Here is a 72,089-nt window from a genome sequence, read left to right on the forward strand (position 1 = left end):
CTAACAACCTCATGCAAAGGTGAATGGAGGGACCTCCTTTTGACCTGACCATCTACACCAACTCTTTTATAGAGTGGTGTTTTTTTTTTTTTTTCTGGGCTGTATCTATGATCAGACCCAAATACTGCAGCCCTTTTTTAGCGATTTTAATGGAGACTTTACTAGGTTGAGAATGCAACCCAGACCTTTCCAGGTAACTGGTTGTAATGCGTACACCTTACTCCAAACAGCGATTGGTCTATCAGCAATAGATCGTCTAGGTATGCCAAGACTGTTTAAGCCCTGTGCCCTTGACCTGGCTACAGGTGGGGCTAGCACCTTTGTGAACACTCGAGGTGCTGTAGCTAGCCCGAAGAGCAAGGCTATAAACTGAAATGCTGCTGTTCTACTTCGAACCACAGAAACCTTTGGTGAGCGGGAAATATATAGACATGCAGATATGCATCCCTGATGCCGATAGGCGCCAGAAGTCTTCCTCCTTGCAGGATAGAAATTACTGACTTGATCGACTCCATAGAATGGAGTGGATCTTCAGGAACTGATTTAGATTCTTTTAGATCTAGAATGGATCTGTTGAATTTCTGCGTGGCTCTGTACCTGTACAGGAAACGCATGAAAAAGGCAGTGAAGGTTCCAAGGAACCTAAGAAAAAACAGAACTATCAGCTGACTCTACTAGAGGTAGCTTAAAAGAGGCACAAATCATCTCTGTAAGAGGTTTGTACCAGCAATTTCTCAGATTGCGAGGCTGAAAAAAAGTTCAACTCTAGTTGTCTCCTCTGCAGAGGAGTACTCGGTTTGCCTTTCTTTCCGATTACCTGAGGGTAATCCTTCATCCTCTACCCACTGTTCCCTTGATAAGGGATCTCAGGTGGGGGAGGGGGGGGTCTAACACGCTTCTCGTCCTTGGATAGCGGATGCGATTAAAGTCGCTAATGTTCCTTCTAGGCTCCGCAGGGCGGAGGAAAAACGCATCTTCAATCATGTATACAGCGGCTGAATATTTTCTCCTCTTAGGCTCAGTTTCCACTATTGCAACCCCAAAGTTGCGTGATTTTACCGTGATCCTTTGCCGCCGAGAATACGTTGGGGCGCGATTTTGATGCGACAGGAAACAATGCCTGTGTATTCTAGAGGTTTATGGACCTTAAGTCGCATCAAAGTGGTACCAAAGTAGTGCAGGGACTACCTTGAAGTCGCACAGATCTGAACAGTATTTCTTGGAAATCATGCCCTAGAGTCTGACGGTGGAGGCCGTCACCACTGCCTAGAGACAGCTGCCCCTGCGCAGGGGAAGGAATCTGTAAGTGACTTGTCCAAGGTCACAAGGAGCCAACATGAGGACGAGGTCCCACGTCTTTCAGGAAGCCTCCCATAGCTTCCAGAGTAGTTAACCTGTGAGGAGTGGCTCCTTCACTCGTGAACGCCGACATGTGGATCTGAACCCATGTCTGTCAGGAAGTCAGAGCACTTAACCTGTGAGCTGTTGTGGCTTCACTTTAAATAAAAAAGGACATTTATACCTTCTACTGAACAAAAGAGCTTTAGAAATCATTTGGATGTATTTCACCAAACCTTCCCCAATGAAAAGGGAAACTAGTCAGACACCCCTTTTTTGCAAGATGCTTCGGCTGACCAACCCTTTTAACCACAGGGTCCTAAGCATGCGTTTTAGCACAAGCGCAAGGCGAGACGCCTGGTGGATAGAGTCTTTTATGGCATCTGTGGCGAAACAACGCCATTGGTAGGAGGATTTTAACAAAAAAATTCCAACTCCTTATCTGTTGCATGCTTAACCACTTGGCGACCACCTCACGACGATGTACGTCGGCAGAATGGCACGGGCAGGCAGAATCACATACCTGTATGTGATCTGCCTCCCGTGGGCGGGAGGCGGTCGGCTTGTGTCTGGGAGCGATGAGAGGTGAGGGGGAGGCCATCCATTCGTGGCTCCCCCCTCGCGATCGCTCCCAGACAATGAGGATCTGCCTCTGTAATGTAAACAGAGGCAGAGGAAGTGATGTAATCTCTCCTCGAGCCGGTCTTTTTTGTTCCAGCGCCGAGGAGAGAAGACATCAAGTAAGTGCACCAACACTAAACGTTCAGTAGAACATGCAGGCACACTTTTCACCCCCCAGTCACAGTGACACCAATAGCAGTTTTTTTTTTTTTTTTGCATTGGTGTCAGTTTGTGTCAGTTATAAGTGTTAGGGCAGTTAGGGTTAGCCCCCTTTAGGTCTGGGGTACCCCCCTAATAAAGGTTAACCCCTTGATCACCCACCCATCGCCAGTGTCACTAAGCGATCGTTTTTCTGATCGCTGTATCAGTGTCACTGGTGACGCTAGTTAGGGAAGTATATAGTTTCGCTGTCAGCGTTTTATAGCGACAGGGACCCCCATATACTACCTACTAAAGGTTTTAACCCCCCGATTGCCCCCTAGTTAACCCTTTCACCAGCGATCACCGTATAAGTGTTACGGGTGACGCCGGTTAGTTTGTTTTTATAGTTTATTATAGTTTTAGGGCACCCGCCGTTTATTACCTTATAAAGGTTTAACCCCCTAATTGCCCGGCGGTGATATAAGTTATGTTTTTAGGGTCAGATAAGGTCTGCGTCGCCCCAGGCAGCGTCAGGTTAGCGCCAGTACCGCTAACACCCACGCACGCAGCATACACCTCCCTTAGTGCTATAGTATCTGAACGGATCAATATGTGATCCGATCAGATCTATACTAGCATTCCCAGCAGTTTAGGGTTCCCATAAACGCAGTGTTAGCGGGATCAGCCCAGATACCTGCTAGCACCTGCATTTTGCCCCTCAGCCCAGCCCAGCCCACCCAAGTGCAGTATCCATCGATCACTGACGCTTACAAAACACTAAGCACACAACTGCAGCGTTCGCAGAGTCAGGCCTGATCCCTGTGATCGCTAACAGTTTTTTGGTAGCGTTTTGAATCAGGAGTCACTAACAGTCAGGAGCTTTTTTGCCTGTGAGTCTCACTAGTGTACCCCTAAATTTAGAGCCCAAAATAGCAAATCGAAGGTACACTAGTGAAGAGTCCTACACGTTTCTGAGCATGACAGATAGTGAAGAGGAAGTCACTCATCTGTCAGATTCAGGCTCAGAATACGATCCTGTAGAGGACAGCGGCTCCATGACAGATAGCTCTGATGACAGATTTGTGGTCCCTGCTAAGGTCAGGCATACCAGATCCCAATCTTCTTCTTCTGTCCTTGAAGTGCAAGAACCGCAGGTCCCTCGTATGGAGCAGAGAAGTACTAGCGCCGCTATTCCTTCTGGTGAACTGGCAAGCACCAGCGGCCTAGTACACCCTGGTCGTACATCCAGCACTGCAGTATCATGTGGTGACGTGGCGAGTCCCATAAGTGCAGTTCAAGCTGGCGAGGTGGCAAGCACTAGTAGTGTCCCGCTGCCATCAAGAAGACAAACACAGGCCCATCGTGCCCATCCTGCTGCATTCGCCAATCCGAATTGGGAACCCACCACTTCTGCAGCACCCATACTTCCCCCATTCACTGGCCAACCCAGAATTCAGGTGGAAACAGTTGATTTTACGCCACTGGATTTTTATTCGCTGTTTTTCACCGAAGATCTCTATAGATCTATTGTGGACCAAAGCAAATTATACGCTGGTAAACACATCGCCGCTAATCCCCAGTCCTCCCTTGCCAGAGATTGGAGACCAATTACGGTCTCCGAATTTAAGATCTTTCTGGGCCTTTCCCTCAACATGGGCATAAATAAAGAGTGAGTTGCGGTCATATTGGTCCACTGACCCAATTTACCATATGCCTGTGTTCTCTGCTTCCATGGCCAGGGCACGATACGAGCAGATTTTGCGGTTCATGCACTTCAATGACAATGAACTCTGTCGTCCTCGTGGAGACCCTGGATACGATCGGCCCTACAAAATTCGGCACCTCGTAAACCACTTCAACCAGCGTTTTGCAGACTTGTTTACTCCCCATCAAGTTGTCTGCGTTGAGGAGTCCCTGATTAAATTTTCTGGCCGCTTGTCATTCAAAAAGTACCTTCCCAGCAAGCGTGCCAGATACGGGATCAAGATGTATAAGCTCTGTGACAGGGCCACAGGCTATACATGTAAATTTATGGTTTACGAGAGCAAAGATAGTCACGTAGAGCCGACAAACTGCCCTGACTACATAGGAAGCGCTGGCAAGATTGTGTGGGACTTGGTGTCACCCTTATTCAGAAAGGGGTACACGAGCGTGCCACTTTTTAGTCACCTTTTTGATCAACAGATTGGAGCATGTGGCACCGTGCGACCTAATCGCCCAGCGGCTTGTAGTTTCCCGTCTTAGGCTGGGGGAGAGAGTCTGCTTGCAATGTAATAATTTGCTCGCTATGAAGTGGAGGGACAATAAGAATGTTTTCGTTCTTACCTCCCTTCATGCAGACACAACGGTCCAAATTACTACGGTGACTGGTGTTGTGGAGATACCCCTCTGTGTCCACGAATATAACCGAAATATGGGAGGAGTGGACCTCAACGACCAGTTGTTGACGCCGTACCTAGTTGCCCGTAAGGCCAGACGCTGGTACAAAAAAAAATGTCTGTTTATTTATTTCAATGGGCTTTGCTGAACACTCATGTGCTATACAGAGCTTCAGGACGGACTGGATCCTTCCTTTAATTCCAGGAAGAGATCGTCAGAGCCCTTCTGTTTCCAACGAGCCCCCCCCAAGAAGATGTCGTGTTTGTAGCAAGCGCGGATTTAGGTGTGATACCCGGTATTATTGTCCCTCCTGTCCTGACAATCCTGGTCTATGCATTGGTGAATGTTACCATACACTAGTTGAGTATTAGCGTAGGGTTAAGCATCGCACAGACTAGGACACACTTTCACAGGATCTCCCAAGATGCCATCGCATTTTGAGAGACCCAAACCTGGTACCCGTTACAAAAGTTAAAGTTACTAAAAAAAAAAAAAAATTATATATATATATATATATATAAAATAAAAAAACAAAAATAGTTGTCGTTTTATTGTTCTGCTCTTTTTTTACTGTATTCTATTCTGCAAAGTTTTACCATGTTTGCTTTTCAGATATGTGTTTTGTTGGTAACCATTTTTTGTTTTCAGGCACGCCATTCAGCTGCAGAGCGGATGTATTTATCTTGACAGCAACAGTGTTTGCTCCCACGATATATAACGCCGTGACTCCAGCGCTGTCGGAGGTGATTTCACCACCAGTTACATACTTCAGCATATATGCCGAAGCATGGGGGCAGCAGAGGACGGAGGAGCGATTTGCTCCTAACTTTTGCGGGAGGATGCCCCCATGCTTTGGTCTATCTATCATGTATGCGCATCATTAGAAGTGGGTGGATGAAGGGAGGTATTCTAATGGTGGGCATACCCACCAATCAATCTCTTTTTCGTTCAGCCCACAGGCTGCATGAAAAAAGAGTTTACAATATATACCCAACAAGGACCAGCAACGAACTGGTATATTGCTAGACTTTGAGTGGTTATACCAGAATGATGCCTGCAGGTTTAGGTATCATTTTCAGCCAGCAGTTGGCTTTCATGTAAAAGCAATCCTAGCAGCTAATTAGCCTCTAGACTGCTTTTACAAGCAGTGGGAGGGAATTCCCCCCACCGTCTTCCATGTTTTTTCTCTGGCTCTCCTGTCCCAACAGGGAACCTGAGAATGCAGATGGTGATTCAGCCAGCTGACCATAGAGGAGACCAGAGTGGCTCCAAACATCTCTATGGCCTAAGAAACCGGAAGATACGAGCATTTCATGACTTAGATTTCGCCAGATGTAAACAGCACCATTGGGAAAGCATTTTATCACACTGATCTTTGTGTGGTCAGATGCTTTGAGGGCAGAGGAGAGATCTTAAAAAAAAAAAAAAAAAAAAAAGAAGGAAGGAGTACCTGTCACTACCTATTGCTATCATGGGGGATATTTACATTCCCTGAGAACAATAAAAATGATTAAAAAATAAAGAAAAAAAAAATGCACCCGTCCCCCTGCTCTCTCGCAAAGGCGAATGCAAGCGTCGGTCTGGCGTCAAATGTAAACAGCAATTGCACCATGCATGTGAGGCATCAACACGAAGGTCAGATCGAGGGCAGTAATTTTAGCAGTAGACCTCCTCTGTAAATCTAAAGTGGTAACCTGTAATGGCTTTTAAAAATGTATTTAGTTTGTCGCCACTGCACGTTTGTGCGCAATTTTAAAGCATGTCATGTTTGGTATCCATGTACTCGGCCTAAGATCATCTTTTTTATTTCAGCAAACATTTGGGCGATCGTGTGTTTTAGTGCATTAAAATTTAACCAAAAGTGTGTTTTTTCCCCAAGAAAAGCGTTTGAATAATCGCTGCACAAATACTGTGTGAAAAAAAAATTAAACACCCACCATTTTAATCTGTAGGGCATTTGCTTTAAAAAAAAAAAAAAAAAAAAAAAAAAAAATGTTTGGGGGTTTAAAGTAATTTTCTTGCAAAAAAAATTATTTTTTCATGATGTAAACAAAAAGTGTCTTCAAGTGGTTAGAAGAGTGGGTGATGTGTGACATAAGCTTCTAAATGTTGTGCATAAAATGCCAGGACAGTTCAAACCCCCCCCCCCCCCCCCAAATGACCCCATTTTGGAAAGTAGACACCCCAAGCTATTTGCTGAGGAGAGGCATGTAGAGTCCATGGAATATTTTTATATTGTGACACAAAGTTGCGGGGAAAAAAAAAAAAGACAATTTTTTTTTTTTTGCACAAAGTTGTCACTAAATGATATATTGCTCAAACATGCCATGGGAATATGTGAAATTACAACCCAAAATACATTCTGTTGCTTCTCCTGTGTATGGGGATACCACATATGTGAGACTTTTTGGGAGCCTAGCCGCGTACAGGACCCCGAAAACCAAGCACCGCCTTCAGGCTTTCTAAGGGTGTAAATTTTTGATTTCACTCTTCACTGCCTATCACAGTTTCGGAGGCCATGGAATGCCCAGGTGGCACAAAAACCCCCCCAAATGACCCTATTTTGGAACGTAGACACCCCAAGCTATTTGCTGAGAGATAGATGAGTATTTTGCAGACCTCGCTTTGTCAAAGTTTTTTTTTTTTTTTTTTTTTTTCAAAAAAGTTTGACTTTCATCATTTTCAAAAACAAATGAGAGCTGCAAAATACTCACCATGCCTCTCAGCAAATAGCTTGGGGTGTCTACTTTCCAAAATGGGGTCATGGGGGGGGGGGGTGCCATCTGGGCATTTTATGGCCTTCAAAACTGTAATAGGTAGTGAGGAGTGAAATAAAAAATTTACGTCCTTAGAAATCCTGAAGGCAGGGGCTTTGTTTTCGGGGCCCCGTGCACGGCTAGGCTCCCAAAAAGTCCCACACATGTGGTATCCCCATACTCAGGAGAATCAGCAGAATGTATTTTGGGGTGCAATTCCACTTATGCCCATGGCCTGTGTGAGCAATATATCATTTAGTAACAACTTTTTGTAAATTTTTTTTTTGCCATTATTCAATCACTTGGGACAAAAAAAAATAATAATATTCAATGGGCTCAACATGCCTCTCAGCAATTTCCTTGGGGTGTCTACTTTCCAAATGGTGTCATTTGGGGGGGTTTGTACTGCCCTGCCATTTTAGCACCTCAAGAAATGACATGACATAGGCAGTCAAACTAAGCTGTGTAAATTCCAGAAAATGTACCATAGTTTGTAGACACTAACTTTTGCGCAAACCAATATACGCTTGACATTTTTTTTACCAAAGACATGTGGCTGAATACATTTTGGCCTAAATGTATGACTAAAATTGTTTATTGGATTTTTTTTTATAACAAAAAGTAGAATATCAATTTTTTTCAAAATTTTCGATTTTTCCGTTTATAGCGCAAAAAAAAAAAACCGACAGAGGTGATCAAATGCCAGCAAAAGAAAGCTCTATTTGTGGGAAGAAAAGGACGCAAATTTCCTTTGGGTACAGCATTGCATGACCGCGCAATTAGCAGTTAAAGCGACGCAGTGCCAAATTGTAAAAAGTGCTCTGATCAGGAAGGGGGTAAATCCTTCCGGGGCTGAAGTGGTTAAGCAAGTATGCATCTTTATTGATGCTGGAAATCGCAGCATCTACTGCTGGTATTTCCAACCCTTGTGAGTTTTTCCTCCATGATAGAGACCTGAGAAACTCTTTGGAGGGAAAAAAATGCTTATCCAGATGATCCCATTCAGCATAAATAAGTGCTGTAAAAAAGGTTTTTTTTTTTTTTTTATTAAAAACCAAAGAAGGGACCTAGACTTTCAGCTTACTCTGTTATGAGTAGTATAAAAACTGGAATGAACCATCTCTGTAAGAGTTTGTACCATCAGATTGTGAGGTTGCATAAGGTTCATCAACTGTTTCCTCCGTAGTGGAAAATTTGGCTTGTTTTTCCCTGTGATCACCTGAGGATAACACCTCACCCTGTGCCCACTGTTCCCTTGGAAAAAGGGGTTTGAGGTGGGGAGGGGGTCTAGCATGCTTCCTATCCTCTTGGATGGAGAAAGTGATTAAAGCCGCTAATCTTCCTTCTAAGCCCAACAGGGCAGAGGAGAATGCATCTTCAGTCACAAACACAGGGGCTGAAGTGTGAGAAGCAGTTGCACCACCAATTGCTTCCAATGACTCACCCTGGCTTGCCATGTCAGGTATCTCCGGAGAGGATAACACTGTGGAGGCATGACTGGAGTTCCCAGCGCCTGGGGGTGGAATCCTTGGTACCTTTGTGGTACACTGGAAATCAAATGTGCTAAGCACAACAGCAGAGGCACTTTAACAAATGATGGTATTCGCTGAACAATAGTTTTAGCAAAAGAAAACAATGTCATCATAAGGATCAGCCTTTGATGCTGAGTACATAATATTTCCTGTGCTGGAAATGCCTGTTTACACACCTTTACGTGCCCAGCACTCCTGTGTCTTAGTGTGAGACTTCTGTCTTCAGCATATGAACTGAGAGCGTCTGTGTTAAGCCTCAGGTGAGAACTTGATTACACATAAGTGGCAGCTGTTACCACACCTCTCCAGGAGGAGAGGGGAGGGGAATTTTTATCAGCAGTGTTTGTTAAGCTCCTAGTTTTAAAGGAAGACTTCACTTTATACAAAAAAAATGCAAATGGCTGGTTTTGTATGTTCATAAACTACTGCTGTAACCCCTTTAGATCCCTCAGAAGAGGAACACCATCTGTTCAATTAAGAACTACCCTCTGGCTGCAGGGACCACACCCGCTGCTATAGCCAGACACAGCTGCTGAAAAAGCATTGTCTAGGTAAGTGTAATATACTCCCTCTAGAGGAGACATTTTAAAGGCATACCAATATATTTTTTTTTTGGGAGAAAAAAGGCATAGGTGGACTTTTTACAGTTCCTAGGCTTCTCCCCTTACCTTATCCTCGCTGTAGGATACTGCTGATTTAACAGAGATCCAACTTTCACCCATCACGGCAGGCAGCATAGTTAAACCTTCAAAGACTGGGGCCCTTTTTAATAGGGGTTCCGCTCCTTTGGACCTATATAGCACCTCTCAGGAACAACTTTAGATAATATAAAAAACCAAAAAGTCCTGGTTCCTAGGGTCCAGCTCCAGAGTAGCTTACAGGCAAAACCTCGTTCTTCAATGCGAGGCCCAGGTACCACCCTATGGCCTCAGTGGCGAGGATGGATCCAGTTGTGGAGGTTTTTTAAATCCAGCATGGATCCCTCCCTGGAGCTCCTCAGAGCACATCGTCACTCGTGACCAACACCTTAGACACTGGCAAAAAAAAAAAAAACTGAGGACTCCTGGAAGGAGGAGGGATTATAAAAGGGGAGTCAACTTCCTGTATTGGTTATACCAGTGTCAACACCTTAACCACTTCAGCCCCGGAAGGTTTTACCCCCTTCCTGACCAGAGCACTTTTTACAATTCGGCACTGCGTCGCTTTAACTGCTAATTGCGCGGTCATGCAATGCTGTACCCAAACGAAATTTGCGTCCTTTTCTTCCCACAAATAGAGATTTCTTTTGATGGTATTTGATCACCTCTGCCGTTTTTATTTTTTGCGTTATAAACAGAAAAAGACCGAAAAATATGAAAAAAAATGATATTTTCTACTTTTTGTTATAAAAAAAAAATCCAATAAACTGAATTTTAGTCATACATTTAGGCCAAAATGTATTCGGCCACATGTCTTTGGTAAAAAAAAAAGTCAATAAGCGTATATTTATTGGTTTGCGCAAAAGTTATAGCGTCTACAAACTAGGGTACATTTTCTGGAATTTACACAGCTTTTATTTTATGACTGCCTATGTCATTTCATGAGGTGCTAAAATGGCAGGGCAGTACAAACCCCCCCCAAATGACCCCATTTTGGAAAGTAGACACCCCAAGGAAATTGCTGAGAGGCATGTTGAACCCATTGAATATTTTTTTTGTCCCAAGTGATTGAATGACAAAAAAAAAAAAAAAAAATTTACAAAAAGTTGTCACTAAATGATATATTGCTCACACAGGCCATGCGCATATGTGGAATTGCACCCCAAAATACATTCTGCTGATTCTCCTGAGTACGGGGATACCACATGTGTGGGACTTTTTGGGAGCCTAGCCGCGTACGGGGCCCCGAAAACCCAGCACCGCCTTCAGGATTTCTAAGGGCGTAAAGTTGTGATTTCACTCCTCACTACCTATCACATTTTTGAAGGCCATAAAATGCCCAGATGGCACAAAAACCCCCCCAAATGACCCCATTTTGGAAAGTAGACACCCCAAGCCATTTGCTGAGAGGCATGTTGAGTCCATGGAATATTTTATATTTTGACACAAGTTGCGGGAAAGTGACAATTTTTTTTTTTTTTTTTTTTGCACAAAGTTGTCACAAAATGATATATTGCTCAAACATGCCATGGGCATATGTGGAATTACACCCCAAAATACATTCTGCTGCTTCTCCTGAGTACAGGGATACCACATGTGTGGGACTTTTTGGGAGCCTAGCCGCGTACGGAGCCCCGAAACCCAAGCACCGCCTTCAGGATTTCTAAGGGCATAAATTTTTGATTTCACTCCTCACTACCTATCACATTTTTGAAGGCCATAAAATGCCAAGATGGCACAAAACCCCCCCAAATGACCCCATTTTGGAAAGTAGACACCCCAAGCTATTTGCTGAGAGGCATGTTGAGTCCATGGAATATTTTATTTTTTGACACAAGTTGCAGGAAAGTGACAATGTTTTTTTTTTGCACAAAGTTGTCACTAAATGATATATTGCTCACACAGGCCATGGGCATATGTTGAATTGCACCCCAAAATACATTCTGCTGATTCTCCTGAGTACGGGGATACCACGTGAGTGGCACTTTTTGGGTGCCTAGCTTCATACGGGGCCCCAAAATCCAATCACCGCCTTCAGGATTTCTAAGAGCGTTAATTTTTGATTTCACTCCTCACTACCCATCACAGTTTTGAAGGCCATAAAATGCCAAGATAGCACAAAACCCCCCAAAATGACCCCATTTTGGAAAGTAGACACCCCAAGCTATTTGCTGAGAGGCATGGTGAGTATTTTGCAGCTCTCATTTGTTTTTGAAAATGAAGAAAGACAAGAAAAACATTTTTTTTTTTCTTTTTTCAAATTTCAAAAGTTTGTGACAAAAAGTGAGGTCTGCAAAATACTCACTATACCTCTCAGCAAATAGCTTTGGGTGTCTATTTTCCAAAATGGGGTCATTGGGGGGGGGGGGGGGTTGTGCCATCTGGGCATTCCATGGCCTCCGAAACTGTGATAGGCAGTGAAGAGTGAAATCAAAAATTTACGCCCTTAGAAAGCCTGAAGGCGGTGCTTGGTTTTCGGGGTCCCGTACGCGGCTAGGCTCCCAAAAAGTCTCACACATGTGGTATCCCTGTACTCAGGAGAAGCAACAGAATGCATTTTGGGGTGTAATTTCACATATTCACATGGCATGTTTGAGCAATATATCATTTAGTGACAACTTTGTGCAAAAAAAAAAAAAAAAAAAAAAAAAAAAATTCTTTTTCCCGCAACTTGTGTCACAATATAAAATATTCCATGGACTCGACTTGCCTCTCAGCAAATAGCTTGGGGTGTCTACTTTCCAAAATGGGGTCATTTGGGGGGGGTTTAGAACTGTCCTGGCATTTTATGCACAACATTTAGAAGCTTATGTCACACATCACCCACTCTTCTAACCACTTGAAGACAAAGCCCTTTCTGACACTTTTTGTTTACATGAAAAAATTATTTTTTTTTGCAAGAAAATTACTTTGAACCCCCAAACATTATATATTTTTTTAAAGCAAATGCCCTACAGATTAAAATGGTGGGTGTTTCATTTTTTTTTCACACAGTATTTGCGCAGCGATTTTTCAAACGCATTTTTTGGGGAAAAAACACACTTTTTTAAATTTGAATGCACTAAAACACACTATATTGCCCAAATGTTTGATGAAATAAAAAAGATGATCTTAGGCCGAGTACATGGATACCAAACATGACATGCTTTAAAATTGCGCACAAACGTGCAGTGGCGACAAACTAAATACATTTTTAAAAGCCTTTAAAAGCCTTTACAGGTTACCACTTTAGATTTACAGAGGAGGTCTACTGCTAAAATTACTGCCCTCGATCTGACCTTCACGGTGATACCTCACATGCATGGGGCAATTGCTGTTTACATTTGACGCCAGACCGACGCTTGCGTTCGCCTTTGCGCGAGAGCAGGGGGGGACAGGGGTGCTTTTTTTTTTTTTTTTTTTCTTTATTAATTTTTTAATTTTTTTTCTTATTTTTAAATTGTTCCTTTCATTTTTATTTTTTTTTATCATTTTTTTTTATTGTTATCTCAGGGAATGTAAATATCCCCTATGATAGCAATAGGTAGTGACAGGTACTCTTTTTTGAAAAAATTGGGGTCTATTAGACCCTAGATCTCTCCTCTGCCCTCAAAGCATCTGAGCACACCAAGATCGGTGTGATAAAATGCTTTCCCAATGGCGCTGTTTACATCCGGCGAAATCTAAGTCATGAAATGCTCGTAGCTTCCGGTTTCTTAGGCCATAAAGATGATTGGAGCCATTCTGGTCTCTGATCAGCTCTATGGTCAGCTGGCCGATTCACCGGCTGCATTCTCAGGTTCCCTGTTGGGCCAGGAGAGCCAGAGAAAAACATGGAAGACGGTGGGGGGGGGGGGAATCCCTCCCACTGCTTGTAAAAGCAGTCTAGAGGCTAATTAACCGCTAGGATTGCTTTTACATGAAAGCCAACCGCTGCCTGAAAAGAACGATACCAAGATGATACCTAAACCTGCAGGCATCATTCTGGTATAACCACTCAAAGTCCAGCAACATACCAGTACGTTGCTGGTCCTTGTATTGTAAACTTTTTTTTCATGCAGCCTGTGGGCTGAACGAAAAAAGATATTGATCGGTGGGTATGCCCACCATTAGAATACCTCCCTTCATCCGCCCACTTCTAATGATGGGCATACATGCACCATTTATATATGCCGAAGCATGGGGGCATCCTCCCGCAAAAGGCAGGAGCAAATTGCTCCTCCACCCACTGCTGCCCCCACGCTTCGGCATATATGCTGAAGTATGTAACTGTGGTGGTGAAATCACCTCAGACAGCGCTGGAGTCACGGCTTTATATATCGTGGGAGCAAAAGCTGTTGCTGTCAAGATAAATAAATCCGCGCTGCAACTGAATGGCGTACCTGCTAAGCAAATGATGGTTAACAAAAAAACAAAGTAACATTACAGTATAACAGTAATACTTACCATACCTGCAAAGCAAATACAAAAAAAAAAAATAGTAAAAAAAAAAAAAAAAAAAAAAAACCATTTAACGCAACCTGTGCCTACCTAAAATATATATATGCCGAAGCATGGGGGCATCCTCCTGCAAAAGGCAGGAGCAAATTGCTCCTCCACCCACTGCTGCCCCCACGCTTCGGCATATATGCTGAAGTATGTAACTGTGGTGGTGAAATCACCTCCGACAGCGCTGGAGTCACGGCTTTATATATCGTGGGAGCAAACACTGTTGCTGTCAAGATAAATAAATCCGCTCTGCAGCTGAATGGCGTACCTGAAAACAAAAAAGTGGTTAACAATAAAAAAAACAAAGTATAAAAAAATTGCATACCTATAAAGCAAACATGATAAAAACATAATAAAACATTGCAGTATAGAATGCAGAACAATAGAGAGAATAGAGAGAGAGAGAACAAATAAAACAACTATTTTTGGTTTTTTTATTTTATATTTTTTTTGTATTTTTATTTATTTTTTTTAACACTTTTTTTAGTAACTTTAACTTTTAACTGTAACTGTACCAGGTTTGGGTCTCTCAAAATGCGATGGCATCTTGGGAGACCCTGTGTTAGTGTGCCTAGTCTGTGCCGTGCTGAACCCTACGCTAATACTCCACTAGTGCATGGTAGCGTTCAAAACATTCACCAATGCATAGACCAGGATTGTCAGGACAGGAGGGACAACAATACCGGGTGTCACGCCTAAATCCGCGCTTGCTGCAGACACGACATCTTTTTTGGGGGGCTCGTTGGGTAGGGGTACTCTGGAGGACATAAGGAAAATGCCTCCCATGCAGCCGGCTTACTGCATTTGGATTGGGAAGGTGAGGTGGAGCACCATCTGGAAACAGAAGGGCTCTGACGATCTCTTCCTGGAATTTAAGGAAGGATCCAGTCCGTCCTGAAGCTCTGTATAGCACATGAGCATTCAGCAAAGCCAATTGAAATAAATAAACAGACACTTTTTTGTACCAGCGTCTGGCCTTACGGGCAACTAGGTACGGCGCCAACAACTGGTCGTTGAGGTCCACCCCTACCATATTAAGGTTGTATTCGTGGACACAGAGGGGTTTCTCCACAACACCAGTCGCCGTAGTAATTTGGGTCGTCGTGTCTGCATGAAGGGAGGTAAGAACGAAAACATTCTTATTGTCCCTCCACTTCATAGCGAGCAAATTATTATACTGCAAGCAGGCTCTCTCCCCCAGCCTAAGACAGGACTCTACAAGCCGCTGGGGAAAGCCCCGGCGATTAGGTCGCACGGTGCCACATGCTCCAATCTGATGATCAAACAAGTGACTAAAAAGTGGCACGCTCGTATAATAATTGTCCACGTACAAGTGGTACCTCTTTCCGAATAAGGGTGACACCAAGTCCCACACTATCTTGCCAGCGCTTCCTATGTAGTCAGGGCAGTTTATCAGGCTCTACGTGACTATCTTCGCCCTCGTAAACCATAAATCTACATGTATAGCCTGTGGCCCTGTCACAGAGCTTATACATCTTGACCCCGTATCTGGCACGCTTGCTGGGAAGGTACTGTTTGAAGGACAAGCGCCCAGAAAACTTAATCAGGGACTCATCAACGCAGACAACTTGATGGGGGGTAAACAAATCTGCAAAACGTTGGTTGAAGTGGTTTACGAGGGGCCGAATTTTGTAGAGCCGATCGTATGCAGGGTCTCCACGAGGACGACAGAGTTCATTGTCGTTGAAGTGCATGAACCGCAAAATCTGCTCGTATCGTGCCCTGGTCATGGTGGCAGAGAACACGGGCATATGGTGAATTGGGTCAGTGGACCAATATGACCGCAACTCACTCTTTTTGGTTATGCCCATGAGGAGGGAAAGGCCCAGAAAGATCTTAAATTCGGAGACCGTAATTGGTCTCCAATCTCTGGCAAGGGAGGACTGGGGAATAGTGGCGATGTGTTGACCAGCGTACAAATTGCTTTGGTCCACAATAGATCTATAGAGATCTTCGGTGAAAAACAGCGAATAAAAATCCAGTGGCGTAAAATCAACTGTTTCCACCTGAATTCCGGGTTGGCCAGTGAAAGGGGGAAGTACGGGTGCTGCAGAAGTGGTGGGTTCCCAATTCGGATTGGCGAATGCAGCAGGAAGGGCACTATGGGCACGACGGGCCTGTGTTCGTCTTCTTGGTGGCAGCGGGACACTACTTGTGCTTGCCACCTCGCCAGCTTGAACTGCACTTATGGGACTCGCCACATCACCACGTGATACTGCAGTGCTGGATGTACGACCAGGGTGTACTAGGCCGCTGGTGCTTGCCAGTTCACCAGAAGGAGTAGCGGCACTAGTACTTCTCTGCTCCATACGAGAGCCCTGCGGTTCTTGCACTTCAAGGACAGAAGAAGTTTGGGGTCTGGTACGCCTGACCCTAGCAGGGACCACAACTCCGTCGTCAGAGCTATCTGTCATGGAGCCGCTGTCCTCTACAGGTTCGTATTCTGAGCCTGAACTTGACAGATGAGTGACTTCCTCTTCACTATCTGTCATACTCAGAAACGTGTAGGCCTCTTCACTAGTGTACCTTCGATTTGCCATTTTGGCCTCTAAATTTAGGGGTACACTAGTGAGACTCACAGGCAAAAAAGCTCCTGACTGTTAGCGACTGATTCAAAACGCTACCAAAAAACTGTTAGCGATCGCAGAGATCAGGCCCGACTCTGCGAACGCTGCAGTTATGTGTGCTTAGTGTTTTGTAAGTGTCAGTTATCGATCGATACTGCACTTGGGTGGGGTGGGGTGGGCCGAGGGGCAAAACGCAGGTGCTAGCAGGTATCTGGGCTGATCCCGCTAACACTGTTTCAGGGAACCCTAAACTGCTGGGGAGTATAGATCTGATCGGATCAGATATCGATCCGTTCAGATACTATAGCACTAAGGGAGGTGTATGCTGCGTGCGTGGGTTTTAGCGGTACTGGCGCTAACCTGACGCTGCCTGGGGTGACGCAGACCTTATCAGATCCTAAAAAAAACTTAACTTATATCACCGCCGGGCAATTAGGGGGTTAAACCTTTATAAGGTAATAAACGGCGGGTGCCCTAAAACTATAATAAACTGTAATAAACTATAATAAACTAAAAAAAACAAACTAGCTAACCAGCGTCACCCGTAACACTTATACGGTGATCGCTGGTGAAAAGGTTAACACCTTTAGCAGGTAGTATATGGGGGTCCCTGTCGCTATAAAACACTGACAGCGAACCTATATACTTACCTCCCTAACTAGCGTCACCTGTGTCACTAATACAGCGATCAGAAAACCGATCGCTTAGCGACACTGGCGACGGGGGTAATCAAGGGGTTAACTTTTATTAGGGGGGGTTAGGGGGGTACCCTGGACCTAAGGGGGGTACCCTAGACCTAAAGGGGGCTAACCTAACTGCCCTAACACTTGTAACTGACACAAACTGACACCAATGCAAAAAAAAAAAAAAAATGCTATTGGTGTCAGAGTGACAGGGGGTACAGGGGGGTGACAGGGGGGTGAAAAGTGTGCCTGCGTGTTCTACTGTAAGTGTAGTGTTGGTGCACTTACTTGGATGTCTTCTCTCCTCTGCGCCGGGATGAAAAGACCAGCTCGAGGAGGGATGACATCACTTCCTTTCCCTCTGTTTACATTACAGCGGGAAAGGAAGAGTTTTCATTCGCCGGGAGCGATCGGGAGGGGGTGGCCAACAATGGATGGCCTCCCCCTCACCTCTCATCGCCCGCGAACGAGAGCCGACCCCCTATGGCACCGGGGGGGGGGGGGGGGGGGGGGGGGGGGTCCGATCGGACCCCCCACCCGCGGGAGGCAGATCACGTATGGGTACGTGATTCTGCCTGCCCGTGCCATTCTGCCGCCGTATATGTGCGTTAGGCGGTCGGCAAGTGGTTAAGGTGTTGTAGTAATTACTTGAGGCTCTGTGTCCTATGATGTACGATAAAGTAATGCAACAACCGCCATTTTATTCTCTAGGGTGTTTATACACATTTTTTAAAAGTAATTTTCTAGCAAAAAAAGTTTTAGCTTGTAAACACCAAATCTCACAAAGCAGATGGTTAAGCCTCATAATCACCCTGTAACACCTGCAATGAATATTACAATAGCATCACAGTGATGTTCGCACAGGAACTGTAGCATTGCACTGTGTTTCCTTATGAAGCATGTCAATTTCACGAGGCATCATAGCTTGGCAGCCACCTCCGTTAATTTCAACGGAAATGCCCCAGTATTTCCCTCAGAAGAAACAGCTGTGGTAATTAATAAGGCAGTAAAACTGCTCAAATCACCTGTGCAAAATAAAGGAAAGCCTGAAAACATTACCTGTTGGTGCGCCTTGAGGACTGGAATTGAGAAACACTGCTCTAAGATCTACTATACCTGGTCACCATCACTGTTGATTGAAGATAAAACTGAAAAGCCAAAAATCAGCTGGAGGAAAGCTCCAATGATTGGAACCAAAAAGTCGAAAAACAAACAAAACAAAAAAAAAAAAAAAAAAAAAAAAAAAGGAACAAAGTTATGCATCCTACTCCTGGAGGGCTAGAAGAAAAACCTTATTCTTGTGTCCTTCAATGACTACAGAGACGTTGGGTTTAATACGAATTTAAGCTTTGTAGATCACAATCAAATGTCCTTACAGCACAAGATCAATTTTCTTTTTAGAGTAAGCCAACACATTGCTGACCACATCACTACAAGTTTCTTTGAAGTAGCAGGTTTCAACTCTGTATTAAATCACTTGCCAACCGTGCTATAGCCAAATGACAGCTACAGCACGAACAGCTAGTTCTGGGAGGCAGTCGTACGACAGCATGAGGAAAGAGCCAATAACTGGCTTCTTTTTTTTTTTTTTTTTAATAAAGTACACTGATAACCAGGGTACCGATTATTAGTGCAGTATAACACAAATGTGTGCCCCCAATCAGTGCCGCCTATCAGTGCATGAGAACAATTGCCGGTTTCCAAACTTTTATAACTATGAAAAAGTTTGTTTTGTTTTCAAAATTGTCTTTTTTGGTTTATTTAGCAAAAAATAAAAAACCCAGAATTTTGCGTACGAATTTCACACCATTAGTGGGCTGCAGCAACAGCTGATTTTCGTGCAGCAATCACATTTGAGGAATCGGACATGTTTGAAATTTTTAGAAAAACAAACGATTTTCTAATCAATCAATGATGGGAGAATCGTGCAAGATAAGTAATAAAAGAAAATTTACTGAGAAAAAAAAAAAAAAAAAAGATTCCCGGCCACAAAATTATTTTCAGTAGCAACATGAGGTGAAATTGAAGGCTTGGTCAGCTGAATTTCGAAAATCAATTGTGGAATCATTGGAAAAAAAAAAAAAAAAAAAAAAAAAGACGAACCTTCTGATTTTGAAAAGAAAATTCGTTCAAAACTCAAACATGTATGGCCTGCTTTAGTGTGTGGAAAAAAAAAAAAAAAATTTGGGTAGTGTTGCATGACCACGCAATGGTCATTCAAAGTGCAACAGCGCTGCAAATTAACCTGGTCAGGAAGGGGGTACAAATGCCCAGTGGGCAAGTAGTTAATAAAACTTCCTATAGGAAGTTGCCAGCAACTAATCTGCATCAAAATCTGCTCTACCACTTCTACTATGAGGCAGACCAAGACAAGGCCTTTGTGTTGACAGCATCTGACATTTAGATCATTCAGAATTCATTCGATGACTTAACATGCATTTAGTGGGTTTTGCTCCCCAATAGACTTGTATGAGAAAGCCTTGCTGGTCAACTGAACACATTTAAGAAATTCAGGCAAATGTTCCAAAAAGCATACAAATATGTACAATATACAATTTTTTTTTTTTAAATAAAAAAAAAAAATTCAAGACATGGCACAAATTAAGTTGGGTTTTGCAAAATTTATTGGGCAATGTTGAGCCACAAATATTACAAGCTAAAATAAAAAACAAAAAAGGCCATAAAGAGGGAATCAAAAGTGGATTAAAATACAAACAAAAACTCATGTTTACATTATTAAGCATCGCAGAAACAAAACAGTAACACAGCTAAGTTTGTTTATTTTTTACAATTGTCCTACAAAAGCCAAATGGCAGAAATTGGCCTGTTTAGTTGTAAAAGAGCATCTGACATTTTGAATACTGAAATATTAAAGGGTGACTATACGGTAATGTAACCCAATAGTTTCCTCCCACAAGCTACCTAGATCACTTCTCTCAAACCAGCAGGGGAACCAGTGAAGAACTATGACACCGCGTATACTTGTGCGCCCCCCCCCCCCAATAGTTCCCACCCCCTTAACAAAAAATGTCACTGTAAACCTGCAGGCTTGAAAGAAGAGGACTGCTTTTGTATTATACCCTACAGAAGAGGAAGTGCATGCACTGCACTGAGTTGCCCACTGGTGTGAGGCAGGTACAGAAGATTATAGGTAGCATGGGGAAGGGAAAGGTAGGTTAGCTGGGACGTACAGTTACCCTTTCAGTTTATTAAAAAAAAAATATATATATATCATCCCATGATAAGCATCAGCTCAGTCCTAAATAAAAAAAAAAAAAAAAAAACCAAAAAAAAAAAAAACCAAACACCCTTTCCCTAGGTTTACATTCCCCATGCAGCACTCATGCTCATGTTGCTAGACATCCCAGCCATCCCATTTACACCCATTGATCCTTGTCTTCCACTGCCATAGTAACTGTTGTTTAGTCCACTCTGGTTACCTACAACAAAAAAAATGCAAGTCATTTAAAAGTTTGTCTATTAACATCTGTATTGCTATGCCATTAAGAGTGATTCAGGGCTACAGATAACTGCATGAGAAGTAATCCTATTTACATGGCTGAAAGCAAAGATTGTCAAAACGTCAGGGTAGTTAAAAACAGCATTGTATTTGGAAAGCAGGAATAGCAAAGGGATTTTCACCCATGTCAGAAAGCCCCAGATCCCAAAAATGAGGTTCTTCTAGTATTCAAATGACCATAGCTTCTATGGCAACACTCCTTTGAGTCACTCCTACTGGAAACCTAAAGCAAATCAAGGCACTAATTTGTCACTTTTTGTTTTAAATGGGTGGTCATACATACTCATGCTGCACTACTGAACAAGTCATGGACCAAAAAACAATGAAGGCCCTACTCAATTTGTGTACATACCCATTCCAAGTGAATAAGCATACAAATAGTAAGGGACAACAGTTTAATAGCATGCCTACACAAAATAGCAACCCCAAAATCTCTTTTAAAAGAGCTGATGCATTCTTAACTGCACAACATTAAAACAGGATTTTAAATATTTTATAGGAAACCTTGTTGATCTAGGGAATATCCAATTGCCTCCTGGAGACAAAGTGGTAGCCCCCAGCCCGGAACATACAAGATCATGCTTTACATGTGCTTCTTTGCCTTCCTCTGGAAGAACTGTGGGTATAGGATTGTGTATATGGAGGCCATTGGCTCCCACTGCTGTCAATCAAATCCAATAACGCGAGTACCGGGGCCCAAGTCCTGCATTCGGCCTCTATGGACGCTGAATGCTGGACTTAGAGAAGAACTTCCCTGAGGGGGTTACCTTGCGGCCGTGCTCCAGAGGGGGTTATCAGATGTGGGGAGTAGCTGCAAGAGCCGCCTGGGGACCCCAGAAGAGCAGGTTCGGGGAAAAACTGCAAAAGTTTTTTTTTTTTTAATTTTACCTTTACAATCACTTGTAAAATTTTATGTTTTTAAAGGAGTAAAAACCAACAGTCTCAATGTACACACGTTATCCTTACCTCCTCTGTGCAGTTTGTTTTGCACAGAGCAGCCCGGACCCTCCTCTTCTCGAGTCCTTCTTTGCTACTCCCACCTAGCGAGTGCCCCCACAGCCAGCAGCTTTCTATGGGGGCACCCAAGCTCCGTGTATTCATTCGGACATGGAGCCCCAATCTGGCCCCCCTCCCCCCGATTGGCTGACTCAGGACCCAATGGCGCCACTGCTGGAGGCGTGTCCCAGGTGGCTTAGACATCGCTGGAGAGAGAAGGGACTCAGGTAAGTAGTTAGGGGGTGCTGAGGAGGCTGCTACACAGAAGGTTTATCTTAATGCAAAGAATACATTGATAAACAATATTATTATTAATAACCTTCTGCCTTTACAGCTCCCTTAAGGTGCCGATGGTTGGACTGGTGGAGAACAGAGGGGAATATCTGGTAACCGGAATATATTTCCAATACCCCATAAAATCCAGGGGTTGCAAATTTGTCAGTTAATTTTGTAGTTTGCTCTGTGCACAGTGGTGGATTAAGAGGACGGGGAGCCATTTGCACTTTTATTCTTTTCACAGTTCATTCGAGCTTACGCAATAATTATGTCAATTGTATGAAACATTCATGAAATGGTTAGAAGACACATACGCACTGAATGATGATCTTTTGAGTTATAATAACTTTAGACACAAGGCCAGTTTATAATTTGAGGATTTAGGTTTTCTCCAGTGTCTATTGTTCGATACCTATATATTTGGGGGCAAGTTTTTTCAAGCTGCAGATTTGAGATTTGAGTTTATTTACCATTGGAGGTATTACCTAGTAGCATGTTGGTCTGAATACAGTTTTCTACACAGAAATACAATTCTGCATACTACTCTCCTGCAGGTTACAAGGATTATGTCACCCTAGCAACTTTGTAATAGATTATAGTGGCAGCTCTGCTTGTGATCTCTGGTCATTGGTAGGCAATTACAGAGATGCTGCTGTACCTGACTGCTACTCAAACTGGCCTTTGCCAAGCCCCCACTAGCGGCCGAAAAGGGTAAAATCCACCCGCAAAAAACACCACTGCACCGCTGCAAAGAAGCTGCTGGCAGGACTTTGACGCCCTGCCAGCGCCCCAGTGTGAAAGCACTCAGGCTTTCACACTGGGTTTTGCAGCTGAGGTTCTCTTCAGATTTTTTTTTTTTTTAAAGCAACGCCTCCAGTGTGAAAGGAGTCTAATTGTACCTGAAAGTCTTATATTCAAAATAGTAAAGAAACAAGCAGTTGCAAGTGTGAAGAATAAAAACCCTTCAAAATGCATACTCCACCAGGTTAACATGCAGCACATAGCCTACATTTTATTAAAAGTAATATAGTTACCATAACCACTTAAACTAGCTTGATTTCCATATCCTGTACCGTAGCTGCCACTCAAAGCCTGGGACCCAGGGCTGCCATAATTTGACTGCGTACCTGTTTTAATGCAAAAAAAAAAAAAAAAAAAAAAACCCCCCCACAAAATTAGCTTAATTTCTATTAAAGACTACACAGTTTTCAGTAAAGTAATAAGACATACATTCATAAAGCTTAAAAACGTAAGGCTCCATTTTAAAAGCCAATTCCATCACAATGTTACAAAATTTCTAGCATGAGGGACAGATCATTTGACAGGTGACAGTGGCTCTGTCCCTTTATTTCTCGTCTTGAATACACTAGGAAAGTTCTGTGTAAGCTGAAATAGTTTCACCTTTACCCAAGAACGCTACATATATTAAAGTTCGCAGGAAACCCACCTTCATCAGCAACTATTACATTCCCTAGATTGAATTACACAAGTGTAAATCCCAGAGGGTGCAGCGCATGCAAATGCTCTGGATGCCCAAAAGACAGAAAAGGGGTCTTTGGAGTCTAAAGAGACCACCAATTAAAATAAATGGGGGGGGTAGCTGCATAATTACTACAGCTGTTAGCAAGATAGAGATGGGAGATTTATAAATGTACACAAAAAAAAAAAAAATACATGACACTATACAGAGTCCTACAAGGTTCAGAGGCTAATCCCTATAGTTAGGTGTGGGGGAGCCACACCACTAAAAGCCAAAGAACACCACCATTCAAGATGTGGATTGAGCTCAACCCCTCTCTCCAACATAATTAAAAAAACATCTCTAACATATAAAAAAAAAAAAAAAAAAAAAACACACACACCTCTATGATAAGTTATATAACCCAATGACTAATATCTTCAGAGAGACAGGGAATGCGGGCACACGGGAGTATTTAATGCTCACATCAGTGTACAAAATATTTGACTTTATTGCAGAAAGAACAAAACCCCACACACATTTAAGATATTCCCAGCCAGCCTGCTCCCATTGTTTAGCTTAATGATCCTATTGGGCATCCAAGGTCCACAGACCTGTCAGTCTACGCGCATATTTTATCACACATTGTTTTATAGAGGGGGTGGGCATTCCTAAAAACTTGTATTGACTGAAAAATAAAAAAAATAATCCATCAAGAAGCCAAGGTGTAAATCATTTGTATGGTAAGAAAAGGTCTTATAAATTCTCATTCATCCATGTTTAGCAGGAACGTCCTTTTGTTGTTGTAGTTGGTGTTATTTGTTGTAGAAAAAATTACTCTATTGTTCCTGTGGGATCTCCGCCCATGAATGATCATAGGTCTTTAGAAACAAAAATTCAAGCTAGGCTTACCGGTAACTTGTTTTCCAGGTGTCTCAGGACAGCACCTGAGAGCATGGCTCCACCCACTTATCAGGAAACACCTCCAAACTTTAAAAATAAAGGCTCCTTCCCACATGTTAGTAGTAGTGGTGGAGAACCTCCAGCCCAAGCTGGAACACAATCAGAAAATGGTTAGTCACAACATAAAAATCAAACAAGAGTGGGTTGCTGCTGTCCTGAAAGACTCCTAGAAAACAAGTTACCGGTAAGTCTAACTTGAATTTTCCCTTAACGTCTTTTAGGGCAGCTTACCCACCAGGGAGGGACCACAGCCTGCAGGACCTTTCTGCCAAAAGGTCCAGTCTAACGACAGACAAATGTTAAGTAACTTGACCATGTAGCCGTCTTATAAATTTGATCTGGGGGTGGCACCAGCTTTTTCTGCTCATGTAGTGGCTTGAGCCCTGGTAGAATGTGCTCCAATTCCCAGCAGGGGAGAAAGCCGATAGAAAAGGCTGCCAGAATAGCAGATTTAAGCCATCTAGCTATTGACCCCTTTGAAGCTTGGTGGCCTTTTTTGCCTGAAAACAGTACAGAGTCCGAAGACTGAAAATCCTTTGCGATTTCAAGGTAATGTAACAGTTCTTCTTGCATCCAAATTGTGGAATTGTTTTTTTTTCCCCCTGAAGAGTTTGAACAAAAAGGTTGGTAGGATGATCTCTTGCAACTTGTTGTGAGCTGACGCTACCTTTGGAAAAAACCCCAGATCTGTTTATTATAATTCTATCAGTGTAGACAGATGAAAAGGGTTCTTTAACCGATAAGGCATGCAGCTCACCAATTCTCCTTGTCGATGTGATTGCAACTAAAAATAAAGTCTTAAAAAGGTTAGATTCTTCAGCGATACCGCTTGTAGTGGCTCAAAAGTTTCCTTTGTGAGGGCTTGTAGGACCACTGATAGATCCCATTTGGGAAAATGCTTAGCTGAAGCTGGTCTGGATCTAGTAAGTGCCTTGAAAAATCTTGTGACCAAGGGCTCAGAAGAGACTGGTCTCTCCATGAAAAACTCCCAACGCGGCCACTTGCACTTTAAGTGTGCTGACTGAAAGGCCTTTGTCTGCTCCATTATGAAGGAATTCCAAAACTGACACTAAATTTTCTACCATTCCATTTGTCAAATGACACCAGGAGTTGTAGGTCCTTTCAATATTTAGCGCAAATCTTTCTGGTTACAGTTTTCCTACTGGAAAGTAAAGTGGTTACTAAGGGCTCCGACAGACTTTTGACTCTTAACAACTGCTCCTCAGATACCAGGCAGCGAGTCTGGCCACCTCCGGGTGATGCATCAGACCCTGCAGATGTAAATCTCACCGGAGAGGCAGCTGCCAAGATGGTTTGACTGCCATCTGCAGAACGGTGGTAAACCATGCTTTTTTTGGACAAAATGGAGTAATCAGAATTACTGACACCTTTTCCCTTTGTATTTTTCTCAATACTAACGGGATTAGCTGGAACAGGGGAAAGGCACAACCCAGCTGAAAGTTCCAAGGCTGCGTCAAAGCATCTATCCGAGAACTGTAATTTCTGTGAATAGAAAAGAAATTTGGGGAGCTGCGCATTTTCTTTGATCACCAGGGCCTGGGGCCAGCCACTTGTGGCTGGCCCCAGACCCTGGTGATCGTTGCAAAAACTTCAGGATTCAAGCTCCACTCTGCCTCTTGAATCAGTCTTCTGCTCAGAAAATCTGCCACTACGTTTAGAGTGCCTTTGGAGGCGGACGGCTGATAAAGACAAATTATTTTCCGCCCAACCTAGGAACTTTAATGGAAGCAACTGAAGAGTTTTGCTTCTTGTGCCCCCCTGCTTGTTCAGGTAGGCTATGGTAGTGACACTGTCTGATAGAACCAGGACATGGAAACCCTGGAGAATTGGAGAGAAGGCATCAAATGCGAAATGTTCCCCCCAATTTGAGGACCCTTCTGCTTCTCGAAGGTCGATCAATGCCATGAAGCATTTTGTCAAAAGGTTTCTAACCTCTTGTATAGGACTGATCTGTTTAGAGGTTTCAAGTTAAAGATTAATCGAAAACGTCCGTATGTCTTTATCAGGAATATATGGGAATAGAATCCCTGATAATGCTCCCCCAGTGGAACCTGAGTCACAACCCCTTGTTTCATCAGTTCCTTTAACAGGTTCTTCATAGCTAGGGCCTTTGTTGCATCTCTTGGTAGGTTTGTTATAAAGTACCTTTCTGGTGGGGTGATCCGAAAATTCTATTTTGTAACCTTGGGCCAGCATGCTCAGAATATACTGGTTTTCTGTCATGCTTGCCCAATAGGGGAGAAAACTTGAGTCTTCCCCCCCCACTTGTAACCGGCTGTCACTGTCTTGCTGGTTGATGCAGAAGGATGGAAAAAGACACTTCCTTTGCCTTTTCCCCTCTGCCCTGACCAATTTCTCTCTCAAGTATTGCTTTGTTCCTGAGCCCTTTGGACGACGAAGAAAAAAAAAAAAAAAAAAAAAAAAAACCCCCACACCATTTGACTGTTTCTTCTTGACGGGAAAGGACCTTTTTATCTTCAGTTCTGTCAAGAACTGAATCCAAATCACGGCCGAAACAATAAATCCCATAGGAATGGGACCCCACATAGCTTGTTTTTAGATGCTGCACCCCCCGGGCCAGGTCTTTAACTGTAAGCTCAGCGGAGATCAACAGATCGATCCCCGCTGAATAAGCGGAGTCTGTCGAAACAGACATGCCATGTGTGAAAGGACCCCAGTTTTCTACAACAAATTAAAAAAAAAAAAAAAAAAAAAGTTAAACCTACAGACCCCATCTTGTTTGCAACATACACACTCACCCCCCAGTGTGACATGACTGATAGGTCAGTGGAACTTAGATGGCCAATAGGATCATTAAGCCAAAATGATAGGAGTAGGCTGGCTGGGAATATTTTAGTATGTTATGTGTTTAATGTTTCTGTAATAAAGTATTTAAATAAAATAAATATTTTCTACACTGATGGGAGTATTTCATGCTCACATGTGCCAACATTCCCTATCTCGAGAGAATTAGTCCTTGGATTATATACTCGATCATAGAACTTTTATATAGTTTTCCATAATTTATATTTATAACATTTAGATAAAGGGTTGGATGGTGTTCTTTAGAATTATAACTGCCAATTGACCGAGCACAGAAATCTAGATTGCAATTTAAAAGAGGAACTGGAACCCATAACTTTAAGGGCACACACCGACGTATAACAAACTATGCTTGTATTTGTGGTGCTCAGACACCTCAGCTGTTGTGCAACTCTGACGATCAGGATGAAATACAAAATGCACTGTTCGTGGGTATAAGTATGGGTGTAACTTAATGAATGTGAAACGTGTACATTAAGGAAAGTACAGCCAGATACATTTGTCAGTATACATGTGTATTTTGCAATTAATGGGGATAATTACATGGCAGCTGTGACTCCCAGATGCCGCAAACAGGTGTATTTTAGGCTGTATGTAAATATGTTTGTTTGCATGAGCCCCAAAAATTCAATTCCCATTTTTAAATGGTACATTTGCCACTTTAGATCTAGTATCTGGAGCAAGGATTTTCTAATACATACCAAGACCACTCATCATCTGTCCACCATATGCACCACCAGCTCCACCAGCCGTTGAATTAAGGAACAACTCGACATATCTGTGTTCTAAAGAAAGAAAAAAAAAAAAAAAAAAAACTTTGCTGTAACCGATTTTAAGGTGTGAGCTAGGGTTTGGCTTCAATTTGTTAGTGTAGTTAAATCTGCTAATACATAACTACCAGCAGTAATTCCAGATCAAAATGTTTTTTTTTTTTTTTTTTTTTAAATAAAGTGTTAGGCCCCTTTCACACAGGTGCTCAGTTTCAGGTGGACCTGATCGGACGCTCCATGCACTTATATGGAGGGGCGGATGTCAGCGGTGATATGTTCTGACATCAGTCGGTATCCGATCCGTGAAATCCAGACAGATAGAAACCCTGATTTCCATCCGTCTGGAGAATCGGATCTGATGAAAACGAACAGGTGGTCGGTTTTCATCCGATCTCTATAGACAGTAGGGCTCTGACAAGTCTGTCGCTGCACAGTGAGTGGAGATGGACCTGTCATCTGCCTGCTCAGCAGATCCATCCCCGCTGAGCAAGATAAAGTCCGTACAAGGACAAGCCTGTGTGAAAGGACCCTTAGCCCCCCCATGCTCTATGGCTTCAGCTGAACCAGGAGTCAGACTTTTCTTACCTCCCTGTTACCATGTCATTATGCTCCTATATTTGCATTAATAGAACAGTGTGACCCCCTCCCTGTCGCGTTCTCCCCATTCCATCTGATGGGACACCCATCTTTTAAAAACAATTCACAAGCAGTTTAGGCATAGAATAGCTAGAGAAGAAGAAAGGAACAGATCAGCAAGATACCATATGGATAATACAAAATAAGAGGCCGCGTGTGTAGCATATTACATTAGCATCCAGGTTGTTATAAATCACTGCAAATCTGAGCAAAATGCCAGTGCACGTGATTTGTCCTAGTACTGATCACTCAACAGGTCTAGGCCAATGATTTTTGCCCTGGATCTGCTGATCGATCCTAGCAAATCAGAGATCAGAGATCAGCACGTGCCTGTGTTTACAACACACAGGCAATGACAAGATCTTCTCTCCTGGAGCCCTTTGATTCCAAAGAGAATGGTCAAAGCAGCACACAGTAAAAACACCTCGATAGGCACATTTAACCCCTGATCGCACCCCAACCACACCCAAGTTTTAACCCTTTGATTGTCAGTAACACTATCAGAGACACAATAAACCTCCATTACTTATACAGTGTCTAAACAGATCAATATCCTTGATCAGAACTATTAGGTGATACTCAAAAAAAAAAAAAAAAAAAAAGTTGACCATCGAGCAAAAGTTAATTTCACTAATGCAACTTAAAAAAAAGGTGAAACTAATATACAAGATAGTTCAAGCCGTGATTTGTCATAATTGTGGCGATTATGGCTTACAGCTCATGAAAACCACAAAGCCACAATCTCAGAAAATTAGATTATAACATGCAATCAATAAAACAAGGATTGTACATAGAATATCGGACATCTGAAAAGCATGCATATGTACTCAGTTTGGGCCCCTTCTGCAGCAATTACTGCCTCAATGCGGTGTGGCATGGAAGCTATCAGCTTGTGGTACTGCTGAGGTGTTATGGAAGACCAGGATGCTTCAATAGCGGCCTTCAGCTCTTCTGCATTGTTCTGTCTCAGGTCTTTCTCTTGGCAATGCCCCATAGATTCTCTATGGGGGTCAGGCGAGTTTGCTGGCCAATCAAGCACAGTAATTCCACGGTCATTGAACCAGTTTTTGGTGCTTTTGGCAGTGTGGGCAGGTGCAAAGTCCTGCTGGAAAATGAAGTCAGCATCCCAATAGAGCTGGTCTGTGTAAGGAAGCATGACATGCTCCAAAATCTCCTGGTGGACTGCTGCGTTGACCCTGGACTTAATGAAGCACAGTGGACCAACACCAGCAGATTACATGGCTTCCAAATCAGACTGGAAACTTCACACTGGACTTCAAGCATCTTGCAGTATGCGCCTCTCCATTATTCCTCCATACTCTGGGTCCTTTGTTTCCAAATGAGATGCAAAATTTGCTCTCATCAGAAAAGAGGACTTTGGACCACTGAGCAACAGACCAGGTCCGTTTTTCTTTAGCCCAGGTAAGACGCTTCTGACGTTTGTTGTTCACGAGTGGCATGACAAGAGGAATATGACATTTGAAGCCCATGTCCAGGATCCATCTGTGTGGTGGCTCTTGATGCACTGACTCCAGCCTCAGCCCACTCCTTGTGAAAGTCCAACACTTGAATGGCCTTTTCCTGACAATACTCTCCAGGCTGTGGTCATCCCTGCTGCTTGTGCATCTTTTTCTTCCACACTTTTCCCTTCCATATAATTTTCTATTAATGTGCTTTGATACAGCACTTTGGGAACATACAACTTCTGCATTAAACTTTTAAGGCTTTCCCTCCATTTGGAGCATGTCAATGATTGTTTTCTGCACAACTGTCAAGTCAGCAGTCTTTCCCATGATTGCGATTCCTACAGAACCAGACTGAGACCATTTAAAGGCTCAGGAACCCTTTACAGGTGTCATGGCTTAATTAGCTGATTAGAGTGGGACACTTTAAGCCTAGAATATTGCACCTTTTCACAATATTCTAATTTTCTGAGATTGTGGATTTGTGGTTTTCATGAGCTGTGAACCATAATCTCCACAATTATGACAAATCACAGCTTGAACTATCTTGCTTTACATGTAATGAGTCTCATTAGTTTCACCTTTTAAGTTGCATTAGTGAAATAAACTTTTGCACGATATTCTAATTTTTTGAGTATCGTCTGTATATTAGCGTTCAATAGTATAGTGTCCCCAAAAACAGTGTTAGCAGGATCAGACCCAACACCTGTGTTTAGCCCCTTTCTCGTCAGAGAATTCTTCATCCACATCGATCAATATGAATGGAGGAATCAGCTAGGGCACTTTCACACTGGGGCCACGCTGCACTAGCGCCGCACATTTTAGCAGCACTTAACAGCCAAAGAAAGGGTTAAAACCACTTGTGTTGCAGCGCTTTGGAAGTGCTGCCCGTGCATTTCAATGGGCAGGGGCGGTTTAGGAACGTTGTATAGAGCACTCCCCAAAAGATGCTGCTTGTAGGACTTTTTGTAAAGTCCTGTAAGCGCACTGCTCCAGTGTGAACGCACTCGGGCTTTCACACTGGGGTGGCATGGGAGGAGTTTTTCAGGCGCTATTTTTATCACTACCTTCCATGTGACAGTAGCCTTGGGACCAACCACACACCACGAACATTACATATATGCCCAACAAGGGCCAGCAACATACTGGTACATTGCTGGACTTCGGTTATACCGCAATGATGCCAGCAGGTGTAGTAATTAGCCGCTAGATTGCCTTTACAAGCAGTGGGAGGGGCATTTTAGCACCTCAAGAAGGTGTAAGAATGCACCCAAGTTCTGTAATCAAATGTCTTTTTTCACCACAACTAGAAGCTGAAGTCACTTACGCATATTGGCTTTGTCTTTAGACATGGCCGCCACTGCATCCTCATGTGTTGCAAATTCAACATCTGCTTCTCCAGTGACTCTGCCATCTGCCCCAATTTCAATGTGAACTCTTACTGGATTCAAAGGTGAGAAGAACTAAAAAAAAAAATAAAAAAAAAAAAAAAAGTTATATACATTTACACAAGCTAAAATTTCTTATTTGGTTTTGCGAGAGAGCGAAACTATTTAGAAATGAGTTACTAAAAATAAAACGCTAACAAAAGCCAAGCCCAAATTATATACATACTGGTTACAGCAAATCTAACAGCTGTAATTAAAGCACTTTTTATCCTACCAGCTAGTGGGGTAGAGCATTAGCAATTGAAGATTACAGTGGCTAGGTTTACTGGATTAGCATCTATGGAGATATGGTTGTTATCCAGGTTGGGACTTGAGATAAGAGTTAAAACTCCCATTAAGAGCCATTTGAAGATAATTAAAATTGTACTTCACTTACAGTATAGATGTCTGTCTCTGTTGCCCTGTAAGGAAGGCCCCTCATATGAACGCAGTGACCTGTAGTGCTTTGAAAATTAGAACCATCTCCATACCTATTGTCCGACACTGTTGAGAAAAGAGCAGTCACAAGAGGACCCATAAAACAAAAAAGGAAGGGGGTTCAACATTAACATGGGGGGGGGGGGGGGGGGGGGAATGGGGGGAATAAAGAAAAAATAAACCAACCCACACACCTGACATACCTCTTCCAAATCTCTGTTCTGCACCAAAACCATATTCATTATATCCATTGTACTCCTCATAGCCACTATATCCTACAAAAAAAAAAAAAAAAAAAAAAAAAAAACACAAACACATTCTGTATGAATGCCTGTAGATTGTGACAAATATAGTTGTATACTTCATTTTATGTAATAAAACAGCCTAAGGGTCGGTTCACACATGGGCAACACGACTTTAGCGCGACTTTGCACGGCGGCTTCGACGCGACCTCGACGCGACTTCGACGCAACTCCGACGCGACTTCGGCAAATTACGAGGCGACTTGAAGTCGCCTCCATGACAGGCGACTTCGCCTGTGGCCAATCAGCTCTCTGGGAGGGAGGGGGGGAGGGAGGGGTTTTCCCTGCAAAGTCGCTTGACTTTACAGAGAGATCCGACTTGGAGGCGACTTCCATTGATTTCTATGGTACAGGTCGCCTACCAAGTCGGATCAAAGTAATACAGGGAGTACGCTCTGAAGTCGGAGCGACTTCAGTAGTGTCTATTAAGACACTAGCGTTAACTCCCATCAAAACTATTTCTGGGGCGACTTGAGGGCGTACAAGTCGGATCCCAAGTCGCCCCAGTGTGAACCGAGCCTAACTGGTTTAAAGTGGACCTCAAAAATGTTAAATGCAGTTAGCCTAAAAGTAGACAAACTAAGGCATCTTGCACAGGGTACTCCTGTTTGAGCATCTACTTTTTCAGCCACATTTTGTTGAATGCATGCACGTGCATTTTTATTCTTGCATTTACAATGTTAAAGGCATTATCTCGTACGAGGTGCAAGTTGCTAGAAAAAAAATGCGGATTTTTCTATTTTTTTAATGAATGCACTTGTTTACACACGTGTGTGTATTAGGCACATTACTAATGGGCTGTATTTTAGCACAGAAAATAAGCTGTACTTAGCTTGAAGCTGCAGTGTGCAAGAGGCCTAATAGAAATGGTTCACTGCTCAGGAAAATATGCAGGTCTATGTGGTCCCATTAGAACACTAGCCACTTATGCAAGAGGTCTAATATTTGGTCAGGTGATAAAAAAAAAAAAAAAATACATATCTTGAGATAGAATTTTGACAACACTGAAGGGAGCCTGCTAAGAACTTGCTTTCCAGAAATACAATTAATGCAACACTTATGTTGGGTTTTAATCCCAAGGTGCCAAGACACCAACCACTATTTGGCAGCCACACTTGCCAGTTAGAACACAATCCCCATCAATTAACCACCTTACTTTTCAAAGGAATTAATTCAACTCCAGTACACGGCACTCTGCTCCGGCTATTGCCTGCAACCATCTATGCTCTCCAGCCACTGGAGCACAACCTCTACACACCTAGCTATACTATCCCATTTTTTTTTATATCCTTTTAGCTACTGCAAACATGCTAAACGCTTCACATGTGAAAAAAAAAAAAACCCTTGGTCTTTTTCACACTATTCGCGGTGACCTGGATTTTCCTGCTCTGGATAGAAAACACAAGTAACTGCCTAGTTTTTTAATATGCCCTGTTCACAATACAAACACTGCAGAAAAAAAAAAAAATTTCTGCATTTTCTCCACACACGGTCCTGGAAGGTGCGTGTCACCATAATTTAGCGCAACAGCACTGATGTGTGGTGACATGAATAAGTCACTAAATAAGTCGACACGGCACAGTAAAATGCTGGGTTTACCATGTAGGGTAGTGAGAATATGGCCTTAAAGCCCCACTTCACACAGACAAAATACCCTTGGCACTGCATGGGTTAAAGGTTTGATAATATGGTAATAAAGGCAAAATCATGTTTAAAAAAAAAAAAAAAAAAAAAAAACACACCACACACACACGATGCAGTCTCAATAGCATTAACAAAGCAATATTTGTTTTTCTAAGTTCCCCCACAACTCGGTGAAGACAAATTTAACGTTGACGGGAGTGCTTACAATGGTCAGATTTTATATAAAACCTTAATCCCAGAAGGAATTAAGAAGTTTCTTTAATTGCTTAAGCCCGGGTTCACACTGTAGCGAACAGACATTGCATGTGCTTCGCACCAGCACTGCCGAACGCATGCAATGTAAAGTTCAGCCATACAGTTTTTATATCTGAACGCACACTGGATTTGCACAAAGGTGCAGAGACTTTTCCCGCACTAGAATCAGATCGCATAGGTGTTCTCACCCACGCGATCTGATTCTTGTCCAAATCCAGTTTCCACTGCGATCTGTGAATTGATCTGGGGGCATCATCAACATTATATTGACACCCACATAGGTTCACAGAAGGCAGTGTGAACTGCCTATGGGAGAGGATGCAATGCGGGAACCGGCACTGGTTCCCACATCGCTACAGTGTGAACCCAGGCTAAAATGTGTTGGCTGAGGTTATCCTTTAGTCACTTATGTAAAGTCCAGCTAACACTACCCCTCCTGTAACAAAGCTACAGGCCAAGTGTCTGTTGTGCCTCCATAGATAGAGCTACCCCAAGACGGTGTATTTACTGGTCAAAATCACCAGAAAAAAGGGAACATTGGACATCCTAGTTTAGTCATTTTTTTTACATTTTTTTCCAGGGTGACCACTGGAATTAAAGTGAGTGGAAAGCTCTTAAAGGGCAAGTTCACCTTTACAGAAAAATCTGTAAGGTGACAGAAGCCCCTCACGGCTCTGGGGCCAAGAAATCCCTGGAGCTTAATCTCCTAAATGTACCCTGTGAGGAGGGACGTTTAGGAACATTCTAATTGGTCAGCACCACCACATGGGCGGCACCGACCAATCAGAGCCTGTGTAGCCCATCCTCTCAGCAGGAAAGACATGTGAATGCAGAGGTCATTTCTAAGCCCCCGAGCCCTGAGGCTGCCGTTCCGTGGCTCAAAACTGGAGATCGCCGTGCTGCAGGACACGGGGTCCTGTGTAAGTTAACCTTATAGATTTTTTTTGTAAAGGTGACCTTACACTTTGTCATATTTTAAACACCATTATAAGGTAATATGCAGGGAACTAATCCTGCACAGCCAAATCCAAACAGCGGATTCATTTTTCGGATGCAGTGCATAAAAAAAAAAAAAAAAAAAAAAAAAAAAAAAAAAAAAACGCAACAACCTCATCTAAGGGCTGGCAAGCTGCAAAATATGGCAGTGTTTTGGTGTATATAGCTTTAAATACAAGTAGATTAATACATTTGCACCCTTCAGTTACATACATTTGGAGCACTTTGGTGAAGTAATATGTATGCGATAAGCTAGAACATGAAATGTACAGCAAGAACTCACCGCCTCCATAGGCTCCACGTCTCATACGATCAAATCCTCTGCCCATCGTACTGTAGCCTCTCCCAGCACCTGGTCTGTCGTAAGGTCCTGGGCGTTGCATGCCAAGGAGCTTCCTTGGAGGATCATAGTGCGTACGAACCTCTGCTCTACTACTCTTAAAAATCTCAATGTACCTATATGGGATTTGGGGGGGTAGGGAGATGCATTATTAGCATACACACCACCACACACAAGACTTTACAACATTTGTTAATCAGATCTTCAGAGAGAGAAAAAAAAAGAAAAAAAAAGAAAAAAAATTTCTAAAACCAGTAAACATTTACAGTATATCAAATGAATTGTGTGGTCTTTGTTTAATGGTATGAGCGACTACAATGAACATTATGCAAGTATATCACAAGGCTTTTTTTTTTTTTCTTTTTAATTAAAAGCCATGTTGTGCAAGTAGTATCAATCACGGGTGCAAATAGATAAACCCATTGTGACAAAAGTAATTTTACACCATAAACATTAAAATATAAAACAAGAAAAGTATCACATTTTCTTATGGCAACACTAACAGATTTATATCAGGACATGTTATTTTCAAAACCAGGCTGAATTCACACTTTACAAAGTTCTCTACTTACATTAGAATTTATGTTCTTTATCAAAACTATATACCATAAGAAAAGTGACAACCAACCATCCATCCCCACCTGTGCCCTATTCTCTCCTTGTGTTTCTTTAGAGCCTTTTCAGCTATTTCCTGTGAAGCAAACTGCACGAAGGCCTCCCCCGTACTCCTCCCCTGGAAGTCCACCGGCAATGTTATCCCATTTGGCACGATTTCCAACCCTTCAACCCAAGGACAAATAACCCCAGTGGGGGGGTAAACATTAAAATTTTACAAACCCAGACATACTTAAAACACCAGTACACATTCAGGGCAGCAAAACATTTTTACCAAAAACATGCAGTACCAATTCTCCTTTCTACTCATAGCTACATTACTTTCCAAATAAATTAAGCATTTGCAAGTTAAGCGGTTTTCATTTATAAATAGTAAATCTTGTGGGGGAAAAAAAACAAAACAAAACACAAATCTGCCAATACAATATTAAACACGAGAAAGAAAAGCATTACCAGTTGTGTGCCTGCTTCTAGCGAACTTGTCTTAATTTCCCCACTGAATGTAGGGACAGACCCGAATAGCTTTAGTGTGCATGCGTGCCATGGTTTCCAAACATTCCTATGCATGATTTGTAATCGAGCCATCCTGAGAAGTACAAGGCATCCATAGGAATGGAGAGGAACTTCAAGTATGCACTAAAGGACACTTTCGGGATAGTTTAGATCGTTGTAATGCACTCAGCATTAAGGATATGGGGGGGGGGGAATTGTGTTTTAATAAAGGCAAACATTAAGAGGTCCATTAAAAAAAAAAAAAAAAAAAAAAAAAAAAAACACAAAAACAAAAACACAGAAGTTTACATCATGGCTGCATGAATTGCTGCCCCGTATTTTTTCTATTACCATGGCTTCCATATAGTGCCAAAATGCAGTATTTTTCATCTCAGATAATCTACCACATTTTGACCACTAGAGATGGAAGTCATTACAAAGTGAACTTGTCCTTTAAAGTTTCAGCCCTGGGAGAAAGCTTGGGGGCAAAACACATTTCTTTTTTTGAGTTGCCAATCAAACTGGCAGGTGGTTACCAGCACGTAAGGGTTTTTTTTTTTTTTTTTTTTTTTTAACATCCCCACACATCATAAGTGGGTGCAATTTGATTGTTTACCTATAAGGCTTGCTCGCTAATGTCAAGTGTAATTTATACAGAGAATATATACACACCGAGCCAGTAAGCGCTCCCTCAAGTTGCCATCACCTTGTCTATAAAGGAAGCCACAAAAGGGAGTGCATGGTCACTACTAGTACTTACAATAAAGTGTCCCGTATGCTGGTTGCTGTTATTCAGTCAAAATCCTTTATAATCATTCTGTATTGCAGGTGTACCACATCTGCCTGTCCTCCAAACATAAATTAACCCCAACAGTACTGTAAGATGAGTGGGGTGGGGGTTGATAACTGGAGGCAGAGGCTCAAGGATTTCTACTGTAAACAGCATCCACCGGAACACACATCACTGCAGGTAAGTGTTTGTGAATTTAAAAAAACAGCTTTAAAAATTTGAAAAAGATAGATATATGTGTGGTGCTGCAAAACCTGCTGGTTACTTGCATCAGCCCAATCATTCAAGTTCATAACACCTTAGAAACTGAAAATGTACATTTCCTAAAAAATATTACAAAAAAAAAAAAAAAAAAAAAACAGTACCCGACACTGCCAAAAAATTATTCTGCTGTGTATATAAAATGGAACCATGAATACTAGGCTATACTAAAGTTTAGGATGCGAGAATTCAGCAAGATTAAGTATGGGTTTGGGGGTTTCTCCTCCATTATACTTACCTAGGTGGATGCTGCATCTGTCCCCCGGCGCCTCTACACTGAGAGCAGAGCGATCAAACATCACCAAAGGCTCAGTTCTCACAGCTGCCCGAGCAGAGAGCTGCTAACTGTCAATCAGCAGCTCTGCTCCTACACTCACTGGAGGGGCGGGGAGCAGCTGTCTCAGTCCAGACGGATAGATAGGATTCTCCACAGGACAAAAAAAAAAAAAAAAAAATCACACAAAAGGGGGTGGTGGTGAGAGGAGAGAAGGATTAAAAGTTCCTTAGCTCACAGGAACTACTCAAACCATTTTTTTTACTAAGGATTCAGAGTGCCAATGTCAGAAAAAAAAAAAAAAAAAAAAAAAGAGGGAACATACAATGTAAGCACTGTACTGTAATGTTGGCAACAGTGATTGCAGTCACTTTAGCCTTGCCAACTACTTTATCATGCGAGTGCTTCCCTGTAATGAAGTAAAAAAAAAAAAAAAAAAAAAAAAAAAAAAGTAGGCATTTACACTACAAACTTAAAAAGCTCCTATTTCTAATGAACCTCTTCTTACTTTAGGACAGTTACAAGGAAAGTCTCCATTAAGCATAGAACATACCTGAAAAGAACTGCACGATTTCTTCTTTACTACAGCCAAATGGGAGGCCTCTTAAACGAACAAAGCCATCATTTGCAGTGTCAGGGCTGTTAGGACCAGTATGCTTCAAAACCCAGTCCATTTCAACATTATTAGACTTGAAAACTGTTAAAAACAAAAAGGAGGTCATTATGGGGATATATATATGTATAAACACCCACATTTTCATATCAGGAACCAATCAGTAATCAATTGCTTCAAGGCAAGGGCTGACAATGTCTGGAATCTCAGCACAGCAATAGCAGCACTGAAAGCCGTGGAAGTGTCTTAAGTGACCACCCTGAGTCAGCTAATATCAGTCCATTGTGATTTGCCCTTATTTTCACTCATTAGCTCTATATGTGTTTATTGAATTTTTTTTTGCATTATATTAATTTTTGTGTGGTTAGTTTGGATGATTTACACCACCATTACTATATAATTTAACAGGTGTTATTACATCTGTATGGTGTTTAACCCTGGTTCACACCAGTGAGATTTAACAGTTCCAAATCACATGACAAGTTGCACCCCATTGCCAGCAATGCAACTGTTCATGATGCAGCGATAGCGGTTCCTGCACTACTTGTTGCCGATTTCATTGCAACTTGCAGACTGTTAAAATTAACTAGCAAGACGCAATTAAAGCAGATAGTGCAGATCACACTAATCTGCGGCTTTGCAATCACTCTGAAGTTGCACATCAGTGCGAACGGGGGCTTATTGATATCCTACTGGATCACGTTTTATCTATGTAGTATTAAGTATATACACATTATTGCTTAATTTCTTGCATTTCATTTGGATACATGTGTTAGGAGGGCTGTATGTTATTTACTGAAAACTTACATTTTTAAAGCAGCGCATCTTATTTTTCCCATCTTTATATTTGTTGTGGGAAATTAGGGTGCTAGCAGCAGCTTTCGTGGGTTAAGTACTGTGAGTCACACAGCGCAAGAGGTTTTCTTCCCCAGGAAAGTAGCCATCCTCTTACTCACTCCTAAGATGGGCTATGGCACATGCATAGAGCAGTGCACATACATGACCACTAACCTGCACTGCTCATTCCAAACAAAAACGAGAGGGGATGAAGGAAAGTTTTGGGAGCTCATGGGGAACATCAAAGAGGCTGTAAACTCTTGAAAATAAACACTTGTAAGACAAAGACATAATGAGCTAGTATACATTGTATACTAGCTCATTATGAAATATTTACTTCAGAACGACACCCTCCAGTGGAGTCCACACACCACTGACCTTTTCCCTGCAGTCAGTCCTGGGTTTGTGTGGCCGTGATGACATCATAGGGCTTTGAAGAAACGTCAGGCAGACGTTCTTTGAGAGCATGCGCCAGTGATTTCACTGGCTGCATGCACAGTAAATATCTCTTAAATGGTGCACATTTAGGAGATATTTACACTTGTATGCAAGCCTTATTATAGGCTTACTTACCTATAGGTAAAATTCAGTAGTAGAGTTTACTTCCTCTAAAAAAGGAGGCAGAGGAAAAAAAAAAAAAAAAACCCAAACACTATGCAAGCCTATTAAGCAGTTGATGTGTAGAGCTGCAACGATTATTTTCATAATCAATTAGTTAGCCGATTGTTTCAATTAGTCGGGGAAAAAAAAAAAAAAAAAAAGTCATATTAAGAACGTTCGATTTTCTAATCATTACTGGGGTCGAACCGATGTTCATTTTCAACCACAATGACGGGAAAATTTGGAAATAGAAAACTTCTTGGTCAAAATGAATTTTCAGACAGTGTATGTGGTTTTTGTTCTGAAATTACATTCTATTTAAAAAACAGAATGTTAACAAGTGAAAATTTCAAAACCACATTCTTTCATTCAGCGAATGTATAAGGATTTTTCATCTGAATATTCTCACCTGAAAATTGGTCAGTGTGGCCAGCATAAGGCTCGGTACACACCTATGCAGTTTGCTTTTGATCTGTTTCTGCAGTGCATTTTTATTTTTGCGAATGTGATTTTGCTGCGATTTGCATTTTTGCAGTTAGTTGTTGGGCAGATTAAAAAACACATTGCTGCAAAAATGCATTACATGCTTTTCTGCAGCTTCTCCGTTGATGTATATTGAACCAAAAAGTTTTGGTGAGGGGGGGGGGGGGGGGAGCAGACCACTACTGTAAGGGGTAGAACTGTGAAAGTAATATTTACGGTAGTGACTTGCTCTTTTTGTACTATAAAAGGGCTCATTTTAGTTTTAACCCCATTATGTTACTGGTCAATTATGAAATTAGTAACTTTTTTTTTTTTAACACACACACACACACACCTTTAAATCCTGTAGAACTCACTGCAGTCTGCTGCAAATGCATTTTTAAAATGACAAACTGCATTTTTGGTGCACAAAAATAAGTTGCACCTCCATTGAATTGAAAACACATTTTAGGTTATACAATTGGAGTCAGGAGTCCAGAAAATGCTGCATACACTTTTTTTTTTTTTTTTTAACAGTAAGTGCAAAAGCAGAACTTCTCTCTCAGATATTGACTATCCTTACGCTGCCATTAGTAAAGCGATATACAGGCAGGCCCTGAGTTACGAACTTCTACTTACGAACAGCCTCAAATGTTGGCCACTTGTGCTCCACACTGGTCCTGGATACCTCTGGACACCTCCCATACTGCAGTACTGCATGGCCAGAAGAGCCCCAGATAACAAACAAGCACCTGGAACATCCCACAACCATGTACGGGCGGACATTACACTTACAAATGCAGTGTTCCAACCGGAAGTTACACTTACAAATGCAGTGTTGCGAACTTCAACTTGCAAACACTACAGGCCCTATTGTGTTCATAACTCAAGGACCTCCTGTACTTATATTTACTTGTTTCTAAAAACTTTGTTTTCGTTACTTCCTGGCTTCCAGGCCTAGGCAAATGATGTCATACATCTCAAGAGTCATCGTGGAAGACAGGGTTTCCTCAGTTAAGCACTCCCACCTGCATGCGCTAAGGGCAGATGGATTTAAGGAAGTAAATGCTACATGAATCATCTGCCCTTACTCAAGATGGAGGCAGCTGCTAAGGGAGGTGTTTTAGAAAGATTTCTTAAAATAAAGCATGGAGACATGGACAGAGGGAGTTTGCTTTGAATATTAGAGTTGTTGGTACTCAGGTGCCGATTATAGGTGTGGAGTTGAATATACAGCCGCCCATCACCACGTGACCCCATTGAGTGAAGAGCCCAATCTCAGGGACCACTTACCTTCCACATATCGATGTCCCATGGTCTCTCTGTCTTTTTTTAGGGCTATGTTGATATCATCCTCCGTTTCAAACTCCACAAACGCTTCCCCGCTCGGCCTTCCTTCTCTGGTGTAGATGAAGTGGATGCCATGTGCTGCGTTTAGGATTTTCGATTCTGAAAGAAGACACGTGAAATCAGCTAGAGCCGGCATCTCGAGATTTTAAAGAAACAAAAAAGCGCTTCCATGCCAATCATAGTACCTGAGAAAAACGTTTCGATTTCATCTGTAGAGCAGGACCACGGCAGTCCCCGGATCTTCACCACGTACCCTTCCCCACCTTCGGACATTTTCTCTTCTCACGGATAGACGAGACTGCGGAATACCACGTGACTACAGATCAGAACAGCGTCACAAAGACAAAATGGCGGCCGCACCTCGCTCACTCCGACACACACGCACGGCTAACAAAACAAAGCCTCGGCAATAGCCCGACACACACACACACACACACTGCACTCGGCTACGGTAGGCTAAAGGCGAGTATACACCGCAAATAATACCTCATTACTACACGCTGGAGACCCCACTCTACTATACAGCTCTACGGCCTCGTCCTACATCAAAGGTGTCCACTTCACACTCACATATGCAGCATTGTGACGCTCCTACACTATATCATAACCTTTGTAAGCGGCCAAAAACCCCAAATAACCCCGTGTAGTCTCACATGCAGCTTACCTACTACACACACACAAGTCGTCCGCTCTCTGAGGAAGGAGAGCCAAGTGTAAGTAATAATGGTAACCTTGCACATGCGCACAGTCATGTGCCCGCCCCCTACCGGTGACGCGCTGGGCTGCTTTGTTCCTTCCTTATGAGCGCGGTTCTATAGTGTGGGGGTGGTGTACAGTACACGTGGGCTCAGCGCTCAACTCGGAAAGTATCAAATCACTAAAACCCCCCAAGAGTGTTTAGAATTCGAAAAGTAAGTTTAGCCGATTCCGTTGGAGACTGAAATACGAACTGCTTTAGTTTTATTGTTTTTCTTTCTTAGACAATTGTGGGATTAAAGCGGAACTAAAGGCAAAACTTTTTCCTGGTGCCTCCATAGTAGCAATAGGTTGCCACCTCATCCCTTAAAGCGTAGGTTCACATTGCTGTGGGTTAGAAATCGTACAGGTTCAGGGGGCGATTTCGTAGATATCTGCACAGGTGTCTATTGAAATCGCACCCAAAGTCGCCGAAAGTAGTACGGGAACTACGTTTGAGAATCGTTGTGGTGCCACACCAGTTCAGACAGTGCTATTGATGGCAAATCACATGTCAAATCGGACCAATGTGAACCTAGGCTAAACCTGAACACATATGAATTACTGATTAATGCTGTAATTAAACTCACTTGGTGCCTTATCTGCATTAACCACTTCAGCCCCGGAAGAATTTACCCCCTTCCTGACCGGAGCACTTTTTGCGATTCAGCACTGCATCACTTTAACTGACAATTGCGCGGTCGTGCGACACTGTACCCAAACAAAATTGACGTCCTTTTTTTGCCAACAAATAGAGCTTTCTTTTGGTGGTATTTGATAGCCTCTGCAGTTTTTATTTTTTGCATTATAAACAAAAAAAGAACGACAATTTTGAAAAAAAAAAAGCATTATTTTTTACTTTTAGCTATAATAAATATCCCCCAGAAATATATAGAAACTATTTTTTTCCTCAGTTTAGGCCGATATGTATTCTTCTACAGATTTTTGGTAAAAAAAATCGCAATAAGCGTATATTGATTGGTTTGCGCAAAAGTTATAGCGTCTAAAAAATAGGGGATAGATTTATGGCATTTTTATTATTTATTTTTTTTACTAGTAATGGCGGCAACCTGCGATTTTTATCGTGACTGCGACATTATGGCGGAAACATCAGACAATTTTGACACATTTTTGGAACCATTGGCATTAATACAGCAATCAGTGCCAATAAAAATGCATTGATTACTGTAATAATGTCACTGGCAGTGAAGGGGTTAACACTAGGGGGCGGTGAAGGGGTTAACTGTGTTCCCTGGGAGGTGATTCTAACCAAAGGGGGAGGGACTAACTACAGGAAGTGACAGATCGTGGTTCCTAGCTAATAGGAACACACGATTTGTCACTCCTGTCAGAAAAGAATAGGGAAGTGTGTGTTTACACACACTCATCCCTGTTCTGTGTCTCCTGGTCATGATCACTCGTGGCCGGCGGTCATTGCCACGAGCATCGGCACCCCTGTCTGCTATCCGGACCCCGCGAAATCAGGTACAGTAACGTAATTTCATGCAGGGGAGCCAACCTGCCGCAGTAAGGCTCGATTCACACCTATGCATGTTGCTTTTGAGCGTTTTTGGAGGGTTTTTTTTCATGCTTGGCACGTTTTTGAGCCGCGTTTTTGCCGCGTTTTTGCCGCGATTTGCGTTTTGCATTTTTTTTTTTTTTTTTTTTTCATTTTTTTTTACAGTCTTAAAAAAAAATTACAAAAAAAATAAAATAAAAAAAAAAACGGCAAAAACGCACCAAAAACGCATCAAAAACGCTGCAAAAACGGTGCACTTGCGTTTTTGATGCCTGTCCATTGAAAACCACTACATGCAAAACGCTGCTTTTTGCATGAAAAAAAGTCCCCGACCCTTTCCAAAAACGCAGAGATACAAAAAAGCATTGATGTGAACATGTTCCATAGGAACCCATGTTAAAAAATTCCCGTGCATTTCTGCAAAATGCAAAATGCATCAAAAAACGCGCTAGTGTGAATGGGGCCTAAAACTGCGGCGGCTGGTCCAGAAGCAGTTAGCCCCAGAACTTGTGTAATTAATATGCCTTCAGTTTTAAAGGGGTGAGATGGCAACCCTAGCCCACTGCAATTGCTTTGTCCACCCTAAGGCCCATACACAATAAGAAAATTGGAAGTAAAATTTTGTTCGACAAACGATCTGCCGATTTTCGGATCGCTAGTACAGTGCTTTCGACAGCCGATTCCAATTTTTCGTACAGTAAAAGCTGAATGTGCAGACTATAATTTTTTTGTTGGATGTGAACACAACGTCCGATTTTCATTTAATGGTAAGAGCAAGACTACGCATGCTCAGAAACTAAAGAATACATACAAAACTAGTCAACACATTACATCACTTCTGAAGTTGTATTCTGTCATATGAGAATTTTCGTATGGAGAGTAACCTCTTCACTTTCCATATGAGACTAGCATGAAATAAAAAACTGACGAACGGTCTTCTGAAAATCTGATCATGTGTACGAGGCTTAAGGCCCCTTTCACACTTGTGCGACTTGTGCATAGTCACATGACAAGTTGTACCCCATGATTTTCAATGAGTACCATTCATATCTGTGCGACTTGAAGTTGCAGTGACTTCAAAGTAGTATAAACAGAAAGGTCAGTGCTACTACCCATACACCGCATAGATAGCAAAGCTCCCAGTCGCTGGCTGAGTAGAGTAATGTAGAAAAAATGACCCGCACTCAAGTTGTTGCTCTTAAAATGTCTTCATTTTACTAAATAGCCACAGTGAACAAACGCAGATTAAGTCAGTGACGCATTTCAGCATATAAGGCCTTAGTCATAACCACTTCAAAGTAGTCTCTGCACTACTTTGGCCCAACTTTGATGCGACTTGAGGTCCATAGACCTCAAGATTACACAGGCATTGCTTCAAGTCACCTCAAAGTTGCACGACTTTCAGGTCACACGAGTGTGAAAGGGGTCTTACGTGAACGACTCACTTTCTTATGATAGGATTGCTGAAGCTTTCCACCCTGGTAGCTAGTTATTGATCTATGACATGTATGCTGCCATGGAGGCATCAGGGAAACATGAAAACCATCATTTTCTTCTTCTGGTACCCGTCCATGGCAGCATACTGAACCCACTCAGTTCAACCCTTCAGCAATCCTATCATAAGAAAGTGAGTCCTTCACCTAAGTCGTACAAAGCAATCCCACTAGCAGTGGTTTTCAACCTTTCTAGTGCCATGACCCCTTGCTAAATTTTCCCAAGTTGTGTGGACCCCAACAGTAAAATAATTTGTAGCGTGGGTTGTCAGCACCCAAGGCAAGACATGTAATTTGCGCCCCTAACCCATGGACATTTAGCGCTCCCTGAGTCCCTTCCACTCGTGCAGTATTAAAACCCCTTATGGTACATTTTAGGATGTACCATTCTCTCTTTGTTCTCCTTTCTTTCCCCTTTATCTCTCTCTCTATCCTAATTGTTTTTTTTTTTTTTTTTCCCCATCCTTGTCTCTAGCTGTCTTATTCTTTCTCTCCCGTTTTCTTTGTCCCCCCCCCCTCTTTTCCTCTCCCTTCCATGTTTTCTCTATTCTTATTCCTTCTCTTACTCCTTGGTGGAGGGGTGGGGGGAATGAGATGATTGGCGGTGCTGGCGGGGAGTTCTGATCAGGCAACTTGCTCTTGATCAAGGTCATCTGCTGATCTGAGAACTGTAGTGGGGACTTTTAATGGCAACTATAATCACAGGTAGTGTTACTCACTGTGTCTCCGACTTTGTGGTGTCTCGTAGCAGGGACACCTATGCCAAAATCAGGAGATAAGGTCTCCTCCAGCCCCTCCCACTTCCTCACCAGTCAGCTGACCTATAGTCTCTGCCCCCCAGCCATGCCATGAAATGAATGGGCATCTGCAAAGAGGCTGAGTGGGCGGGGGCTGGCTCCAGGAACAGCCCAGCTGGGCAGCCACAGGCTCCAGGGACAGCCCTGCTAGGTGGCCACAAAAAGCCTGGGAGAGTGGTGCAGGCATCAGGAACAGCCCAGGATTCGGTGACCCCTGGCAAATCATCATTCGACCCCCGAGGGGTTCCCAACCCCAGGTTGAGAATCACTGCACTATGGGATAGGCAAACTAACGCTAACACATGTATGCTGCCACGGATAGGCATCAGGAAAAGACAATTAAAGTACTTTCACACTGGGGCGGGGGGGCGTTAGCGGTAAAGCGCTGATCATTTTAGCGGCACTTTATCGCTGTAATAGCAGCGCATTTCGGATGCTAGCGGGGCGCTTTTCACCCCTGCTAGTGGCCGAATAAAGGGTTAGAAGCGCCCAAAAAGCGCCGCTGCCGAACCACTTTGCAGGCACTTTGGCAGTGGTGCCCATTGATTCCAATAGCAGGGTGCTGGAGGAGCGGTGTATACACCGCTCCCGCACTGCCCGAAAGATGCTGCTTGCAGGACTTTTTCTAACATCCTGCAAGCGCACCGCTCCAGTGTGAAAGCACTCAGGCTCTCACACTGGGGCTGCAGGGGAGGCGCTTTACTGGTGTTGTTTTTAGCCCAAAAGTGCCTGAAAAATGCCCCAGTGTGAAAGGGGTCTTACAGTAACTATGATACAATTTCCTGGGGTTTTCTTTTTATTTTGGATAGAATAATGCCTAGTACACACCAGTGGAGGCCCCTCCATTAGGGACGCATTGGCACCTTCCTCCTTATCCATGTGTCCGGCCCCCTGATCTACATACAGGGTGCCGGACCATGGATTCCAATGGGGGGGGGGGGTGTTTTGAAGCACGTGATTAGAGCCGGAGGCTCTAATAGGCTATAAAAAAGGGTGGGCTCGGGGCGCAGAGAACTGCGCTCCGAGCCCACCCAGTTGTGTGATAATAGCGAATTAATATTCGCTATTGCCACACTGATCCTCCTCCCAGCCAATCAGGAAGTGGGTCTTGAGACCCATTACCCGATTGGCTGAAAGGACAGGCAATCCAATTGGACGCCTAGGAGGAGGGAGGAGACACACGGCAAAAGCCGATGTGATGCAGAAGAGGACACGGGAGCCCCCGGAGCCCTGCCCGCCCTCAACCTATTGGGTAACTGCCGACTGACCTACCTAGAGCACGCAGGGGTGGTTGTTTGCCGCACCCCCCCAAAAAAAACACCGTCCGCCTCTTGTACCCACACAATCAGAAAATCAGATGAAAAATAGAGCTTTCAAAGGGATCGTACACAGCTTTCCAGAGAAAATCACAACAGTTCATGCAACATAATCTGAAGGGACAAACATGAACATTTTCATGTCTGATACCAGCATGAATGATTTTTGTTTAATCAGTACAATATTTGTCCGAAAAAAAGTCAGAACACCACGCATGCTTAGAACCAAAAGAATACATGAAATTATAATACAACACATTACTTCACTTCCCAAGTCGTACGATAATTTTCGTAACATATCATAAATTGACAAAAAAAAAAGTTAAAGTGGGAGTAAACTCCCATGTATCATTTTTACCTGTAGGTAAGCCTATAATAATGCAGCATACACACGGGCGGACTTTTCAACTGGACTGGTCCGACGGTCTATCCGACAGATTTTCAACGGACTTTCCAATTGAACGGACTCGCGCACACACGACCGGACTTTCCGGCAGAATAGGTCTGACGGTCTTCCCGACGGACTTTCGATGGCGTTACGGCGGACTTCCGAACAAAGGGACTTGCCCACACATGGACTAAAGTCCGTTCATTTTGAACGTGATGAGGTACGACGAGACTAGAAAAGGAAGTCAATCTCGCTGCTTTTATCGTCGAGATTAACACCTTGCGAGCCCCGTCGCAGAGCATACCAGGCCCTCAGGTCTGGTATGGATTTTAAGGGGAACCCCCTACGCCGAAAAAGCGGAGTGGGGGTCCCCCCAAAATCCATACCAGATCCTTATCCGAGCACGCAGCCCAGCCGGTCAGGAAAGGGGGTGGAGACGAGCGAGTGCCCTGTGGCCCCCCTACCCCAAAGCACCTTGTCCCCATGTTGATGAGGACAAGGGCCTCTTCCCGACAACCCTGGCCGTTGGTTGTCGGGGTCTGCGGGCGGGGGGCTTATCAGAATCCGGGAGCCCCCTTTATTAAGGGGACCCTCAGATCCCAGCCGTTTTTTAGGCGTAGGGGGTTTCCCTTAAAATCCATACCAGACCTAAGGGACATTGTCGCTTCTCTCTCGCGCTCGCTGCAATAGGAACAGGTGCTGTAGCTGCCCTTGCGTCGTATTTGGTCCGTCGGACCAGCATACAGATGAACAGGCTTCCCGATAGGAACTGGGTCCGGCGGAAAGATTTGAAACATGTTTCAAATCTAAAGTCTGTCGGATTTTTGACCGAAAAGGTCAGTTGGAAGTCCGATGAAGCCCACACACGGTCGGATTGTCCGACGGATTCGGTCAAAAAGTCCGCTCGTGTGTACAGGGCATAAGGCTTACTTGTAGGTACTGTAAATATCTCCTAAATGTGCACCGTTTAGGAGATATTTACTTTAGATGTAGCCGGTGACGTCACCAGCACATGCGCTCTGAAGGAACGGCATACTCGTGCCATAAACAGAGACTCCTGCACGCCTGCGTGGGAGTGATGTCATCGCTAGAGTGGCCAATCAGATAGCTGAAGCCCGCGAACACGGAAGGAAGACCGGGTGAAGATCGAAGCACCTTCAGCGGTGACAGTGTGACGCTGGAGAACTTCATTTTCGGATAAGTCTGTCATAATGTGCTAGTATGCAATGCATGCTAGCACATTATGACTTAAACTGCCCAGGGCCTTATTTTTTTATTTTTTGATGTGGTTTACTACCACTTTAAACACTTAAGGACCGCCCCACGTACATTTACTGCAGCAGGGCGGCTCTTAAGTGCAAAATTGCGTACCTGTACATGATTCTCATGCTAGGCTCTGGGCAGCGCGTGCGCTGCTGAAGCTGCGCCCCCGTGGTGATTGGACACAGCAGGAGCCAATCAGGGGTCCGGTGGCCACAATGGCCGCTGGCCACCCGCAATCGCTCACTGGAGAGACAGAAGGACAGCCTGCCCATGTAAACAAGATGTCTCCGCACCCTCCACACCAAACAACCTAACTCCTTTATACCTCATATACGGGACAGCTCTGGGAAAACTGTCTCATCACCTTCCGAGATGGGACAGGTGTTCCGGGACTTTTATCAATCCCTATATAATATACCTGCAGCGAGCTCCACTGATCCTCCCCTCACTACAGCGGAAACACAAGCCTTATACATCGAGCAAACTGCATTACCCACTCTAGATGGCGAGACGATAGAGGACCTTGAGGCCCCGATTTCGGAAGACGAGGTTGCCCGCGCCATTACTTCTACCCCATCTGGTAAAAGCCCGGGTCCTGATGGCTTTACTCCGAAATTCTATAAACAATTTGCTACCCTTCTTACTCCCTTCTTGACAAAAGTATTTAACTCCATCTCTGAACGATCAGTGTTCCCACCACAAACCTTAGAGGCACATATTACCCTCATCCCCAAACCAGACAAAGACCTGAATGTTTGTGCTAATTACCGACCTATTTCGCTAATAGGAGTAGATCTAAAGGTGTACGCAAAAATTTTAGCTAATAGGTTGCAACCATTGTTACCCCGTTTAATACACCTAGATCAGGTTGGCTTTGTGAGTGGAAGGGAGGCGCGTGACAACACCCTAAAAACACTCCTCATTGCTGATTATGCTCGGGCCCACAATATCCCATTGTGCCTTCTCACAGTCGATGCGGAAAAAGCCTTCGACCGTGTCGACTGGCAATTTCTCCACTTATCATTACAACAACTAGGTCTAGGCCAAAACATGATCTCCAGAATAATGTCCCTCTACACATCTCCTTCCGCTAGGATTAGACTAAACGGCTCCCTATCCCCTAAGTTTACTATACACAACGGAACGCGGCAGGGGTGCCCCTTGTCCCCCATTCTTTATGTAATTGTCATGGAACACCTAGCCATTGCCCTTAGAAACAATCCGGCCATACATGGCGTTAGAGTAGGCCCACTACACACTAAAATTGCCCTATTTGCTGATGATCTACTCATATTTGTAACCCAACCACAAATTTCTCTACCCTCCATTATGCAGGAGTTTCAGAGGTATGGAGAGGTTAGTAATTTTAAAGTTAATCTAAATAAGTCAGAAATCCTCAACATTTCACTCCCAACAGCGGTTCTACAACAGCTTACGACTTCCTTCCCTTTTAAGACAAGCTCCACATCTATCCGCTATCTAGGAATCCATATTCCAACAGTCTCATCCCAACTATTCTCCAGCAACTTCACCCCTTTACTTACCAGAACTCAAGCGGATCTGACCACATATGCCTCTAAACAGCTCTCCTGGCTGGGTAGGGTGAATGTCTTGAAGATGGATGTTCTCCCTCGATTCTTATACCTTTTCCAGACCATTCCTATCTATATCCCCACCTCGTTCTTCAAAAGGCTCCGTCAGATCTTCTCTAAATTTATATGGCAGGGACGTCGCCCCAGGATAAAACATGACACAATGATTCTCCCGAAAGTCAGGGGGGGTGCGGGGGTCCCAGATGCCTCTATATACCATAAGGCAGCGGTACTCGTGCGTATAGTGGATTGGTTCCACCACTCTTCCTCCAAACTTTGGGTTCAACTAGAGAAATATCTTAATGAGGCTGATCTTTGCGCCCTGCCATGGACCCCTATGGCTGGGCGTGGGGACGGCTTATTCTCCACTGCTCTTACTCGCCAAACTCTCCAGATTTGGGACCGCATGATCTCAGCGAGTAAATTGTCTAAAATCCAGGGCCCAATGACCCCTCTCTTCGGGACTCCGGCTTTCCCCCCAGCAGCGAACAAGTTAAGATTTGGACCCTGGAGTAGGGATAGCCATAGACGTTTAGCACAGGTCTTACGCGCTGACCCATCCTTGAGAACGGACATACCCTCTCGGACGGAATTAGGGACCTCAACAATGTGGTTACAAAGGGGTCAAATAACGTCATACATACGCACTTTCTCATCCATCTCAGAGATACTGGCCGACCCATCAGACTTTGACGAACTGCTTTTACAACCAGACCCACCAATACATGTAGTATCACTGTTGTATTCCCTACTACTGAACGAATATGCCCCTGACCTTCCAACATATACACAGAAATGGGAAGCGGAGCTGCAACACTCCATCTCCCCCACTGATTGGCAAAAAAGCTTTATCCTAACGCATAGGATTTCCCTGGCAACCAAGAACCAAGAAAAAGGGTTTAAATTATTAACGAGGTGGTACAGATGCCCAGTAGATATTAAAAAGTTTAACCCCTCTTTGACAGACGTGTGTTGGAGATGCCTGTCCTCTAGCGGGACAATGCTTCACATCTGGTGGGCTTGCCCTCCAATCTGGAAACTATGGCAAAAGGTCTTTGATCTTTACAGCAGGCTGATGGCGACATCAATCAAACCCACACCAGAGATAGCCCTATTATCTATACTCCCAGGCCCCCTCAAGTCGATCAAAAAAGATGTACTGCGCCACTTTCTGGCAGCAGTTAGGACAGTGATCCCCCGACATTGGAAAACGACAGATGTGCCTTCCTTGGGAGAATGGGTGGTTGAAGTGGACCAGATAAGAGATCTGGAGCGCCTGTTGGCGGAGGAAGTGGGAAAGGAGGAGCAGTTTACCGCCACCTGGACCTCATGGTCCATGTTTCGCTATTCTAATGAGTTTTCCCTTTGGGTCAGAGATACCCCACCCTTACCCGCCGATTAGCCATGCTGGAGTGCCTGGTGCCTCAGGTACCATCCCACACTTCTACTCACGTTCTTATTTCTGACTTTTTCTGTCTCCTCTTTGTTAAGTACTGAACCGACCACTCACATATATAGTTAAAAATCATATCTTTGGACTAGCTAAATGACTTGATTATCTATAATAGGTGAATAAAAGACTTCTACAGCAGTCTAATTCGTTGAGAGGGAACCCTCAGATAACACCAACCCGCGAAACTACAAGGTTCATTATATGTTGGCCCCCACCCGTATATTATTCCTCTCTTAGAATAAAGATTTCAATATACAATATGATATACCAGTAGTTCACCGAAAGCTGTATGTTAAAATGATCACTCCTGTGTATACATGGGTAAAGTACACCTCACTATTCTATGTATACTATATGTGTTGCCAAACTGTAAAGAATGGTATTTTTCTGTTATATTCTTTGTGTTCTTACTTTTGAAAATAAACTAAGATTGAAAACAAGATGTCTCTCTTTCTCAAGTGCATCAGTCCCCCCCACACAGTAAGTAAACACACCCAGGGAACACAGTTAACCCCTTCATTGCCCCTGATGTTAACCCATTCCTTGCCAATGTCATTTATACAGTGTCAGTGCATTTTTTAGCACTGATCACTGTTTTGGTGTCACTGGTCCCCAAAAAGTGTCACTATGGGGTTTATTTACTAAAGCTAGAGAGTGCAAAATCAGTCACACTTCTGCAGAGAAACCATTTAGCTTCAAACCTCAGCTTGTTTAATTAAGCTTTGACAATAAAACCTGGAAGCGAATTGGTCTCTCTCCAGAAGTGTGACTGATTTTGAAATCTAGCTTTGGTAAATAAACCCCTAAGTTTCAGATTTGTCGGCCGCAATTTCGCAGTCCCGCTAAAAATCCCTGATTGCCACCATTACTAGTAAAAACATTTAAAAAAAATAAAAAGTCCCTAAATCTATCCCATAGTTTGTGGATTTTTTTTTTACCAAAAATATGTAGCAGAATACAAATTGGCCTAAATTGATGAAGAAATTAGATTTACATTTTTTTTTATTGTGAATGTTTTAAAGCAGAAATCAAAAAATATTGTTTTTTTTTTTCAAAATAGTCTTTTTTTTGTTTATAGCAAAAAAAATAAAAACCGCAGAGGTGATCAAATACCAACAAAAAAGGCTCTATTTGTGGGTAAAAAAGGACATCAATTTTATTTGGGTACAGTGTTGCACGACTACGCAATTGTCAGTTAAAGCAACGCAGTGCCGTATCACAAGAGAAAAAAAATCCCAAGAAATTCTTTAAGTATATAAACAGTAAAAGAGGGAACACAGACCATATTGGCCCCATAAAGAATGAGGAAGGGAATCTGGTTACAAAGGATGGTGAGATGGCAAAGGTATTGAATTTATTCTTCTCAGTCTTCACGAGAGAATCGGGGGGCTTCAGTAACCAAAACTGCAGTGTTTATCCTCATGACACATCACAGGAAGCACCCTCATGGCTAACAGAGGACAGAATTAGAAATAGACTTGAAAAACTTAAAGCGGATCTCCACCCGATTTTACAACACTAGCTGCAGAGGATTACCGCAATGTCCTAATGACAAAACGGCACTTTTTTTTTTTTATACTGTACCTTTGTTGTTGATAGTATCTGTGTCTTCCAGGATGTACAGGCTGCGGATAGGGGCGTGTTTCATTCGGCTAAATCGTCACTTCCTCTTAGCCGCACTGGCTCCTGGGAGCTTGTCTCATTGTTCCCAGGAGTCAGTGTGGCGGCCTGTTGCGAGAGTTATCTCGAGATTTCAATCCTGGGAGTGACGTCATTGCCATCACAACGGGGCGGGACTTCCTATGGCAACCGGAGCTGTTGACGGCGCTGCGATGTCAATCTACTGCGCATGCACGAGATCGGGAACAGAACAGGCAGTGCATGCTGGTTGATCAGCAGCACCGTATCCCGGAAGAGGATGCCTGTGGGCTTCACATGCCCACAGGCAAGATGACAACCGTCTGGATCGTAATTTATAAGTTTCTTTATTAGGAGAAAACGGACAGCACTCATCTTTAAAAACCGAACAATTGAGTTCTATATTCATAGAGCATATTCATTGTCATTTTGCCAAAAAAAAAATCTCGGAGATAGTGGAACCCCGCTTTAACATTAATAAGTCACCGGGACCAGATGGTTTGCACCTGTGGGTCCTTAGGGAACTCAGGCAAGTAATTGCCAGACCAATGTTCCTAATTTTTACTGACAGTCTACTGACTGGAATGGTACCAGCTGATTGGAGAAAAGCCAGTGTAGCACCAATATTAAAAAAAGGGCTAAAATACATCCCTAGGAATTACAGACCAGTTAGCCTAACATCAATAGTATGTAAACTCTTGGAGGGGATGATAAGGGACTATATACAAGATTTTAGTAATGAGAACGGTATCATTAGCAGTACTCAGCATGGATTCATGAAGAATTGTTCTTGCCAAACCTATCTCTCTCTATCCCTAAATCTATTAACCTTCTATGAGGAGGTGAGTTGCCATCTAGATAAAGGAAGGCCCGTAGATGTGGTGTATCTGGATTTTGCAAAAGCATCTGATACCGTTCCCCATAAACATTTACTGTTCAAAGTAAGGTCCGTTGGCATGGACGATAGGGTGAGTACATGGATTGAAAACTGGCTACAAGGGCGAGTTCAGAGGGTGGTGATAAATGGGGAGTACTCAGGGGTGGTCAGGGATAGAAAGTAGGGTCCCCCAGGGTTCTGTCCTGGGACCAATCCTATTTAATGTATTCATAAATGACCTAGAGGATAAACAGTTCAATCTCTGTATTTGCGGATGATACTAAGCTAAGCAGGGCAATAACTTCTCCACAGAATGTGGAAACCTTGCAAGTAGATCTGAACAAATTAATGATGTGGGTAACTACATGGCAAATGAGGTTCAATGTAGAAAAATGTAAAATAATGCATTTGGGTGGCAAAAATATGAATGCAATCTACTCACTAGGGAGAGAACCTCTGGGGAAATCTAGGATGGGAAAGGACCTGGGGGTCCTAGTAGATGATAGGCTCAGCAATGGCATGCAATGCGAAGCTGCTGCAATAAAAATAAAATAAAATATTGGCATGCATTAAAGAGGGGATTAAAGGGGTTGTAAACCCTCATGTTTTTTCACCTTAATGCATCCTATGCATTAAGGTGAAAAAACTTCTGTCACTGACCGCCCCCCTGGCCCCCCGTTTTACTCACCTGAGACCCGTAATTCCCACGTCGGAGACGTGTTCTTCCCCTCTGCCCATTGCCTCGGCTCTTGATTGGATAGATTGATAGCAGCGTAGCCATTGGCTCCCGCTGCTGTCAATCAAATCCAAAGATGGGGGGGCGGGGCTGAGTCCGGCATTCTGCGTCTATGGACGCAAATGCTGGACTTGGGAGCGTGCCCACAAGGTAACCCCCCAGGAGAGCGCTTCTCCTAGGGGGTTACACGATGCGGGGAGGAGCTACCAGCGCCGCCGGGGGACCCCAGAAGTCGAGGATCGGGGCCACACTGTGCAAAACGAACTGCACAGTGGAGGTATGACATGTTTGTTATTTTAAAAATTAAAAAAACAAAGCTTTACAAACACTTTAACTCAAGAGATAAAACGATAATTCTCCCACTCTACAAGACTCTGGTCCGGCAGCACCTGGAGTATGCTGTCCAGTTCTGGGCACCAGTCCTCAGGAAGGATGTGCTGGAAATGGAGCGAGTACAAAGAAGGGCAATAAAGCTAATAAAGGGTCTGGAGGACATTAGTTATGAAGAAAGGTTACGAGCACTGAATTTATTCTCTCTGGAGAAGATACGCTTGAGAGGGGATATGATTTCAATTTACAAATACCCTACTGGTGACCCCACAATAGGGATAAAACTTTTCTGTGCAAGGGAGTTTAATAAGACACGTGGCCACTCATTATAATTAGAAGAAAAGAGGTTTAACCTTAAACTACGTAGAGGGTTCTTTACTGTAAGTGCGACAAGGAATTCCCTTCCACAGGTGGTGGTTTCAGTGGGGAGCATCAAGTTTAAAAAAACTATTAGATAAGCACTGGAACGACCACAACATACAGGGATATACAATGTAATACTGACGTATAATCACACACATAGGTTGGACTTGATAGACTTGTGTCTTTTTTCAACCTTACCTAATATGTAACTATTGAAGGCCCCCCTGTTGAAGGCCCATTGGTCGAAACGCATAAGGCCGCTGTCACTCTCTGCATTGCCTACCATTTTTATTGTTTGTGATCACTTTTATCTGTATGGTGGTTTTTAGCAATAAACAATCCTTTTTGGCCTGCACTATGTGGAAGCATATCCTTCTGTTCCCACATATCGTCTGGATGTGAGCGGATGTTTGTTCCATGCACCCATCATCGAGATCCTGTTTTTATGTTCTTGGGACCGAGTTGATCCGGAAACTACCCATCATCCCTGGGGATTCCACCTTGGAGGCCATCCATACACTTGCCTGATGTGGCACAATGCCTGTTTGACTCTATAATGTCGGTATTAGAGTCCCCCTTATCTGGTAAGAGCATTTACATCTCGCTATATTTGGATGATCCTCCCTTTTGGATGTTTCCATCATGAATTGAGCTGTGTCCCCGATTCACCTCACCAATACTGGATTTTTTTAACTTTCCCTCTCACTTTGTGATAATATTTTTTCATTCAAGGTTTATCACATTATTTTGTTTGCAGGTGGTTAACATTGGTGTACATTTTCAGCGCTACATTTTGCCATTTTCTATGCAAAAAATGGCCTGTGGGTAAAACCTTTCAGAGCTGAAGTGGTTAAAGTGGTTGTAAACTTCAATCTCTTACTTATAGGTAAGCCAATAATAAGGCTATATAAGCCTATAAAAAGGCTTACCTATAGGTATCTCCTAAACATGCACTGTTTTTAGGAGATATTTACTGAATAAGCAGACGATGACTCCATCGGCGCATGCGCTCTGAAGGAACGGCCACCCGGGCTGTTCCTTTAGAATCCTGTGCAGTAATTGCTGCTCCGGCCAGTCACACAGCCGAAGTCCCCGAACCCAGAAGGAAGAAGGGTGAAGATTGAAGCAGCCTCCAGCGATGACATCACAACACTAGAATGCTTCGCTTTCAGATAAGTTTCACATAATGTGCTAGTACGCAATACATACTAATACATACTCCTTATAAACATGTCATTGTGCTCCACTCCACAGTGCTCTTGGTGCCCCACATGGACTAGAACTCAATAAAATATACAGTATATGACCATCGATCTCTAATATGGTCAACAACGCCTGTGGGGCATTTCCCTGATGGGTTGCCACCTCCAGATATGTTCAAATAATGCTCAGCATACACAATAGCACGGTGATCACAATTGAGGGGAAGAATAACAGAAAGAGAGACTCACAGCGTGAAAACATTACACATTTGTTTATTTAATAAAAGAATACAAGATTACATTCACTTGCTTCTGTGCCTAAAAAGACCCGACACCTGATGTAAATAGCTTTTGTTTGTATGTGGGGAGTGATGACCGCGCCTCGCTATCACATCACAAAAGCTGAGCACAATGATCTGTTTATAAGGAACACCAGCACTTTATTTTGTCATCACATTGGAACTGTTATAATTGGGACTTTCATATTGTTTGTTATGAGGTCACATGCTATCTGTGACATTTCATCACATTAATTATTAACTTTTTTTTAGTCTATTTATGATATGTGTGGTTCATATATGGTTTTTAGGGTGGTTTGTGTTTGACTTGTTACACATGAGAACTGCAGCAGTCAGCACAATTTTATATCACTATATATTTGTAGCACTGGTTTCCAAGGCGCAGAGCAAATTTCACGTTAACTTGAATTTAGTAACCTATTGGTTTTCCATATGAGACTAGCATGCAAAAACAAACCAAAATGGACAATGATTCGTCCCATATTCTCATCATATGTACGAGGCTTAAGGCTGGTCATAGATCAAGCAATTGATCAAAAAAAATCAGGCCCCTGGCAGTTAAAGTCATAATGTGCTAGATTGCGATGCATTCTAGCACATTATGACTTAACCTCCCTGGCGGTATGATTATTTCGGATTTTAGGTGCTGAAAGCGGTACAATTATTTTGCATGGAAATTTGGCATTTTATATTGTAGGCCTGTAATTCTTAACAATAACACACGTAAATCTGTCCACCAAGAGTCTAGTAGATATCCCAGGTATGATGAAGTTTGAAACACAAAATTATAATATAATAAATAAATAATTAAAAAAAAATAATATAATGATAATAAAATAAATTTCCCCACGATTGACTATCGCTCAATTCTGAAAGTGTTCTAATTTACTATCGCTGTTTTCTAGCTGGTCTAAAGCCACTTTTGATGTAAAGGGACACTTTTTGGTTGCTATGGACAATCTCAAGTTTCCAGGCAGAAAGAACAGTATATATAATATAAAACTGCATGCAGGGCATGAGCCAAAGTACTGGGGACAAAAGGGATGTGAAATGATTTCATACAGTACTGTAATCTGTAAGATTACAGTACTGTATGTGTTATGATTTTTACATTCTTTTGAATTTGCCGCAAGGCTCCGCCCCCCGTGCGTTGTGACGCTCGCAGGGAATGGAGCCTGGCACAGAGAGGCTTCGGAGGAGACAGTCCCCGCGTACAACGCAGGGGGACATCGCAGGATCCTGGGGACAAGGTAAGTACACCGCACCAGGATCCTGCAATGCAATCCCGAGTGTGGCTCGGGGTTACCGCTAATGGTGCTGAAATTTAACCCCGAGCCACACTCGGGATTACCGTCAGGGAGGTTAAACTGCCAGGGGCCTGATTTTTTTATTTAAATTTTTTTTATGTGGTTTACTGCCGCTTTAACCAGGGGCGTATCCTGAAATGAGTGGGCCCCAGGCAACAGCAAATGAAGAAATGCAGCGCGCGCTGCGGCAAAAAGTGGGAGTGGTTTAAATTGCGCTAAATATTGGGCGTGGCTTAAAGGGGGTGTGGTTAAATAGAGTCTGAGATGACTTACATAGTGCAGAATGTGGTAATGTTAAATAGGGAATGTACAGTGTGGAGTATACCTTGGCAGGTAGTTTGTGCAGGAGAGGAGTATGGGGTGTACTGCGGTGGATAGTATGTGCAGAAGAGGAGTATGGGGTGTACAGCGGTGGATAGTATGTGCCGGAGAGGAGTGCAGAGTGTATGGAGGTGGGTAGTATGTGTAGGAGAGGAGTGTGGAGTGTACAGCGGTGGGTGGTATGTGCAGGGGGAGGAGTGCGAAGTGTATGGTGGTGGGTGGTATGTGCAGGGAGAGGAGTGCGAAGTGTACAGCGGTGGGTAGTATGTGCAGGAGAGGAGTGTGGAGTGTATGGAGATGGGTAGTATGTACAGCATGGTGTCAGTAGGGCAGTGGACTGCCAGTAGAGAAGGACACGGGGGGCCGGAGGAGGACACAGGGGGGCTGGAGGAGGCCACAGTGGCACAGTCAAGGGTGATCGGTGCAGTGGGTGGGGGGCAGTTATAGCAGGGCCACTGTTAGAAATCATGGGGCCTCCTACAGCCTACCTGATGGGGCCCCCAGCCCTGCCCCTGAATACCTGCCTAAAAGAATGCAGCTTTGTCTTCAAGGGGGACAAAAGTGAGCACTGGTGCTCAGTTGGGGGGGGGGGTCCTGCTTCTATAGTGGTGAGAGATGGGGGTCTTGGAGCTTAGTGGGGGCAGATTGGGGGGCACTGCCAGTCAGTGGGGGAGGGGGCACTGGTGCTCCTTACCTGGCTGCTTGATCCATCTGGCATTCTGTGTAAAAGAATCCTCCCTTCTCTCACTTTTCTTCTGGGCTGATTTATCTCAGCTAGAGAGATTCCGGGGATGCCAGTGCAGTGATTGCTCTCCCTAAAGCAGACATGTCCAAAGTCTGGCCCACGGGCCAACCGGTTTGATGCGGCCACACTGGTAATTTGTATATATATATCTTGTGGCCACAGAAGACATATACTGTATTTATCATTCTGGCAGCCTCGGAGGGGACAGGGAGGGGGCGGATGAGTGCTGTCAGATTCCATACACATAGTTGCCAACAGTCCCGCTTTTCCCGGGACAATCCCGATTTTGGGACCCTCGTCCTGATTTAGGCTTGTCCCGATTATTTTCCCGGGATTTTGCTTTTGTCCCGGGAAAATCGGGAATATTTTTGTCTAAAAACGGCAGCGGCTACACAAAAAAGGCCGCCGCCGCCACGAGTGTTGTTTCCCCTTGTGTTCAGTGCAAAGGGGCTGCTTCTCTCTTCAGTGTACAAATAGAAAATTCTATTGTACTGACCCCTCCCCACTCTCCACTGAACACAAGGAAGTGATCAGCATCCACCCGCCGCCGCCGACAACCCTCCGCCCCCATGTGTCCGACGAGTGGGGACACTGATGGAAGGACTGGGGCTCCGGTGGCTGGGGACACTGATGGTCCTGGCTCCCCCCTTTCACAAGGCTTCGTTTGGAAGACTCCTCGAACCCCCAGCCTGGCCTAGGTTGGCCCCACATCCTCACACACCGCAGGTACCATATTCTGGACACGGCTCTGCTGGGTATTGTAGTGTAGTGTAGTGGGATGTGTAGTGGATAGTGTAGTGTGGTAATCAGTGTAGTGTAGTGGTAATCTGTGTAGTGTAGTGGTCAATGTAGTGGACAGTGTGTAGTGGACAGGTAGGTCAATGTACTGGTCAGTATAGGAATCAGGTAGGTCAGTGCAGTGGACAGGTAGGTAAGTGTGATGGTCAGTCTAGGAATCATGTAGGTCAGTGTAGTGGATAAGTATGTCAGTGTAGTAGTCAGTGTAGGAATCAGGCTGGTAAGTACTATTGTAGGAAGTGAAGGGACTCCTAAAAGTCCATAGGTTAGGGGGCGTAAATTTCTTGACTTGCAACCCCCTTGACAACCCACGCTATGCCACTGCTGCTGGAGGCACCTGATGCAAGGACGGACTCTATTGGGGGCACCTGATGCAAGGACGGACGCTATTGGGGGCACCTGATGTAAGGACGGACACTGTTGGGGGCACCTGATGCAAGAACGGACTCTGTTGGGGGCACCTGATGCAAGGACAGAATCTGCTGGGGGCACCTGATGCAAGGACAGACTCTGCTGGGGGCCCCTGATGCAAGGACGGACTCTGCTGGGGGCACCTGATGCAAGGACGGACTCTGCTGGGGGCACCTGATGCAAGGACGGACTCTGCTGGGGGCACCTGAAGCAAGGACGGACTCTGCTGGGGGCACCTGATGCAAGGACGGACTCTGCTGGGGGCCCCTGATGCAAGGACGGACTCTGCTGGGGGCCCCTGATGCAAGGTCGGACTTTGCTGGGGGCTCCTGATGCAAGGACGGATTCTGCTGGGGAGGCACTTGATGCAAGGACGGACTCTGCTGCGGATGCACCTGATGCAAGGACGGACTCTGCTGTGGAGGCACCTGATGCAAGGACAGACTCTGCTGTGGAGGCACCTGATGCAAGGACAGACTTTGCTGGGGGCACCTGGTGGCATCTGGTGTTAGGCGACGTGGCAGGTGACACGCTTGGGGCTTCCACTGATTCTGCATTATTGTGAGTTGAATGATTTCATTTTATATTACAATGTAATAATAGAAATAATGCACTTCAATCACCCTGACACCATAACAACCATGGTGCCGGGATGATTGAAGCGCTAACCACAGGTGTTTGGGGTATCTTTATCTGCTGATTTGTTAAACTTTCACATATTTCTATTGTGGTGTAACAACACCCCTTTTGAGCCACGCCCATTTAAGACACGCCCACCATTTCGTGTAAACCATGCCCATTTTCACTGCGGATCGCTTTGTGCGCCGCATTTTACTATTTTGCTATGTCACTCCTACAAAGAAATGCCCCGCCCCCTAATTATAGCAAAGCTCCGCCTACATGCAAAAAAGTGTCCCTAAATTTTTTTTTACAATGTTGGCAACAATGCATACAGTAGAATCTCCTATTTACCTGGCGGCTGGCATTGGAACGACTGTTCTGTCTATCATAGGAGTTGGGACTTTGTATTAAAGAGGCCACTGAGTAAACAGGAGATTCTCCTGTATGTAATCCGCCCCCCTCCCTGTCCCCTCCGAGGCTGTAGATGGGCATCGATCAGGCTGCATTCATGGCAGTGGTGAGGCTGCAGATGGGCACTGATTAGGCTGCATTGATGGGCACTGACCCTTATTTTGCTTCACAGTTCTTTATTTAAAATTAATTTTTTTCCTGAAACTTCCCTCTTAAAGTGAAGGTGCAGATAAATATGGTATATCCAAATAATACGCCCGAGCTCATCCTTAAGCCTCGTACAGCCTCGTACATACGGTACGATTGTTGGACAACCAAGCTCCTGATTTTTGTCAAAAGGGCGTGTGCCAGGATCTTGTCTTGCATACTAATGTTACACAAATTGTCATGCCACAAACACAAATGTAGTGACACACTACGAGGAATTTCAGCTCTTGAGCGCCACCCTTTGGGCCCCTTCTGCTAATTTCGTGTTTAGTGAGCACTGATTCTGTAATGGAAATTTGTAAGTTCTGTATAAAATTGTATTCTATTTTGTATGTATTGCACACTGCCCTCACTGTGCACATGGCACTAATAATGTTTTTAGTAAATGTTTACGTTCTTTCGAGTCCAGATTAGAATTAGTCTGCCTATGTAATGCCCCTTGTTACCATAAACGTACAATTGTAATATTTGTAATATTAATGTGATATCTGCGTAATCATGTGCATAAAAACCTTCAATTGCGTCATAATAAAGCAGAACAGTTATTTGGAAAGATGCTGAGCGTATCTTTTGTGTCTGTTCCCTACTGCAGTAGTTATTATTAATTTGGAACCACTAATCAACATGAGGATAGGAGTTGCCTATCGTCAATTTAACCAAGTCAGCATGGCGAGCTTTGCCTTAGGAGGGGATTCCAGGTGACCCTGAGTATTCGAAACTAGGAGCTTGAGACGATCTGGGAATTTCTGATAATCAGCCGGCTGAGGTAAGCCTTTTGCTTACATTTGAGTTATCAGACTTCCTTGATCGGTAAGGCATTTTCGGGACAAAGGGTACCTATTACTCCCCTTAATCGAACTGTATTGATTGGTGGTTATATGTTATGTTGTCACTGTCTACTGTCCATCGGAGTGTTATAGATAAGAAAGGGAAGAATAGTGCTGTTCACAGGTATATGTAGTACATCTGCTAGATAAAGTAGTTTAGAGGCCAGAGGGTATAGGCACATGTAGAGAAGACTGGCCAGTCATTATGAGCATTGAATTAAGTAAAGGAATGAAGGGTAAGAGACCCTCAAAAATGCCCAGCGCAAGAGGAGCGCTATATATGAACCGAAGGTGCGGTCCCACCTATACTGAGCCCCTAGATTATTGGTTAAAGTGGACAAGGATCCACAATGGGTAACTGGGTTACCATCAAAGTCCACAGGGACTAAGAATCATGCAGAGTAAACAGCTAAAGAAGCAGCTATCTATGTGAGCAGGATGGATCAAGGGTGACAATTAACACTAGACAGAAATGGACATTTTCATGTTAAGTTGTGGGATGAATTTGGGGTCAGGCACTACAACTAGTAAAGTCAAGAAACAGAGTAATGAGAGTTAAAACAGAATACTTTTATTTGTTGTCAGAGAGGGAAGATGGGCTGAGCACTGTGGCTGCCTGTCTGATCATAGAATCATAGAAGCTAGATATAAAGGATATCTGAACAAAATAAGGAAAGCAGAATTTAAGCAGGGAAATATTAAAGAGTTAAAAGAAAGTGAGAGAATGATATGCATGTGTTGTGTACAAATGGGAAAAATGTAAGCGATTGAGATATTGGTATATGTGTGTGAATGCTGGAACCTTTAGTTCTATTGCTTGTGTGTGTCATGTACGCAGATGTGACCCCCTCCTTTGTGCTCTCATGAAAGAATGTGGCTGGGATGAGAGGTCAGTGATAAGCTGGACAGACACCATGCCAATTCCAGTTTTTTAGACAAAACATTTATAACAAAATGTGCCGGGTTAACGAATCTAATGGTAAACAATGTGATCACAATTATTTTTTGAATGTTTTCCAAACATGGTAAAATGAAGGTTACATTTAACCGTGTATTACACAAATTGAATATCCTTTGATAGTGGAAACAGTGCATTTAAAAAAGAAAAATTAAGTAATAATGAGTATTCATTGCTAATATGAGTTTAACAATTTTATTAATAATATAGATATATTGAAATTGGTTTAGACAACCTTTGGTTGGAAATTAAATCCAGGTTAATGGGGAAATTTGTAATGAATGGGATTAGTTTAGATTAAGATGAGGTTGTTATTTGGAATACAGCTGCCATAATACTTAACAAAGCCAAGATGGATGGGATACATAAGAAGTTTTTTCTACAAAAATGAAACTTTAAGGTTTTTTATAATAACTTGATGTGTGGTCCATGATGTGAGAGTTATAATAAATAAAATTTAAATATAACAGACCCATCACATTAAGTCCACACACCCTGTTAGGATAGATGCCACCTGCAGCCAGTTGTTTTATAGTTTTTGATGCTTTCTGGTCCATCATACAGTTTGTTTGTCCTTTTGTTTTTTACTTATTTTTATTTTTGAAATCCAAAGCAGAATGTGTGGATTGTGAAATGATGTGCCCCTTTTCCGTGTAAGTACAGTGGTATAAGCAGAAGAATATTTTGAAAATATGGACATCTCTCCATGACCGCAGGGTACTGTTATCATTTATTATAATATTGCCAGGAAAAAGTTGTCTTTTGAAACATGAAACTGGAGTTCTTACACAAGCAGCATGATAGAAAACAAGCCATTGTAATATATTTATGCAAGCTGGACCCAGTAATGAAGGGTTCATCCCAATATATCAGAGCTGTAGCTTTTATGCAAAGATGCTATTAGACAACGTTAGATATTGTTTTGGTCAAACATTTAATTTCTAATGGTCCGACATTCTGCGCAGCAAATATACAGCTAACTAAATGTTTGTCTAATGAAAGGTTTAAAATATGAGTTTGTTTATGTACAAATCTAACAATGAAAAACGCGTACATTTATTCAAAAGAAAGGAAAACCACATGTGTTAAATTGATGACGTAGGAATCAGCTGCTGTGAGCCCAGTGCAGTACACACTCCCTGAAGACCCAGATATTTCATTTTTTGTAGAGTTGTTCCCGGTTTTATACTGAGGATGGCAATACCCACACTGAGTATGCAGTTTATCACCCAGAAGGATACTCTGTATTCAAAGTCATTGGATCCTTTTTCCCCAGCTCCAGAAGCAGAGCTCCATGTTTTAGTAAAGCCTGTGAGCTATAAAAATAATGTATATTTATATAGATAGTCGAGATATCGAGAGCTTTTGGTTCCATTTGAAGGGCCAGAAGTTTGTTTTTACTTCGGCAGGTAAACCAACCAAGCATGCGAAGTTAATTTGATAGGCTGTTTTCAGCCTTCCAGGTTCTTGCTGAGGTAGCTATACTAACATTAAAACTCACACATGGAAGCAGACTAGGAGACTAAGGATGCTGCATTTACAGCCCCAGACACTTGATGGGTCTGTGCAACTCACAGATTCCACCCTAGTTCTGGCCCAGTATAGCTGGGATTAATAATTCAACTTTAAGGACCCCAGAATGAGAAGAACAAGTGGTCCACAGGGGGCAACTTCTTATGAAACAGGACTTTGGAAAAGGTGATCATTTATGTCTGCCAGCCACTCTTTTCCCCCCAGCTTGACACATGGACCGTGTCATCAGTCACAAGCAGTTATGGCTACCTTAGTAAATGAGCATGGGATAGAGTCAGGGTTCTCCACTTCTTGTTTTACCTGTTACCAAAGGTGTTACCAAAAGCTGAACATCCCTTCCAGAGATTACAAAAAGATATATCCAGATGCCCAAGTCAGGATCTTATGAGTATGCATTTTGTCCGTATGGACATGTTTTCTGGAAGTCCAGTGGCAAATGCTACTACAAAGGCCACAGTAAAAAGTGTTATCAGAAGTAGTTTGTAAGTACAGAGTGCCAGAAAGTACAGAAAGTAACAGAGGAAATCATTTTTATTGGAGAGTCCTTACTAGAAGTTTTGAGGTTTTATTTTTACACTCCCTATTGTCTACAATGTAGCGGACAAAGTAGAGTAAGAAACTAGAAAACTTTTGCCTGAATGTTTTCTTATATTTTATGAAGCCCCTAAGGGGGATGTTGGACTCTCTCCCTATGGGATTTGGTTTGGGAGTGTGTTACTCACTTGCTTATATTTTGTCTCAGCAGCTGAAGTCCTCCATTCGGATCTCACAGAGAATGTTGCTGATCTTTTAAGGTTTTTGACAAACTCATTTATGTGTTTTCTCCCTAATTCCAGATCTTAAAAGTTTGGAAGGATCTAAAACTAAAGCCAGGTGACTTGTGGATTGTTAAGAGACATTTATATATAAGGAAATGTTTGGAGACTCAATACAGCATCAATTTCATGTACAGTTTTTGCAAAACTTGAAGGAAAAGTCACCTGGATCCACACCAGACACTGCAAAAATGACTAACTTAAAGAAATCTCTGCTTGATTTGTTTCCCTCTTGTGATCTACTGATTACCAACAATACAGACCTGATCATAGATGTGGAAATACGGGGCAATTTAGGTAACAGCGATCACAGGTCAATTAGTTTCAGTATAAATCACACAAATAGGAAACATGAAGGGAACACAAAGACACTGAATTTCAAAAGAGCCAACTTCCCTAAACTACAATCTTGCTAAAAGGCATAAATTGGGATAAAATATTAGGAACAAAGAATACGGAGGAGAGATGGGTTTGCTTTAAGAGCATATTAAATAAGGGCATTAGCCAATGTATCCCATTGGGTAATAAATTTAAAAGAGCAAACAAAAATCCTGGATGGCTTAACTCCAATGTAAAAATGCATATAAAAGCAAAGGAGAAGGCCTTCAAAAAATACAAGGTTGAGGGATCATCCTCAGCATTCAGACTTTATAAAGAATGCAATAAGAAATGTAAGGGTGCAATTAGGACGGCTAAGATAGAACATGAAAGACACATAGTGGAGGAGAGCAAAAAAAAAATGCCAAGAAATTCTTTAAGTATGTAAACAGTAAAAAAGGGAGGACAGACCATATTGGCCCCATAAAGAATGAGGAAGGACATCTGGTTACAAAGGATGGGGAGATGGCAAAGGTATTGAATTTATTCTTCTCCTCAGTCTTCACGAGTGAATCGGGGGGCTTCAGTAACCAAGACTGCAGTGTTTATCCTCATGACACAACACAGGAAGCACCTACATGGTTAACAGAGGACGGAATTAAAATTAGACTTGAGAAACTTAACATTAATAAATCACCGGGACCAGATGGCTTGCATCCGAGGGTACTTAGGGAACTCAGTCAGGTGATTGCCAGACCATTGTTCCTAATTTTTACAGACAGTCTATTGACTGGAATGGTACCAGCTGATTGGAGAAAAGCCAATGTAGCACCAATATTTAAAAAGGGCCCAAAAAACATCCCTGGGAATTACAGACCAGTTAGCCTAACATCAATAGTATGTAAACTCTTGGAGGGGATGATAAGGGACTATATACAAGATTTTAGTAATAAGAATGATATCATTAGCAGTAATCAGCATGGATTCATGAAGAATCGTTCTTGCCAAACCAATCTATTAACCTTCTATGAGGAGGTGAGTTGCCATCTAGATAAAGGAAGGCCCGTAGACGTGGTGTATCTGGATTTTGCAAAAGCATTTGACACAGTTCCCCATAAACGTTTACTGTACAAAATAAGGTCCGTTGGCATGGACCATAGGGTGAGTACATGGATTGAAAACTGGCTACAAGGGCGTGTTCAGAGGGTGGTGATAAATGGGGAGTACTCAGAATGGTCAGGGGTGGGTAGTGGGGTTCCCCAGGGTTCTGTGCTGGGACCAATCCTATTTAATTTGTTCATAAACGACCTGGAGGATGGGATAAACAGTTCAATCTCTGTATTTGCAGACGATACTAAGCTAAGCAGGGCAATAACTTCTCCGCAGGATGTGGAAATCTTGCAAAAAGACCTGAACAAATTAATGGGGTGGGCGACTACATGGCAAATGAGGTTCAATGTAGAAAAATATAAAATAATGCATTTGGGTGGCAAAAATATGAATGCAATCTATACACTGGGGGGAGAACCTCTGGGGGAATCTAGGATGGAAAAGGACCTGGGGGTCCTAGTAAATGATAGGCTCAGCAATGACATGCAATGCCAAGCTGCTGCTAATAAAGCAAACAGAATATTGGCATGCATTAAAAGGGGGATCAACTCCAGAGATAAAACGATAATTCTCCCGCTCTACAAGACTCTGGTCCGGCCGCACCTGGAGTATGCTGTCCAGTTCTGGGCACCAGTCCTCAGGAGGGATGTACTGGAAATGGAGCGAGTACAAAGAAGGGCAACAAAGCTAATAAAGGGTCTGGAGGATCTTAGTTATGAGGAAAGGTTGCGAGCACTGAACTTATTCTCTCTGGAGAAGAGACGCTTGAGAGGGGATATGATTTCAATTTACAAATACTGTACTGGTGACCCCACAATAGGGATAAAACTTTTTCGCAGAAGAGAGTTTAACAAGACTCGTGGCCACATATTAAAATTAGAAGAAAAGAGGTTTAACCTTAAACTCCGTAGAGGGTTCTTTACTGTAAGAGCGGCAAGGATGTGGAATTCCCTTCCACAGGCGGTGGTCTCAGCGGGGAGCATTGATAGCTTCAAGAAACTATTAGATAATCACCTGAATGACCGCAACATACAGGGATATGTAATGTAATACTGACACATAATCACACACATAGGTTGGACTTGATGGACTTGTGTCTTTTTTCAACCTCACCTACTATGTAACTATGTAACTATGATCACAGTCTAGGGTACTTTTTGATTCGATTACTTTAATTGTAAGGGATATATATATATATTTATATATATTTGAAAAGTAGTTTAGCCATGTTGAAGTCATATTTTTCTTTTGTACGTCTTCCATTTTATGTAGAATTGTCTGTGTTTACATGCGCTGATAAGTCAGCATGCCAGCAATTCGGCTAGAAGGCCATTCTGGCCACAGGACTGTACAGCCAGTACTCTGTAAATATGTCTTATCAATCATTTGTTTTTCACAATGAAAAGTCATTTTGTAATGAAAAAAGCTGCTCAGCTATTATTTTGTCCACAATGGAGTTTTTTTGCCTCTTTGGCAAGGACTACCTTCACCTAAGTGTGTGGAGGTTCCAGGTTAAAGGTGATAGCAGGTGTGGTTAGTGGTCAAAATATTGATCAAAAGAGGGGAGACTGTAATGGAAATTTGTAAGTTCTTTATATAATTGTATTGTATTTTGTTTGTATTGCACACTGCCCTCACTGTGCACATGGCACTAATAATGTTTTCAGTACATGTTTCCATTCTTTCGAGTCCTGATTAGAATTAGTCTGCCTATGTAACGCCCCTTGTTACCATAAACGTACAATTGTAATATTAATGTGATACCTACGTAATCATGTGTATAAAAACCTTCAGTTGCGTCATAATAAAGCAGAACAGTTATTTGGAAAGATGCTGAGCGTATCATCTGTTCCCTACTGCAGTAGTTATTATTAATTTGGAACCACTAATCAATATGAGGATAGGAGTTACCTATCATCAATTTAACCAAGTCAATTCTGAGCATGCATGTTTGAACTTTCGACTTTTGTGTGATGGATTTGTGCACTGACCATACCAAATCAGACGTGGAACCACTGTCCGCTGAAAATTTACTAGCCTGTCATCCAACATTTCTTGACGGAAAATTGGACAATTGTCAAAAGGAGCGTACTAAAGGTAAGAATTTAGGACAACAGTCTGTCGACAGACAATCCCCTTCCAACAATCGTACCGTGTGTACGAAGCTTTAGACTCTTCACGACACAGCCACAAAGGCAAGATAATTCTTGTTGGGCAGTGTATTAGTTCATTTGCATTCTCTGACAGAGACTCTTTACCACGTGATCAGCCGTGTCCAATCATGGCTGATCACGATGTAAACAGGAAGAGCCGTTGATTGGCTTTTCCACACTCACGTTTGTCAGATGCGAGTAGAGAAGAGCCGATCGGCTGCTCCTCTGACAGGTGGGGGTCTGTGCTGATTGATTATCAGCGCAGCCCCCTTGAGGATGCCCACACTGACCACCAGGACTACCAGGGATGCCACCACTAGTCACCACGAGGTATGCCACCCTAGACCACCAGGGATGCCAATCAGTGCCCACAATGGATGCCAATCAGTGCCCACAATGGGCTACACTGATTGGCAGGCATTATTGTTTGGCACTGATTGGCATCCATCAGTACCATCCATTAGTGTACATCAGTGCCACCTATCAGTGCCCATCCATGCCGCCTATCAGTGCCCATCCGTGCCGCCTGTCAGTGCCCAGTGCCACCTATGTGTACCCATCAGGGCTGCCTATCAGTGCCCCATATTGGTGCCCATCATCAGTGCCACCTCATCGGTGTCCATCAGTGCTGCCTTATCAGTGACCGTCAGTGCAGCCCCATCAGTGAAGGAGAAAATTTACTTATTTACAAAGTTTTGTAACAGAAACAAAAAAAAAAATTTTTTTTCAAAATTTTCGATCTTTTTTTTATTTGTTTAGCAGAAAATAAAAATCCCAGAGGTGATCAAATACCACCAAAAGAAAGCTCTATTTGTGGGAACAAAATGATAAAAGTTTAGTTTGGGTACAGTGTAGCATGACCGCGCAATTGTCATTCAACAGCGATGAAAGCTGAAAATTGGTCTAGGCAGGAAGGTGTATAAGTGCCCTGTATTGAAGTGGTTAATGGTTCAAAGTAGCGTTGCACCGATACTAGTATCGGTATCGGTGCGTATACCGAGTATTTGCACAAGTATCGGTACTCGTGCAAATGCACCGATGCCTGAAACTGATACTTTCAGGCTCTGCTCTTTGAGCTGTCAGTGGGTCCCCCCAGTGTTAAAGAAGTCTGGTAATTTAAGCTGTCAAAAAAAAAAGCAGCCGGCAATGTTTATTACCAACATTGCTCAGCCCTGAAACACTAAAATAAAAAGAAACATTGTTTCTTTTTGTATATTTATGTTTTCTTCATCTGCAGATCAAAGGGATGAACAAATGTTCCTCTGTTTAACCCCTTAATAACCCTTATTTTACTCTAATCAGCCTTAAAGAGGAAGTAAACCCTGGTGGGTTTACGTCCTCTTCATTTCCCTGCAAAGGGTAAAGCATTATCGGCTACTATGCATCACATAGTAGCCCATTATGTGTCACTTACCTGACACCGAAGCCCGCGCTGTCGATATTGTCCCCACGAGCAGGGAACTTCCATCTTCACCCCTCTTCCTTCCGGAGCCGCAAACTCTGGCTCTGTGACTGGCCGGAGTCGCGTGACGTCACTCCCGCGCATGCACACGGGAGCCGCCAGTCACGGCATGACCCCTATTAGAAACGGCATGCTGTGCCCTTTCTAAGGGGCGCATGTGCCGATGACACCGGCGCATGCGCGTAGTCATCACCGCTCGTCATTTTAGTAAATATCTCCTTAACCGTGGAGGCTTATGAGATATTTCAAGCACCTACAGGAAAGCCTTAATATAGGCTTACCTGTAGGTAAAAGTGGTTGTACAGGGTGTACAACCACTTTAATT

General features: G+C 43.1%; 1 protein-coding gene across 3 annotated transcripts; it reads right to left on the reverse strand.

Moving 5' to 3' along the window:
• Positions 1-19,749: 19,749 nt before the first annotated feature.
• Positions 19,750-42,570, reverse strand: LOC141132395 (heterogeneous nuclear ribonucleoprotein H2-like). 3 transcript variants are annotated; one of them, XM_073620733.1, is made up of 12 exons: positions 42,431-42,570; positions 41,952-42,064; positions 41,710-41,865; positions 38,458-38,601; positions 36,114-36,252; positions 35,416-35,588; positions 32,139-32,210; positions 31,895-32,001; positions 31,398-31,533; positions 27,903-27,986; positions 22,970-23,062; positions 19,750-20,583 (listed from the first exon to the last, which is right to left on the reverse strand). In XM_073620733.1, the coding sequence occupies exons 2-12, from the start codon at positions 42,037-42,039 to the stop codon at positions 20,465-20,467; spliced, it is 1,311 nt and encodes a 436-aa protein (XP_073476834.1). In that variant the 5' UTR covers positions 42,040-42,064; positions 42,431-42,570; the 3' UTR covers positions 19,750-20,464. The 3 variants fall into 3 exon arrangements, with proteins under 3 accessions (XP_073476834.1, XP_073476832.1, XP_073476833.1); XM_073620731.1 differs by having other exon boundaries at positions 32,130-32,210; XM_073620732.1 differs by having other exon boundaries at positions 32,130-32,210; positions 41,952-42,082; positions 42,431-42,531.
• Positions 42,571-72,089: the final 29,519 nt, after the last annotated feature.

Source organism: Aquarana catesbeiana, linkage group LG03, assembly GCF_042186555.1.
Source record: "Aquarana catesbeiana isolate 2022-GZ linkage group LG03, ASM4218655v1, whole genome shotgun sequence".
NCBI lineage: Eukaryota > Metazoa > Chordata > Amphibia > Anura > Ranidae > Aquarana > Aquarana catesbeiana.

What these genes read in the sequence shown, in the direction of transcription:
- LOC141132395 (XM_073620731.1), bottom strand. Translation starts at nt 42,039, where the DNA reads ATGTCCGAAGGTGGGGAAGGGTACGTGGTGAAGATCCGGGGACTGCCG. An exon ending in GGGACATCGATATGTGGAAG is followed by an intron (nt 38,602 to 41,709) that starts GTAAGTGGTCCC and finishes TGTTTTTAACAG; the next exon opens with TTTTCAAGTCTAATAATGTT. An exon ending in AGCTAGTTTAAGTGGTTATG is followed by an intron (nt 20,584 to 22,969) that starts GTAACTATATTA and finishes TTTTTGTTGTAG; the next exon opens with GTAACCAGAGTGGACTAAAC.